This window comes from Ornithorhynchus anatinus, chromosome 3, assembly GCF_004115215.2.
Source record: "Ornithorhynchus anatinus isolate Pmale09 chromosome 3, mOrnAna1.pri.v4, whole genome shotgun sequence".
In the NCBI taxonomy this organism is placed as follows: domain Eukaryota; kingdom Metazoa; phylum Chordata; class Mammalia; order Monotremata; family Ornithorhynchidae; genus Ornithorhynchus; species Ornithorhynchus anatinus.
In genome coordinates this window covers 48,754,098-48,825,248 of record NC_041730.1, presented here as the reverse complement: position 1 = coordinate 48,825,248, position 71,151 = coordinate 48,754,098, and the positions used below count along the sequence as shown (strand labels likewise).

Sequence of the window (71,151 nt, the reverse complement as noted above, 5' to 3'; positions counted from 1 at the left end):
GGACATCCAAATGGAGATGTCTTGAGGGCAGGAGGAAATTCAAGACTGCAGAGCGGGAGAGGAATTGGGGCTGGAGATGTAGATTTGGGAATCATCTGCATAGAGGTGGTAGTTGAAGCCATGGGAGCGAAAGAGTTCTCCAAGGGAGTGGGTGGAGATAGAGAGTCGAAGTGGGCCCAGAACTGAGCTCTGAGGACTCCTAATAATAATAATAATAATGTTGGTATTTGTTAAGCGCTTACTATGTGCAGAGCACTGTTCTAAGTGCTGGGGTAGATACAGGGTAATCAGGTTGTCCCATGTGAGGCTCACAGTCTTCAGCCCCATTTTACACATGAGGTCACTGAGGCACAGAGAAGTGAAGTGATTTGCCCACAGTCACACAGCTGACAAGTGGCAGAGCCGGGACTCGAACCTACAACCTCTGACTCCCAAGCCCGAGCTCTCTCCACTGAGCCACGCTGCTTCCTACAGTTAAGGGGTGGATGGGAGAGAAGAAATCTGAGGCAGAGACTGAGAAAGCGTGGCCAGAGTGATAGGAGAACCAGGAGAGGACAGTGTCAGTGAAGCCAAGGTTGGATAATGTTTCCGGAAGAAGAGGGGGGTTGACAGTGTTGAGGCAGTTGTGAGGTCGAGGAGGATTAGGATGGAATAGAGGCCATCGGATTTGTCAAGAAGGGGATCATCCGTGATCTTTAGAGGGTGGCTTCTGTGGAGCGAAGGGGACGGAGACCAGATCGGAGGGGGTCGAGGAGAGAATTGGAGGAGAGGATCTTGAGATGGCGGGTGTAGGAAAAGAAGCCACTGGAGAGCGAACGGTTGAAGGTGGAGGTTAGGAAGGGAAGAAAGGAGCGGGGACGTGTTTTCATAAAGTGGGAAGGGATGGAGTGTGAAGAGCAGGTGGAGGGGGTGGATTTTGAGAGAAGACGGAAGATCTCCTCTTGAGACACTGCTGGGAAGGATGGGAGTGTTGAAGAAGGGAAAGGAGGAGGGAGGGACTGAAGAGAAGCAGCGTGGTTTAGTGGAAAGAGCCCGGGCTTGGGAGTCAGAGGTCATGGGTTCTAATCCCGGCTCTGCCACTCATCAGTTGTGTGACTTTGGGCAAGTCACTTCACTTCTCTGGGCCTAAATTACTTCATCTGTAAGATAGGGATTAAGATCGTGAGCCCCATGGGGGGGCCACCTGATTGCCTTGTATCTCCTCAGTGCTTAGAACAGTGCTTGGCACATAGTAAGTGCTTCACAAATACCATCATTTTTTTTTTTGGAGAAGCAGTGTGGCTTAGTGGAAAGAGCCCGGTCTTGGGAGTCAGAGGTCGTGTGTTCTAATCCCGGCTCTGCCACTTATCAGCTGTGTGACTTTGGGCAAGTCACTTCACTTCTCTGGGCCTAAATTACCTCATCTGTAAAATGGGGATTAAGACTGTGAGCCCCATGGGGGGCCACCTGATTGCCTTGCATCCCCTCAGCGCTTGGCACATCATTATTATTATTATTAAGAGGAGCGGGGAAGATTTTAGGGAGATCACACCTGAGAGTTTCCATTTAATCAATAAAGTAGGTGGCCAGGTCACTAGGGGCTCCCCATCCTCTCACTGTCTGGAGAAGAAGCCCAGAGGCAAGACCCCTCCCTCTCCTAGGGGGCTTTCTACCGGGGTGGCAGGCTGGGACCCGGCCACCAAGCTGACAGAGGTGGCCTGAGGCAGCGAGGAGGCGGAGGACGAGGACTAGGAGGAGAAGGAGGAGAGGGAGGAGATGGAAAAGGAGCAGGAGAAGGTGGGTGGTGATTGGCATTCAATGCTCCGCAAATAGTACATGCCGAGCCCAGAACTCTGCACACGGTAGATTGCCATTGCGGAACTTCATTCACGATAGACACCCAATACAGTGCTCTAAACTGTACAGTGCCCTTCACACACTAATTGCCCGATAACGATAATAACGATAATGGCATTTTTAAGTGCTTACTCTGTGCCAAGCACCGTTCTAAGCGCAGGATAGAGTACGTTGACATGGTTGTGACCCAGTAGAGCGCTCCACAGACAATAGGCATCTCTTACAGCACTTTGTACACAGCGGTTATCCAGTACAGTCCTGCTCATGTGTTAGTTGCCCACACAGTGGTTACCCAGTGTCTGCATCAAGCGGACACCTGGCACAAGAGACGACAGATAGTAGGCGACCAGTACAGTATTCCACACGATAGATACCCAGCACAGCACTCTGCTTATGGTAGGAGAGAAGCTCAGTGTTCTGCACACGATAGCTGCTCAGTACAGCTGTCTGCATCAAGTAGATACCCAGTGAAGGACTGAATCATGGTGTTCTGCACCCAGAAGGCACCCGGTAGGTCACTCTGCATAAATTAAGCACTCAGTACGGTGTTCTGGACATTGTAGAGATGCCCTGAAGTTGAGAAGCAGTGTGGTCTAGTGGGAAGAGCACAAGATTGGAAATTAGGAGTTCTGGACTGACCATCTGAACATCTCTGTCTCAGTTGCCTCACCTGGAAAATGGGGATTAAATACCAGTTTTCCCTCCCTCTTAGACCAGAAAAGGCCCACCTGTGGGACAGGGACTGTGTCTGATCTGATTGCATTTTATCTTCCCCAGTGCTTAGTTGAGAGCTTGGCACAGAGTAAGCCACAATTACGATTCATTCGATTGTATTTATTGAGCGCTTATTCTGTGCAGACCACTGTACTAAGCGCTTGAAAAGTACAATTCGGCAAAGATAGAGACAATCCCTCCCCAACAACAGGCTCACGGTCTAGAAGGGGGAGACAGACAACAAAACAACACGTAGACAGGCATCAACGGCATCGATATAAATAGAAACATATGCATGTTATTAATAAAATAATAATAAAAGATAGGAGAGTAATAGTATGGGATATATGGGCTCACAATTATTATTATTAGAGGTTTACTAATAATATAATAATAACAATAATGTTGGTATTTGTTAAGTGCTTACTATGTGCAGAGCACTGTTCTAAATGCTGGGATATACAGGGCAATCAGGTTGTCCCACATGAGGCTCACAGTCTTAACCCCATTTTACAGATGAGGTAACTGAGGTCCAGAGAAGTGAAGAGATTGCCCACAGTCACACAGCTGACAAGTGGCAGAGCAGGGATTCGAACCCATGACCTCTGACTCCCCAGCCCAGGCTCTTTCCACTGAGCCACGCTGCTTCTCTGATAATAGTAATAGTATAATAATAATGGTATATATGGGTTCACTAACCCTCTTTGGTGACTGAGTTAACGAGTGTAGGCCATCACCACCATAGGTGAAGTGACTCTCGGTTGTGATGAAGTGACCAGAACACGTCTGGTGTGACCAGAAACTACCGTTCATTCATGGACCCTGCATGGGTCGAGGAGGCTCCTGCTGCCTCGGCATCTGCAGGGGGGCACGGCATCGTCCGAGTCACCGCCGGGCGGTCCGGCCGACCCTGGACGGGGCCTCAGGTGGACCAGAGGTCTGAAGTTCTCGGTGAGGGAGGCGGAGGTGACCGCGAAAGCAAACAGGTGAGTTCTTCTTTCATTCATCCATTCAATCGTAGTTATTGAGCGCTTACTGTGTGCAAAGCACCGTATTAAGCACTTGGGAGAGGGCAATATAACAACCAACAGATGCATTCCTGCCCACAGTGAGCTCACAGTCCAGATGGGGAGATAGACGTTAATATAAATACCTAATTAGATAGGTAAACAAATACATAGATAAATAAATCCCCTGACCTCCATTTCCTCCTTGCTCCTTCCCCTCTTTTCTCCCCTCTCTCTCCCCCACCCACCCGGCCTCCAGTGAATGTCTGCGTGTTGAGGGAAATTTCTGTCTGGTGTGCCGAAGAAGAGACTCAATAACGTTATCGATGCTATCGACTCCTGTAGTAATAGGAAGTAATGAAGCAGCATGACCTCGTGGGAAGAGCTGGGACTCAGAGGACCTGGGTTCTAATTCCATCTCTGCCCATAACTTGCTGTGTGACCTTGGACAAGTCACTTAACTTCTCTGGGCCTCAATTACCTCGCCTGTAAAATGGGGATTAAACCCTCCTCCCTCCAATTTAGACTGTGAGCTCCATTTGGGAAGGGGACTGGGTCCCACCTGATAAACTCGCATCTGCCCCAGTGCTTAGAACAGTGCACGGAACATAGCAAATGCTTAACAAATACCTTTAAAAAAGAGTAATGATAGTTGTCGGGCACACCCTCTGTACTAAGCCCAGGACATATGCCCTGAGAACCAGGAGCTCATGATCTAGTGGGGGAGACAGAAGTAAAAACATTTACAAATAGTGGAATCAGAATAAGTAATTAAATATCCATATAGAGGAACCTGTGTTGAGGGGGATAACTACACCAGGAGGCTTTTGGCTTGATAAACTTTGGGGTGTTGGAATTAGTTGAGGCAGGCATGTAAAGTGGACAGAATCAGTGAAGGATCTTGAAGCCAGTGGCGGGGAGTTTGGGTGTGATATAATAATGCTGGTATTTGTTAAGCGCTTACTATGTGCAGAGCACTGTTCTAAGCGCAGTGGTAGATACAGGGTAATCAAGTTGTCTCACGTGAGGCTCACAGATGAGGGAACTTAGGCCCAGAGAAGTTAAGTGACTTGCCCACAGTCACACAGCTGACAAGTGGCGGAGCTGGGATTCGAACCCATGACCTCTGACTCCCAAGCTCGGGCTCTTTCCACTGAGCCACGCTGCTTCCCATGGAGGGAGATGGGCAACCCTCTCCACCCCTTCCACCTGCAACCACCGACCTCATCCCTTCTCACTTTCTTAAAACATTTATCCTCCATTCTTCCTCTCTCCCTGACTGACACCTTATTGTATTTATATAATGGCATTTGTTAAGCGCTTAACTATGTGCCAGGCACTGTACTAAGCTCCGGGGCGGATACAAGCAGGTTGGGTTGGACACAGTCCCTGTCCCACGTGGGGCTCACAGTCTCAATCCCCATTTTACAGATGAGGTAACTGAGGCCCAGAGAAGTGAAGTGACTTGCCCAAAGTCACACAGCTGACAAGGGGCGGATTCGGGATTAGAACCCATGACCTTTGACTCCCAAGCCCGGGCTCTTTCCACTGAGCCACGCTGCTCAACAGCTCACTCTCCAGTGGCTCCTTCCCCTCGATTTTCAAATAGGCCCAAGTCTTCCCAGTCCCCAAACCCCTTCTCTGGATCCCACTCTGCTTGGGTCTCCCCCCTAAACCGCAGAAACCCTTCAATCAACTCTACTATTTATGAAAATATTCCTACTCAACTTCAGCTCTAGAGGTGTGTGTGTGTGTATATCTATTCAGTGAGTTATTCTGATTGCTCGTATAAATATTTTTAAATTCGTCTACTCCATTAGAGGGTAAGCTTCTTGTGGACAGAAATGTGTCACACCTTCATTCTACACTTCCCAAGCGTACACCAAGTGGGTGCTCAGTAAATAGCTGCTATACCGCTATTATTGCCCACGACTCCCAAATCTACAAATTACAAGCGCTTAGTACAGTGCTCTGCACAAGGTAAGCACTCAATAAATACGATTGAATGAATGAATACCTCATTAAACCCTCCTTCTCATCTATTCCACAAACTCCCATTTCCTCTTGTCTCCTGGACGTCACCACTTTGGCTGTCCTCCAGGCACCGATAAACCGAAGCATAGAGGAGTTAAATGACTTGCCCAAAATCACACAGCGGGAAAGGGGTAGACGTAGGATTAGAACTCAGATACTCTGATTCCCAGGTCTGTAGTTTTTCCACTATCAGTCAATCAATCTAGCATATTTATCGAGTGCTTACCGTGTGCTGAGAACTGTACTAAGTGCTTGGGAGAATACGACAGGAAAGAGTCGGTAGGCATGTTCCCTGCCCAAAAGGGGCTTACGGTCCAGATCGGGGAGACGGACATCAAAATAAATTACGGATATGTGCTGTGGGGCTGAGGGTGGAGTGAATAAAGGGTATAGATCCGAGTGTCACGGGGCTTAGATGTCACAGAAGGGAGAGTGAGGAAAAGGATGGGGAAGACCTCTTGGAGCTGTGACCTTAATAACGCTTAGGAATGTGGGGAGAGCGATCATCTGTCAGACATAAAGTGGGAGGGAGTTGCAGATACGAGGTAGGACGTGGGAGAGGGGTTGGCGGTGACAGAGATGAGATTGAGGTACAGTGAGTAGGTTGGTGTTAGAGGAGAGAAGTGAACATTCTGGGTCGTAGTAGGAAATCGGTGAGATGAGATCGGAGGGGCCAAGGTGATCCAGTGTGTTTTAAAGCCAACGGTAAGATGGGCAAACACCGGAAATTCTTGGGGAGTGGGGGAAACGTGGACTGAACTTCATTTTTTAGCAAAATGATCCATGCAGCGGAGTGGAGCGTGTACTGGAGTGGGGAGAGACGGGAGGCAGGGAGTTCAACGAGGAGGCTGATGCTGTAGTCAAGGCAGGATCAGTGCTCAGATCGACGTGGTAGCGGGTTGGATGGGGCGCAAAGGGCAGATTTTAGCAATGCTGCGAAGACGGGATCGACGGGATTTGGAGACGGATTTGAATATGGGGGTTGAATGACAGGGATGAGTTGAAGAGGATGCCAAAGTTACGGGCTTGTGACTCCAGAGAGGGAAAAGTTGTGGGGAGGAGAGGGTTTGGGTGGGAAGATGAGTTCTGTTTTGGACAAGTTATGCTTAAGTCACCAGCAGGAAACCCAAATAGAGATCGCAGAAAAGGAGAGAGATCAGGGCTGGAGATACAGATTAGGAATCCTTCTTCTTCTTACTATTATTATTATCACCGTTAAGCACTTACTATGGGTCGAGCCTTGTTCTGAGCACTGGGGTAGATACGAGTTAATCAGGTTGGACCCAGTCCCTGTCCCACATGGGGCTCACAGTCTCAATCCCCATTCTACAGATGAGGGAACTGAGGCACAGAGAAGTGAAGTGACTTGCCCGAGGTCACACTGCAGACTAGTGGCAGAGCTGGGATTCATATCTTCTCTATGCCTCAATGATCTCATCTGTAAAATGGGGATTCGATTCTCTTTCTCCCACCTCATCAGCAGCTTCAAAGCACTCGATCAGCTCTCTCCCTCCTGCCCGGCCTCGCTCCTCTCCCACTAGAACCCGGCCTGCACACTTCCCTCCTCTAGCACAGAGACGTACTCCCTGTGCTTCGGTCACCGGACCAACTCTCTTCATGCCTACCTCTTCCTCATGCCCTTCTTCCGGCCTGAAACTCCCGCTCCCTTCACCTCTGACAGATCACCAGTCTCCCCATCTTCAAAGTCCTTCCAAAATAACACCTCTTCCGGATTAATCTCTCACCTCCCCACCTTACCTTCCTCCGCTATTTCAAAACCAATGCACTCGAGTCCTCACCTCTAGGCATCTGGGTACTCACTCCCCATCCCCTCCTACCATTCCCCTCCAAACTCCTTGAGAAAGTTGTCCATACCCTTCCTTTCCTCCAGTCTCTCCTTGACCCCCCCCCAATCTGATTCTACCCTATCACTCCTTGGAAACTTTCCTCTCAAAGTTCACCACTGACGTCCTTTTGGCTAAATCCATTGGCCTCCACTCCATCCTAACCCTCCCCGAACGCTCAGCCGCTGGCACTGCAGACCGCCCCGTTCTGGAAAGGTTTCCTAACCTCGGCTTCGCTGACACTCTCATCCCCTGGTTCTCCTCCCGTATCTCTGGCCGCCCCTTCTCAGTCTCTTTCTCAGACTCCTCCTCTGCCTCCCACCCCCTAAATGTGGGAGTTTCGGGTGTCTCCTTCTATTCTTCACCTACACCCACTCAGAGATCTCATTCGCTCCTATGGCTTCAACTACCAGCGTGGCTTAGTGGGAAAAGCCTGGGCGTGGGAGTCAGATGTCTTAGGTTCCAATCACGGTTCCGCCGCTTGTCAGCCGTGTGACTTTGGGTAAGTCACTTCCCTTCTCTCTGCCTCAGTTCCCTCATCTGGAAAATGGGGATGAAGACTGGGAGCCCCGCGTGGGACAACTTGATTACCTTCTCTCTACCCCAGGGCTTAGAACAGCGCCTGGCACTTGGTGAACGCTTCACAAGTACCATCATTAGTACGATGATGATTACCTTCTCTTTGCAGATGATTCCCAAAACTACCTCTCCAGCCCCAACCTCTCTCTTTCTCTGCCATCTGGCATTTCCTCCTGCCTTTCAGGACGACTCTATCTGGATGTCCCATTGACACCTCAAACTAAGCACATCCCAACAGAAATCCTTATCTTCCCACACAAACCCTGTCCTGCCCTATCTTTACCATCAATGTAGACAATACCACTATCCCTCCTACCTCAGAAACCTGTCACTCATCTTCAACTGAAGTGACTATTCCCCACTGCTTTCAAACATGCTCAAACCTCCCTTAGCCTAAAAAAAAACCCTCCCTTGACCCTATTGCTCCCTCCAGCTCTTCAAGGGCAAGGAATGGGTCTGTTTACTGTTATATCGTACTCGCCCAAGCGCTTAGTATCATGTTCCGCACCCAGCGAAGGCTCAGTGAATCTGATTGAACTGAATCGAACCCCATCTCCCTCTAGCATTTCTCTCCAAACTCCTTGAGCGATTTGCCTCCTCCCGCTGTTTCCGGGTCACTGATTCAATCGTATTTACCGAGTGCTTGCTGTGTGCAGAGCACTGTGCTAAGTACTTGGGAGGGTACAAACAACAATAAAACAGACACGTTCCCTGCCCTCAACCAGACCAGAGGGGGCGGCGGACAGTAACAGAAATAAATAAGTGAATAAATGATCCGCAGGTCCGGCACCAAACGGTCCCATTTTGGGTTTGAAAATCCCAAGCGCTAGGTTCGGGGGAGCACGTTTCGAGGCTGGCCTTCGGACGTTTTTTCACCATTCCCTTTGGCCACGTCTGAAATGTGTTCCGGTGCTGAGTTCTCCATAACGGAGCCCTTGGGAATCCTTTCATCAATGACTCGGGCCCGAGGACCACTTACCTGGAACTCCCTCCCCCTTCAATGATCCACTGCCCTGTCCTTCTTCAAAACCCTTTTGAAATTACACCTCCACCAGAGAGCCTTCCCCTTCTCATTTCTAATCTCACTTTATATCCCCCTCCAGTCAATCAATCAATGCTATTTATTGAGCACTTCAGCTGTTCTGCACCACCATCCTTCTGGAGCACTGACCTCCTCACCCCGTAACACTTATGTAGCACTTATACTCTATCATTTCCTCACAACTGAACTCAGTTTTAGCACCTGTACCTCCGGCTAGATTGTAAATAAACCCAATCAGGCAGCTTTGTGTGGGCCAACCACCCCAGAAGACCAGTCAGAACTGGTCTAGGTACTAATTATGCTGTCTGTCTGGTGGCCATAAGCCTCACAGCCCTATAAAAATATTATGACAACCAAGCTCATTAAATTCAGCGTGGCTCTGGAAAGAGCACGGGCTTTGGAGTCAGAGGTCATGGGTTTGAACCCCGGCTCTGCCACTTGCCAGCTGTGTGACTTTGGGCAAGTCACTTAACTTCTCGGTGCCTCAGTTCCCTCATCTGTAAAATGGGGATTAAGACAGTGAGCCCCACGTGGGACAACCTGATTCCCCTGTGTCTACCCCAGCGCTTAGAACAGTGCTCGGCACATAGTAAGCGCTTAACAAATACCAACATTGTTTCTTCGTATTTAGGCCTGACATCCTTACTGGAGAACAGAGAACCCACACGAGGGGTCGATTATAGTGATGGTGGCTTGTGGATCGCCACCTGAACTCTCCCCCCTCAGGGTCGCATCTGGAGAGTTTCCAGTCCTCTACCTGTCTCGACTATGGGAGGAAGTGTCAAGGAGAGGCCTGTCTATTCCATTCTTGGCTTGGGCAGTGGCTGGCGAGTGGAAGGCCACCTGCTACCAGTCAAAACTCACCCGTGCTGGGCAGCGGCGGCCCGGGAGAGACAGTCTTGGGCGGAGATTCAAGTTTACCGCGCGGAAGGAGGCGATGGTAAACCGCTTCCGGATTTTTACCAAGAAAACTCTATGGATACACTACCAGGACGATTGCAGATGGAGGTGGGGAAGTTCTGGGAGAGACGTGTTCTTGGCGTCGCTGTGGGTCAGAGACGACTCGTCGGCATAGGACAGGACCTGAACTCTCATTCCTGCCAGTCATAATCCTGCGGGGCAGGGGAGGACCGCATTTTCACGTGCACACGCCTTTATGGGCAAAATCCATTTACGGCCAAAGTGACTGCAGCCTCGGGTGAGTCAGCTGACGGAGAGCCTTAAATAACGGTGGTATTTGTTAAGCGCTTACTGTGTGCCAGGAACTGTACTGAGCTCTGGTGTGGATACAAGCAAATCGTGTTGGACGCAGTCCCTGTCCCACGTGGGGCTCACAGTCCCAACCCCATTCTACAAATGAGGTAACTGAGGCCCGGAGAAGTGAAGTGACTTGCCAAAGGTCATGGAGAGGACGGGTGGAGGAGCCGGGATTAGAACCCATGACTTTCTGACTCCCAGGCCCGTGTTCTATCCACTACACCATGCTGCTTCTCATGGCCCAGAGTTTCTTGTGCATACACAAGCTGAATTGTAAAAAGTTGCCTCCAAGTGCATATTCAGAGTAGGGAATGGTAATAACAGCGTGGCTCAGTGGAAAGAGCACGGGCTTTGGAGTCAGAGGTCATGAGTTTGAATCCCAGCTCTGCCACTTGTCAGCTGTGTGACTGTGGGCAAGTCACTTAACTTCTCTGTGCCTCAGTTCCCTCATCTGTAAAATGGGGATTCAGACTGTGAGCCCCATGTGGGACATCCTGATTCCCCTGTGTCTTCCCCAGTGCTTAGAACAGTGCTCGGCACATAGTAGGCGCTTAACAAATACCAACAATCTGATCACCCTGTATCTCCCCCAGCGCTTAGAACAGTGCTCTGCATATAGTAAGCACTTAACAAATACCAACATTATTATTATTAACAAATGGAATTTGTTAAGTGCTTAACTATATGCCAGTCACTACACTAAGCACTGGGGGGGGGGATACAAACAGATCAGGTTGGACGCTGTCCCTGTCCAACACGGGGCTCACAGTCTCCATCCCCATTTTCAGATGAGGTCACTGAGGCCCAGAGAAGTGAAGTGACATGCCCACGGTCATGCGGCAGATAAGTGATGGAGCCGGAATTAGAACCCATGACCTTCTGACTCCCAGGCCTGTGCTCTATCCACTATGCCATCCTGGTAACAACGTCTGGCATCACCTATCTCGCCCCTAATGATGGGAGACCCTCTGCAAGGAGTCAGTGAAGGGCCTAAAGGAAGGTGGGGATTCTGGTTACCCTAGTTGCAGTCTACAGGGCTCAACTCCTTGAGAGCTCACCTCCTCCAAGAGGCCTTCCCAGACTGAGCTTCCCCTTTTCCCTCTGCTCCCTCTCTGCTCCCCCTTCACCTCCCCTCTGCTAAGCCCCCTTTCCCCCTTTCCCTCTGCTCCTCCCTCTCTCCCTTCCCCTCCCCTCAGCAATGTACTCATCTGTATATATTTTTATTACAGATTTATTTTGTTAATGAGGTGTACATCCCCTTGATTCTATTTATTGCTATTGTTTTTGTCTGTCTCCCGCGATTAGACTGTAAGCCCGTCAATGGGCAGGGATTGTCTCTATCTGTTGTCGAATTGTCCATCCCAAGCATTTAGTACAGTGCTCTGCACATAGTAAGTGTTCCATAAATACGATTGAATGAATGAATGAGCGTGCATCCCCTTGATTCTATTTATCGTGATTAAGTTGTCTTGTTTCTGTCCGTCTGTCTCCCCCGATTAGACTGTGAGCTGGTCAATGGGGCAGGGATGGTCTCTCTCTCTCTGTTGCCGAATTGTACATTCCAAGCGCTTAGTCCAGTGCTCTGCACAGAGTAAGCGCTCAATAAATACTAGTGAATGAATGAACAGGAAGGGGAACCCAGAGATAGAGAAGGCCTGTGAACAGGGTGACTCTAGTTCCCTGTCTGAGGAGCTAGTTAAGCTGACCCCCGTCAGCCTGAAAGGGTTGGGGCTAAGGACAGGGGAGGTTGAGGCACCAGCTCCCCGGGAATCGACACTGTGGGAACAAAGCCAAATACTTTACTTTTGCAGCGGCATCTAACCTCCTGAGCCCTTGAGCAGCATTATAGTAATGTTGGTATTTGTATTTGTAAAGCGCTTACTATGTGCAGAGCACTATTCTAAGCGCTGGGGGAGATACAGGGTGATCAGATTGTCCCACGTGAGGCTCACAGATTTAATCCCCATTTTACAGAGGAGGGAACTGAGGCACAGAGAAGTTAAGTGACTTGCCCACAGTCACACAGCTGACAAGTGGCAGGACAGGGATTCGAACCCATGACCTCTGACTCCCAAGCCCAGGCTCTTTCCACTGAGCCATGCTGCTTCTCTATCATCATCGTCATCATCAAGCGCCGTTGAGTCGATTCCGATTCACAGTGTCTCCATGGATATATTTTTGCTGGAAAGCCGTCTTCTGCCATAATCCATAACCTTGCTAAGGGTTCTTCCTTTATCATTCATTCATTCAATAGTATTTATTGAGCGCTTACTATGTGCAGAGCACTGTACTAAGCACTTGGAATGTACAAATCGGCAACAGATAGAGACAATCCCTGCCCACTGACGGGCTTACAGTCTAATTGGGGAGACAGCAGAATTCATTTGGCGGATGGGAGGAGTGGCAAGAGCCTGGGCTTGGCAGTCACAGGTCGTGGGTTCTAATTCCAACCCCACCGCTTGCCAGCTGTGTGACTGTGGGCCAGTCACTTCACTTCTCTGGGCAATTCCCTCATCTGTCAAATGGGGATTAACTGTGAGTCTCATATGGGACAATCTGATGACCCTGTATCTCCCCCAGCGCTTAGAACAGTGCTCTGCACATAGGAAGCGCTTAAAAAACACCAACATTTCTTTTTTCCTCTGGGCCTCAGTTCCCTCCTCTGGAAAACGGGGATTATAAACTATGAGCCCCACGTGGGACCACCTGATCAAGTGCTTAGTACAGTGCTCTGCACATAGTAAGCGCTCAATAAATACTATTGATCACCTTGCATCCTCCCAGCGCTTAGAACAGTGCTCTACACATAGTAAGCGCTTAACAAACACCGACATTTTTTTTTCCCTCTGGGCCTCAGTTCCCTCCTCTGGAAAACAGGGATTAAAAACTGTGAGCCTCACGTGGGACCACCTGATCACCTTGCATCCTCCTAGTGCTTAGAACAGTGCTCTGCACATAGTAAGCGCTCAATAAATACTATTGAATGAACAAATACCAACATTTTTTTTTTTTTCCTCTGGGCCTCAGTTCCCTCCTCTGGAAAATGGGGATTAAAAACTGTGAGCCTCACGTGGGACAACCTGATCACCTTGCATCCTCCCAGCACTTAGAACAGTGCTCTGCACATAGTAAACGCTTAAGCGCTTAATACAGTGCTCTGCACATAGTTAGCGCTCAATGAATACTATTGAATGAACAAATACCAACATTTTTTTTCCTCTGGGCCTCAGTTCCCTTCTCTGGAAAATGGGGATTAAAAACTGTGAGCCTCACGTGGGACCACCTGATCACCTTGCATCCTCCTAGCGCTTAGAACAGTGCTCTGCACATAGTAAGCGCTTAAGCGCTTAGTACAGTGCTCTGCACATAGTAAGCGCTCAATGAATACTATTGAATGAACAAATACCAACATTTTTTTTCCTCTGGCCCTCAGTTCCCTCCTCTGGAAAACAGGGTTTAAAAACTGTGAGTTTCACGTGGGACCACCTGATCACCTTGCATCCTCCCAGCAATTAGTACGGTGCTCTGCACATAGTAAACACTCAATAAATACTATTGAATGAACAAATACTAACATTTTTTTTTCCTCTGGCCCTCAGTTCCCTCCTCTGGAAATGGGGATTAAAAACTGTGAGCCTCACGTGGGACAACCTGATTACCCTGTCTCTAACCCAGCGCTTAGAACAGTGCCCTGCACATAGTAAGCGCTTAACAAACACCAACAGTTCTTTTTTTCCTCTGGGCCTCAGTTCCCTCCTCTGGAAAATGGGGATTAAAAACTGTGAGCCTCACGTGGGACCACCTGATGACCCTGTATCTCTCCCAGCGCTTAGAACAGTGTTTGGCACATAGTAAGCGCTTAACAAATCCCAACATTATTACTATTATGTGGGCCAGGGGTGGAAAGTGGGATAGGAGAGAGCGGGGGACGGTGAGGAAGGGCGGCCCTTTTGTCTCCGGCCTCCGTTTCCCGCCGGCCCTTTTTCGGGCGGACGCGGGGGGGGGGGGCGGCGGGGCGCGCTTGCCCATTTCCCACCACTTCCGCTTCCGGTCGGTCTTTTAGCGGCGGAACCGAAGGGATGCGGGCACTGCCCGCATCGCCGCGCATCCCCCTCCGCCGAAGGACGCGGCTGCGAACGTCTCGGGCCCCCGGCCCCTGCAGGTGCGACCCGCGGTGCCCTCCGGCCCGTGGCGTCTCTGCACCTGTTTCCGGCCGGACCCTCTAAGGGGACGGACGGGGCGCCGACCCCTTCCGGTGCCGCTCGGGTCGCGCCCGGTCGGGCCGCCGGCTCCGGACCTCTTCCGGTGTCGCTCGGGGGGCCCTCCTGTCGCGATAGGGGCCCCGTCGTGACAGTCGGCGCCGCCGTGGGGGAAGCCGCAGGGCCGGGGGCCGCGGCAACGGCCGCCGCCGCGATGGAGCCGCCGCGCATGCGCGCCAGAGCCGTGAGTTCCAGCCGCCGCCGGAAGGGGGAGCTCTCGTCCCTCTCATTCATTCATTCGTTCATTCATTCAGTAATTCATTCCCCCATTCATAATAATAATAATGTTGGTATTTGTTGGTATTTGTTAAGCAGCATGGCTCAGTGGAAAGAGCATGGGCTTTGGAGTCAGAGGTCATGAGTTCGAATCCCAGCTCTGCCACTTGTCGGCTGTGTGACTGTGGGCAAGTCCCTTAACTTCTCTGTGCCTCAGTTCCCTCATCTGTAAAATGGGGATGAAGACTGTGAGCCCCACATGGGACAACCTGATTCCCCTGTGTCTACCCCAGCGCTTAGAACAGTGCTCTGCACATAGTAAGCGCTTAACAAATACCAACATTATTATTATTATTATTAAGCGCTTATTATGTGCAGAGCACTGTTCTAAGCGCTGGGGGAGATGCAGGGTCATCAGGTGGTCTCACGTGAGGCTCACAGGCTTTAATCCCCATTTTCCAGAGGAGGGAACTGAGGCCCAGAGGAAAAAAGAAATGTTGATGTTTGTTAAGCGCTTCCTATGTGCAGAGCGCTGTTCTAAGCGCTGGGGGAGATGCAGGGTCATCAGGTGGTCCCACGTGAGGCCCACAGTCTTCATCCCCATTTTCCAGATGAGGTCACTGAGGCCCAGAGGAAAAAAAGAAATGTTGGTGTTTAAGTGCTTACTATGTGCAGAGCACTGTTCTAAGCGCTGGAGGAGATACAGGGTCATCACGTGGTCCCACGTGAGGCTCACAGTTAATCCCCATTTGACAGATGAGGGAATTGAGGCCCAGAGAAGTGACTTGCCCACAGTCACACAGCTGCCAAGTGGCAGAGCCGGGATTCTAACCCATGACCTCCGACTCCCAAGCCCGGGCTCTTGCCACTGAGCCACGCTGCTTGTCAGTCAGTCATATTTATTGAGCGCCTACTGTGTGCAGAGCACTGGACTGAGCACTCCCTGCCCACCTCGAGTTAACGTCTCTGGGCCTCAGTTTACCTCCTCTGTCAAATTCATTCAGTCAGTCGGATTTATTGAGCGCAGACTGTGTGCAGTGCATTGGACTAAGCGCTTGGAATGTGCAATTCGGCAACAGATAGAGACAGTCCCTGCCCAACGACAGGATCACGGTCTAAAAGGGGGAGACAGACGGCAAAGCAAAAGAGAACAAAACAAGTTGCCTGGCGTCGGTATCATTAAGATAAATAGAATCATAGATCTATCCCCCTCATTAGCAAAATAAATAGATTAATAAATAATATATACAAATATGCACAGTGATGTGGGGCCGGGAAGGGGGAAGAGCAGAGGGAGGGAGAAGGAGGAATGGGGAGGGGAGGAGGAGCAGAGGGAAAGGGAGGGCTCAGTCTGGGAAGGCCTCCTGGAGGAGGTGAGCTCTCAGTAGGGCAAATAATAACGTTGGTATTTGTTAAGCGCTTACTATGTGCAGAGCACTGTTCTAAGCTGTGAGCCCCACGTTGGCACCCCGATTACCCTGCCTCTCCCCTGAGCGCTTAGAACAGTGCTTCGCCCATAGGAAGCGCTTACCAAATACCATTATTTTCATTAAAGTTTAGAGGGGGGAGACGGACGTGAATATAAATACCTAAATTAAAGATGGGGACGCGAGTGCTGCGGGACAGGGAATAATAATTCATCCTTAATCAATCATAATGGTGGTGTTTGTTAAGCGCTTACCGAGCACCATTCTAGGCGCTGGGGGAGAGGCAGGGTAGTCAGGTGGTCCCACGTGGGGCTCCCAGGCTTCACCCCCATTTTAGAGATGAGGTGACCGAGGCCCAGAGAAGTGAAGGGACTGGCCCCAGGTCACACAGCAGACAAATGGCGGAGCCGGGATTGGAACCCACGACCTCCTTGCTACTAAGCCACGAACAAAGGAAGTGGGAGAAGCGGAAAGGGGGGGTTCAGTCAGGGAAGGCCCCTTGGAGGAGACGGGCCTTCAATAAGGCTTTGAAGCCCACCTATTCTTCCTCCTCTCCTCCCCGACTGCCCACCTCTGCTTCCTCCTCTCTGGGCCGCTCTGTCCTCCATTCATTCATTCATTCATTCAGTCGTATTTATTGAGCGCTTACTGCGTGCTGAGCATTCATTCATTCAATAATATTTACTGAGCGCTTACTATGTGCAGAGAACTGTACTAAGCGCTTGGAATGTACAAATCGGTAACAGAGAGAGACCGTCCCTGCCCTTTGACAAGCTCACGGTCTAATCGGGGGAGACGGACAGACAAGAACAGTGGCAATAAATAGAATCGAGGGGAAGAACATCTCATTAAAACAATAGCAAATCAATAGAATCAGGGTGATGTACATCTCATTAACAAAATAAATAGGGTAAGGAAGATATATACAGTCGAGCGGAGTACAGTGCCGAGGGGATGGGACGGGAGAGGGGGAGGAGCAGAGGGAAAGCGGGGAGAAGAGGGTTTAGCTGCGGAGAGGTGAAGGTGGGGGTAGAGGGAGCAGAGGGAAAAGGGGAGCTCAGTCTGGGAAGGCCTCTCGGAGGAGGTGAGCTTTAAGTAGGGTTTTGAAGAGGGGAAGAGAATGAGTTTGGCGGAGGTGAGGAGGGAGGGCGTTCCAGGACCGCGGGAGCACGTGGCCCGGGGGTCGACGGCGGGATAGGGGAGACCGAGGGACGGTGAGGAGGTGGGCGGCAGAGGAGCGGAGCGTGCGGGGTGGGCGGTGGAAAGAGAAAAGGGAGGAGAGGTAGGAAGGGGCAAGGTGATGGAGAGCCTTGAAGCCTAGAGTGAGAACTGAGCACTGTACTAAGCGGTTGGAAAGTACAATTTGGCAGCACATAGAGACAATCCCTAGCCAACGACGGGCTCCCGGTCTAGGAGACGGGTTCACAGCCTAGAAGAGGGGCTCACACCTCTCCCAGGCCGTCCACCCCAGCTCCCCGAGACCTCCCTTCCTCCCCGAGCCAACCCACTCCTCCCTGCTCCTCTCCCCAGCCGTCCACCCCGCTCCTTGACCCCTCTCCCTCACCCCTTCCTCCCTGAGTCCTGCCTCTCCTCCTCTTCCCAACCAGGAGCCCCTGCCGAGTCCTCTCCCTCATCCCTCCTTCCCCCTCCTCCTCCCCCCTCCGTATTTGTAATTTAAGTATTTATAGTGATGCCCTTCTAGACCGTGACCCCGTTGTTGGGTAGGGATCGTCCCTGTTGCCGAATTGGACGCTCCCAACGCTCAGTACGGTGCTCTGCACACAGTCAGCGCTCAGTAAATACGGTTGAAGGAGTCTCTCTCTCCCCTCTAAACCGTGAGCTCGTTGTGGGCGGGGAATGGTGTCTGTTTATTGTTGTACTGTACTCTCCCAAGTGCTTAGTACAGTGCTCCTCACAGAGTGGACGTTGGATAAATGCGGTTGAGTAAATGAATGATACCGCCCGTCCCTCCTCCCCGATCATGTCCTTCTCTCCCCGACTATGGACCCTGTTCCCTCTCCCTCATCCCTCCTCCTCTCCTGCCCACTCCTGTTCCCTGACCTCACCCCTTCTTCCTCCTCCTCCCTGATCATTCCCCCCAAAGCCCGACCTGCTCCCCACTCCCCTCTCCGAGTACCCATCCCTCCTCCCCTCCCTCAGTGCCCGCGCCTCCTCCCTGCCCCGCCCTTCCTCTCTCCTCATCCCCATTGCTCCTCCATCCTCCCTGCCCCGCCCTTCCTCTCTCCTCCTCTTCCCCGTCGCTCCTTCATCCTCCCTGACTCCCTGGCCCACCTCCGTCCTCCTCTCCCAGACTGCCCACCCCTCTTCCAAGGGCCCATTCCTCCTCCCTGTGCCCGCGGCCTCTTCCCTACTGCCCTCCCCTCCTTCTGGAGCCCACTCCCTCCTCCCTCCTCTACCCGGCCGCCCATCCCTCCTCCCTTAGACTCCCCCCGGCCTCCTCCTCCCTCCTTCTTTCCCCAGGTGCCCACCCTTCTTCCCTGAGCCCGCCCCTTCCCAATCCCCCTCTCCCTAAATGCCCATCCCTCCTCCCTGCGTCCGCCCCCTCCACCTCTCCCCAACTGCCCCTCCAGCCCCCACTCCCCTCACTTCTAGCCCCTCCTCTCCACCTCTTCGATCTATCAGTGGTATTTATTGAACACTTACTGTGTGCAGAGCATCATATTAGGGAGAGTTCAGTACAGCGGAGTTGGTGGTTACTATCCCTGCCAGACGCATTACTGGTAGGGGAAATGGGAGAGTACTGTGGGAAATGGGGAGGTGATCCCATAGGGTAGATAGATATTGATATAAATTAATCATTTATAAAATACTATTAAGCCCTTAAGCCAAGTCCATAAGGCCGGACCCCGTCTCCTCTTCCCCGGCCCCTCAACTCCCATCACCCTTTCCCGAGCCCCTCTTCTCTGATCTCACCTTCCTCACCCCTCTTCCTTTGATCCCCACCCTCTCCACCCTAAACACTCTCATTATTCTCCCCAGTATTTGATGTTGCGTTTCCTCTTTCCGTTCCCTAGGACGTGGTCTTGCCAGTGCTCGGCTCCTTCACGCAGCCGCCGGTTGACTCAGAGAGCTGCGCGTTTCCCCTAACCCACCGGGGGAGACGGACGTTTAGGCGCACCACTGTGTGCAGAGCAACGTACCAAGCGGCGATCCGGGGAGTGGATGCGGGGTGCGGGGGTTGGGGGGGAATCCAGGCTTCCCGGCTGGCGGGAAGGTTGGATAGGACCAGGGAACGTCGCTCTCGACTCGGTTGGACCGTTCTCTCCCAAGTGCTCAGTACAGTGCTCTGCACACAGTAAGTGCTCGATTAACACCGTTAATGATGAGGATGACCGCAGTCCTCCAGGTCTCGCTTAAACTTTGCAGAGCGGCCCGGCTGATCTCCCCTGGGACGGTTGGCCCCTTTCTTTAAATTTTCTTTGAGGGCAAAGATGGGGCTGGGCTCATGCTGAGAGGCCATCCGCGAGGGGGGACTGTCCCTGACAGAGAGAACCTCTTGCAGCCCGATAATAATAATAATAATTACGGTATTTAAGTGCTAGGGTAGGTGCAAGGTAATCGGGTTGTCCCTCCTGGGGCTCACAGCCTTAATCCCCATTTTACAGGCGAGGTAGCTGAGGCACGGAGAAGTTAAGTGACTTGTCCGAGGTCACGCAGCAGACAAGTGATGGAGCCGGGATGAGAGCCCACGTCCTCAGATCGCTTTCTCCTTTAAAATGCAGTCGTTGGGAGCAGAGGACCCGTCCACCAAGTCTGCTGTCTTGGACTTTTCCAAGTTCTTGGGTAGAGTGTTCCACACACAGTAAGCGTCACTGATTGGTAGCGGACCTGCCCCCCTCCGCTCCTCTTTTCTGTCCCCCGCCGAAGTGTTGAGTGCCGCAACTCTGTATGGTAGAAAGTTTTCTGTGGTTAGATTAGGTTCTGAGGACATTTTTGGCATATCGCTGTCTTCCGGCCAGGATTCTTGTGTATGGAGCCAGTGTGATCGTAGTAATAATAATAATAATACTTGTGGAATTGGTTAAGCACCGACTATGTGCCAGGCACTGTATTAAGCAGTGGGGCCGATACAAGGTTGTCAGGTTGGACCCGGTCCCTGTCCCGCACGGGGCTCACAGTCTTAATCAGATGAGGTGACTGAAGCACGGAGGAGTGAAATGACTTGCCCCAGATCACACGGCCGACCGTTGGCGGAGCCGGGATTAGAACCCAGGGCCTTCTGACTTCCAGGCCCGAGCTCTGGGCCACAAGACCACACTGCTAGAAATAATAAATGATGCGATTTATTGAGTGCCCACTGGGTACAGTGCCCTTATCTTCTCACCCAAACCCTGTCCTCCCCCAGGCTTTTGCATCACTGTAGACACCACCACCATCCCCCCCCCCCATGTCTGCGACCTGGACATTATCCCCATCTCGTCTCTCTCATTCAACCCACGCAATCAGCGTGTGACAGAATCCTTTCAGTTCTACCGTCCCTCCTCTAGAATCCACCCTTTCCTCCCCATCTAAACTGCCGGCACGCTGATCGAAACGCTCTTCCTCTTCCCCCGTGCATCAGCCTTCTCGCTGACCTCCCGGCCTCTCGACTCTCGGCAGGTTGATGAGCTCAGGGCACAGTGGCTGAACTGGTGCTGAAGAGTGCCAAATTCCTAACCTAAGTGACAGTTAAACCTTCATATTTTAATTAAAATATTTAATTAAACTGCCTGCCGCCGGAACTCTGGACGAAGGAGAACAGCCAACTTATATTTTAGCAAAGGCCTACGTCCTCAGCTGGGTCAAAGAGAGCTGCACTGGTGAGTCAGTCTTGTAAAATGAACGGCAATACCCTATCCTTCAGCTCCTAAATTAGCCCCCATCAAAAGGTGTTGAAAGTACCGCTTTCCCGCCCACTCCTAATTTCCAACAGAAGCTGAGCTGCTTCTGCTTCACTGCAGACTAAACTCAGCCTAGGAAGTGAACAAATAAGAGAGAGACCACTGAGTTTTCGTCCATTTCAGTGTCCTTGGGCGCGTTATGAAATATTAAAAGCGGGGACTAAACGTTTTCCATAGAATCGCCATCCAGTGGCTAATAATCTCTCCACTCAGACCAAGCCCCGTAGATAGTTAAAAGATTTAACAGCCCGCTCCTCATCCCTTGATATTCGGGTGAGAGGACAGAAGAAGAATGCCGTTAGTTTTACTTGTAAAACGGTCATCTCTGTCGCGCTTCCGACTGGGATGTGGAGCCTCTTGTGTGGGGGGGGTCTAATAGATTTCGGGGTATTTCACTGGAATCGTCCATGAAGGGGGATCACGAGAGCGGGCGAGCTCCCCGGGGATGGCAGCAGCAGGAGAATAATAATAATAATAATAATAATGTTGGTATTTGTTAAGCGCTTACTATGTGCCGAGCACTGTTCTAAGCGCTGGGGTAGACATAGGGGAATCAGGTTGTCCCACGTGGGGCTCACAGTCTTAATCCCCATTTTACAGATGAGGGAACTGAAGCACAGAGAAGTTCAGTGACTTGCCCACAGTCACACAGCCGACAAGTGGCAGAGCTGGGATTCGAACTCATGAGCCCTGACTCCAAAGCCCGTGCTCTTTCCACTAAGCCACGCTGCTTCTCCAGAGCGGTGAAGAGCGGTGAACCCGCAGCAGAATCGACTGTTAGTGGCCGAGAGGGCAGCTGGTGAACCCAGCCGAGAAGGAGCGGGCAGAGAGGTTGGAGGAGGAGCGGGTGAGGATCTGCATCAAGCGAAACCCGGTTCTGGGAGAGTATGGCAGGTTTGGGTTCGGAGGCAGTCCGGGAGCCTGCAATTTCTTCCAGATTGTTGTCCCACCACAGATGACACATATGGGTTTTAAGCTTGATTTGCACATCAGCCTTCCCTCAGCCTCTCTTTTGCCTGCCTGTGTCTGCCCATCGCTTACCAATTCCCCGAGGCTGCCCGGATAACCATCGGCTAACCACCGGAAAGCTGTTAAATAGATTATCTAGGTTGGACTCAGGGTAGGGAATGAAGGGAATGTGGTCCCCCTAGCACAAAGGATTTTTTCCTGTTTGGCCCAGAGCTTAACCCTTTATCCTATGGTGGCTCTTTCTTCTAGCTCTCAGACCGGACTCATGAAAACCATTCCAACGCGATGAGCCGTGGGCTCTTTCAGAGAGGCCCTGAGGATGGGGATTCCAGTGTCTCCGTAAGGCCCATTCCCACGTTAACAACTCTCACTCTTGGGAATTTCTGGTTCTAATAATAATAACCGTAATCCTGATCGCGGTCACGATAATGTGTGGTCTGTGGGGCGTCAGTATCAGCAGCGTGGCGGTCGTCTTTGTATTTCGGATAGTGACCGTCCTTGGCAGTGTGGAGAATTAGGAGAAGAAGATACAGCAGTCCCTTCGCGATCGAAGGAAGACAAACCCAAATGCCCCCCCCCCCCCCCCCCCCCCCGCCGTAAAGCCAGTCTATTCAGATCGTTCGATCTAAGCCCATTTCTTCCCTTTCTGTTCTCAGTGGAGTGGGCGAATAAATGCTATTAAATACTCAGTGCCGAAGGCTGAACTGGTTGCCCGCTGACTGCAGGGTGCAGTTCCGAGAGCTTGGAAACATACGATGGATCTGCTCTCTGCCCTTGAGGAGCTTCCAGTGGAATGGGAGGGTCGACCGGACAGGAGTCCGAAATCCAGACGTGAGCGTTCTAGGTAGGAGGGAGAGCAGGAATTAAATCCCCTATCGAACTGAGGTCCAGAGATGAGAAGTGACTTGTCCAAGGACACAAATATTTTTATTACCCTATTGATTTTGTTAATGAGGTGTACATCCCCTTGATTCTATTTACCGTGACCACCGACCACCGCATTTGAGGCAGAATGTGGACACCGTGGAGGGGGTCTGGCGGCAGCAGAGGAGAGTCAGAGAAGGTTGGAAAATGGGCTCGGGCAGAAGGGTTAAGGTTAGGGTTTGGTCTGCAAAGGAGACAGCTGAGAGGATTTTCCGAAGAGGGCTTAGACCAGTTGTTCACTGTGGCCACTGAGGGCTGAATATGAGCCGCGGCTGGGCTGCGGTTCAAGCGGGAGAGGTTTCGGTTGAGCCTCAGGAGGAACTTCCTGACTATGGGGGGAGGAAACACTGAACTGGCAGTAAGGTGCGTCCAGGGGGCATCCGCCTGCCGGCTGGCCCGCCCACCCACCCGAGACAGCGGGGTCTAGTAGAAAAAAACCTGGGTCTGGGAGGCAGAGGACTTGGGTTCTAATTCCAGCTCAACCACTTTCATTCATTAGTATTTATTGAGCGCTTACTAAGGTCAGAGCACTGTACTAAGCGCTTGGAGTGGACAATTCGGCAACAGATAGAGACAGTCCCCACCCATTGACGGCCTTACAGTCTAATCAGGGGAGACAGATGGACAAAACACAAGACAACTTAGTCACAATAAATAGAATCAAGGGGATGTACACCTCATTAACAAAATAAATAGGGTAATAAAAATATTTGTGTCCTTGGATGTCACTTCACTTCTCTGGACTTCCGTTCCATAGGAGATTTAATACCTGCTCTCCCTCCTACCTAGATCGTGAGCCTCACAAGGGACCCGATTATCTTGTCTCTACCCCAGGGTTTAGTACAGTGCTTGGCACAGAGCAAACGATTGAGAAACACCACAGTTTTTATTATTAATATTATTGAACACTCTTGCTGAAATACCCTCCCGGGTGCTGCCCACACGTGAGCGGGTGGGCAAGCGTTTCTTCCAGTGCTTCATCGCGCTGTACTCAGGCAGGTTTAGCTGTCTGGCAGCAGATTTCCCAATGCCATCTTCCAGTTCTAGTCAAAATGCCGAGTACGAACACGATCTGGCTGCACTGAGCGGGTCTAATTCTCCCTTTGATTTATGTCCAGGAAATGACTTCACGTTTGGGTTCAAGTTTTCTTCATTACTATATAGATGATATGATGAGTGATTGGGGGAGGGAAAGATTTCCGTACATCCTTCGATATCATTAATATTTAACATTTCTTGCGTGTGGACTCTGCATTTAGGTCCTCTATTACATCCAAGTAAGTCTACCTGATAAACTGAGCTAGGGACGCCACGTAATGCTGTTCGATCGATCGTATTTATTGAGCACTTACCATGCGCAGAGCACTGTGCTAAGCACTTGGGAGAGTACGACACAACGGAATTAGCGAACTCGTTCCCTGTCCATAAGACGCTTCCAGTCTAGGGGGAGGGACAGACACTAATACGAATAAATAAATGTTACCATTTCATCTTACGTTTTTTATTTTTATGGTATTTGTGGAGCGCTTCCTAAATACCATGCAGATTATAATCAGGTTGGATGCGGTCCATGTGTCACCTGGGACTCACAGTCTTATCCCCATTTTGTAGCTGAGGTAACTGAGGCACAGAGAAGTGAAGTGATAGGTCCAAGGTCCCACAGCAGGCAAGTCACGTGGGCCTCGCAGTCTTTTATCCCCATTTTACAGCTGAGGTAACTGAGGCACAGAGAAGTGAAGTGAGTCGTCCAAGGTCCCACAGAAGGCGAGTCACATGGGACTCACAGTCTTATTCCCATTTTATAGCTGAGGTAACTGAGGCACAGAGAAGTGAAGTGACTTGTCCAAGGTCCCGCAGCAGAACGAGTGATTCTAGGATTAGAACCCAGGTCCTTCTGACTCCCAGGCCCTTGCTCCATCCTCTAGGCCACAGTGCTTCACTAGTGTAATCTGTAGCTTTTTAGATTCTGAGCTCCTTGAGGGCGGGGAGCCTGTGTCTTGCTTCTCTTAGACTCTCCTAAGCACCTAGGACAGGAATCAGTGGTATTTATTGAATGTTTACTGTGTGCAGAGCACTGAATTAAGTGCACGGGGAAATACAGTGTATAACAAAGTAGGTAGACATGTTACTGTACCCACGAGGAGCTTACAGTCTAGCTGGGGGGACAGACATTAAAATAAATTACAGGTGTGGAACGAGGCAGAGAATAAAGACATGGACATATGTGGGGAGGGTGAGTGCTCAAGGGGTGCAGAAGGGAGGGCAAATATTAATATTGGTAGTGAGAGCTTAGTCAGGGAAGGCCTCTGGGAGGAGATGCGATTTTACTCTCAGGCACCCAATAGATACCACCTACTGATTAATAGCATTCTTGGCAGTTTTTAGCTCTTGCCTGTTATTGATTTATTGATAAAGACGTCATCTTTTAATCTCCTTCGGTCTTCAGGAGGGTTGGTTTTACCAGTAGAAAAAGAGGGGTCTCATTTCTGCGGGAAAAGGTATTTTGGGTGGAAAGTCTTCTTGAAGGGACAAGCGGAAAGAAATGACTTTCTGTGGGAGAGGCTTGCGGAGGAAATGCAGCAGCCAGGTGGAGGGGAGCCCCGCAGTGGGGCAGGAATCAAAGAAATCCCCAGGTTTTGCCCGTCAGCCGCACGTCGGTAGCGACGGTGGCGTGGTTCCAGACTGCTTGAACAACTGAATGATGGATAGTCAGCTAAGGCCAGCCCTGAAATTCCCCAAGAAGATAACAAGAAGGAGAGTAAAACAGCTCTTATAAATGGATCTATCGGAAAACCAGAGTATTTTTGATGAGCCGGTAAAGTTGTCACTCTCCCATTTCCCGTGTCACGGACGTGATGCCCTTCATGGCAGTGAAGAGAGATGTTCTAGAAGCAATCCAGTGTCGGACTCTGGCCAACGTCTGGGAATGGACAGTGGGTTTTTAGTGCTACTAGAAAAATGAGGCAGGTTCCCTCCACTAAATGTTATTTTATCACCACAGAACTCACGAGGGCAATTAGAGAAGCAGCGTGGCTCAGTGGAAAGAGCCCGGGCTTTGGAGTCAGAGGTCATGGGTTCGAATCCTGGATCGGCCACTTGTCAGCTGTGTGACTTTGGGCAAGTCGCTTGACTTCTCGGTGCCTCAGTTACCTCGTCTGTAAAATGGGTATTAAGACTGTGAGCCCCACGTGGGACGCGCTTAGAACAGTGCTCGGCACATAGTAAGCGCTTAACAAATACCAACATTATTAATTGCGGAATCAAGTTCTTTCCCCCAGTGAGTCAGTCCCATGTGTCTAGCATAGTCCGGGTAGATTTCTTGGAGGCACATTTTAACGTCTACCAACTATAAGGTATTGTCCTCTCCCAAGGGTTTAGTACAGTGCTCTGCACACAGTAAGTACTCAATGCATACCACTGATCGACTGACTTGGCAGTCACCTTGAAGGACTATGATCCTATGACCCATTAAAAAGGGGATTTTGATTCTACAAAACTAGTACTTAAGTAGTCAATTCTGCTGCCCCAAGTCGTGTGTGGTGAAACTGTATTGTAATGGCTCTCGGCTGTCGACCCCCTGCTTACGCTGTCTCCCTCCAGGCCCTTCCTCCCTGTTCACAGTCCACTGCTCTCCCCATCCTCGAAGATCTTCTGAGAGCACGTCTTCTCCAGGAGCGGAGACCTTCCCTGATGAATCTCCCCACCGCATTTCCCCCTCTGTTGCCACTTGCGACTCTTCCACGGCATCCAGGCGTTTACGTACTTATCTCTAAATCCGATTTCTTCCCTTCCCGGTAATTCATTTTAGTGTCTATCTCCTCCACTAAATTGTAAACCCCTCAAGGGTAGAAATCATGTCTATTAACCCTACTGTACTCTCCCCAGCACTTAGTCCAGCGATCTGCACGGAGTCGGCACCGACTAAATACTACCCACTGATAGATTGTAGTGCAGCTTTTCGACCCGGTGTTGTTACTTTGCAAGCATATCCCTCCTAACGTGTGAAAAATCTTCCATTTTAACTTATTTTCTCCAGGTCCACGGCCATGGGGACTACGACTCTGATTTTAGCGACGAAGAGCCGGCTGGAGAATCTGGTAGAGGAAAGAAAAGGTAATTATTTTATCTATTATTATAATTATATTATTATAAAATTATATTCTTATAAAAATAAATTATTTGTATTTATAAAAAAGTTTTATCCCCGCGAATGTCTAGACTGTGCGCTCCCTGAAGACTGTGAACTCCTTATGGGCAGGGATTTTGCCTATTTTATAGTTCTCTTGTCCTCTCCCAAGTGCTTTTGCATAGTGCTTTGCACACAGTTAGCGCTCAATAACTACAACCGATTGATAGTGTCCTGTAGCGACTCACCAGGAAACAAGCCGTGAAAGTCCCTGTGGCCAGTGAACAGGTCAGCTCGTTGCCCCGGTCTCTTTATTGCCCGCTGGCTCTGCTCTGCAGAAGTTCAGCTGCCTCCTCCCGGCTCGGAGACCGGTGATCTGTGGATTGTTCTCTGTCCTTCCCGGCTCTTCATAAGCAATAATTCTTATGATACTTGTCAAGCTGGGGTACATGCAAGTTAATCAGGTCAGGCACCGTCCTGCCCCACATTGGGCTCACGGTCTAAATAGGAGGGGGAACAGGTGTTTACGGTTGAGGAAGTGAAGTGACTTGTCCAGGTCACACAGGAGACAAGTGGCGAAACGGGGATTAGGAGCCGGGTCCTGCTGCTCTCTGCCCAGTAGAAAGCTTTCAGGATTCTGGATCGCACAGCTCCCCCCTCCAAAGGCTGCTCGGAGGAACTGTGGATTGATTGCTTTCCTGGACGAGGGTTGGGAAGGGATGGCTCTGCTAGCATCTCTCATTTTCCCCCTCTTATAGCCCTCTGTTAACTAAACCGCTGGGAAATCTTCGCAAACACTTTGCTTTTGTTTGGCTTGGGCCGGCCATCTTCAAGATGTACTGGGTGCTTCCCGGTTCCCGCCCCTTCAGGGTAGAGTGGTGGGAACGGCCCTGTAACTATCCCTGAGAAGGGGCAGTGTTCTTCCAGCTCCGTCCTGATAACGGCCTCTCTGATGCTGCGGTCTGCTCTCTTCCCCATGAAGGGAACAGCCACGCCTGGGGACTTTCCTCCTCCCCCCTCCTCTTTCCTGGGTGTGCTCCAGGATGGGAAGGGGAGACAGGTTTTAGGTGGGGAAGGTAGGCACTCTTTGTGTCCTGTCTTCCCCGTCAATAAGAAAGATCCTTTTTTTCGGTTTGTTTTTTTGAGTCAGAGCTGTCGTCCGGGATCCGAGAAGAATCCGCCCTCTGATGAGAATACTACCTCGTTTTCATCTAACGTGGGGTTGGGATATTTTGAAACCCTACATTAATGGGACTCGCTGCATCTAAACGCCACATGTGGGCACAGGGGGCCAGGTGGTTTCTCCTTTCACCTCGATGCCCCGTGCCCAGATGAGCTTGCCCGCATAGGTTCTCTCGTTCCCTGTCGGTGCACCCCAGCTAGAGCGTGGAATGGCCATCCCCACGGTGGCAGAAGCGAGTGCTCGTTGGGGCCTCGCCAGGGCTTGGCAGCGGGGAGCAACATCCCGTGTCAGATGGTTAACGTCGGATCATACTGAATGTGTCTCTGTATAGAAAATGGCTTCTCCTATCACACTTTAGGACAACGGTTCTTCTCCAAGAAGCCTTCTCTCCTCCAGGAAGCTCTGGAGGACTAAGCTCTCCTCCCTCTCCCTTCTGCATCGCCCTGACTCGCTCCCTTCATTTATCCTCCTCCCATACCCTCAGCACAGATGTCTATATCTGTAATTTATTTATTTATGTATATTAATGTCTGTCCCCGCCCCAGCCTGTGAGCTCGTTGTGGGGAGGGAATGTGTCTGTTGTTATACTCTACTCTCCCACGCACTTAGTAGAGTGCTCGGCACAGAGTAAGTGCTCAAGAAATACGATTGAATGAATGAACGAACAGCTCTCACACTGGGATTCACTATGAATGATGATGCCGGGTCTCGGGTTTGTTGACAGAACGGTTTTTCGCAAAGCAGAAGACCGACAAGGCCACGTGAGGAACGCGTCGTCCATTCTCTGGGCCCGCTCCCCTCAAGTGCCCCCTCCAAGGAGTGGCCTCCTGACCGCTTCCCGGCCACTTGGCCACAGACGGAGAGGCAGCCTGGCACCGCTGACAGATTGCCGGCCAAGCTGTCATTTGGCAACTTAGAGTCCAGTTACCAGTCCCTCCCTGGGAAATGGACCATCTTTTCATTGGCGTCTCTGGGTTCTGCCTCACGAGGGAAAGGAGAGCTACCGTACCAAACCCTTGGCCCGTGGGAGATTTTTCAAGTCTCAGAAAGAGCAGCTCATCCTCTTTTCTCTTTGGGGCTCCTGCTTACTTTTTATTATAGTCCACGTGGCTAGGAAGCCCTTACCTACCCTTGAACACTGTTTCTGCCATTTCGTGGATTCCCTTTCCAATAAACTATCTGTGTCCCGTTTCAAAGCGGAATGATTATTGTTATTATTGGGCGGGAGCGGGGGGGATGTTTCTGTTAAGTGCTTACTATGTGCTGAATTAAGCACGGAAGTAGTTTCAAGATATGATGATGGTATTTGTTCAGCGCTTACTATGTGCCAAGCACTGTTTTAAGGTAATCAGGTTGTCCCACGTGGGGCTCACAGTCTTAATCCCCGTTTTCCCGATGAGGTAACTGAGGCACAGAGAAGCTACGTGACTTGCCCAAAGTCACACAGCTGACAAGCGGCAGAGCCGGGATTGGAACCCACGACCTCCGCCTCCCAAGCCTGTGCTCTTTCCACTAAGCTATGCTGCTTCTCATAAGATAATCGAGTTGTAGTCCCTGTCCCACACGAAGCCCAGAGCGTAGGAGTTCAGGGATCGAATGCCCGTTTTGCAGATGCGGTAACTGAGGCCCAGAAGAAATGAAGTGATTTGCCCAAGGTCACACGGCAGGCAGTGGCGGAGCCGGAAGTAGAACCAGGTCCTCTGACTCCCAAGCCTGTGCTCTTTTAACTTGTTCATGCTGCTGATTTATTCTGAAAGCCGCCCTGTTGGAGTCTTTCCTGGAAGCCGCGTGTTTCCAACATGCATGAGTCACCCTAGACTGAAAATATTGTTTTCCAGTTGAGGATAGTGAAGGCTGTCCGTAAGAATGGTTTTATTTTGAATCTTAGAGGACATGTTAAGCTTGAGCCACCTTGCCAAAATAATAATAATAATTGTATTTGGTAAGCACTTACTATGTGTCAAGCACTGTTCTAAGCACTGGGGGAGATACCGTCAGGTCCTGCATGAGGCTCCCAGTCTAAGCGTGAGGGAGAACAGGTACTAAATCCCCATTTTACAGTTGAGAAAACTGAGACAGAGAAGTAAAGTGACTTGCCCAAGGTCACACGGCAGGTAAATGGAGGAGCTGGGATTAGAACCCAGGTCTTCCGACTCTGAAGCCCACACGCTCTTTCCACTAGGCCATGCTGCTGCTCTGCTTTTGCTTCGTTACAGTTCCTCCAAGTTCTGTTGCAGAATGGGGTAAACTCGTCGTCATCCTCAACATCACCCAAAATATACTTCCTCTTTTTATTTTGCAGAAAGAGCACAGGTCTGGAAGTCAGAGGATCGGGCTTCTCATCCCAGCTCTGCCACTCACCTGCTGTGCGACTTGGGCAAATCACTTCACTTCTCTGGCCTCGGTTACCTCATCCATAAAATGGGGATTCGATCGAGGCCTGTCCTCCCTCCTGCTTAGATGCTAAGGCCCAGGTGGGACGGACTGGGGCCCACCTGATTTATCTTCTGTCTACCCCAGTGCTTGGCACATAGCAGTCCACAAATCCCCCAGTTATTATAATTATTGTTATTTGAAAGGGCCCTTGGGGTCCAAGTGACATTTTTTTTTTCCTAGCAACAGTTACCTTTCGCTCTAGTCTTTGTGAGGTTCAGGAGGGAGCAGGTTGGCGAGCTGCCTCTCTGGCCCTTCCGGAAGGCTCCGGGTGCCCGCCAACTAGCCAGTGATTCGGGGAGACCCCGAGGCTGCCCCAGGTTTGGGGACAGCCCTGTCATCCTGCGGCGACGTCTCTTCAGCTTCTGAGAATTAGGGGATGTTCGAGTGTCTTTGAGGACTGGCGCTCTGATGCTTCCTTTTCTCTCAAGAACAGGTACAATAGGTAGGGTTCTTATCAGTTCAGCCAGGCTCCCTCCATCGTTTGAAGTCTCAGAAAGGTTCGTGGGCTTTCTCAGGCAGCCAGTGGCCGGCAGACCTCCGGCGTTGGGAAGCCGGCAGACCTCCGGTGTTCCGAAGGCTGGCAGGCGGACGGCCTTCCGCCAGCTGCTGGCTGGGCTACCCAGTGCCATGCCTTCCGGGACCCGGGCTCCTTCCGCGACTACTTCCAGTTTGACGTTACCCCCAGGGCTTCTCTCCTGAGACCCAGAGGGCAGTCTTGAGTCTTCCTCCGTTGCTCTTCTAATGTCTTTTGGGGGTATTATGTCCGGTGGGGGAGGTTTAATCTGGCGGCGACGGGGGCGGCTGCATCCAGAGGTCAGATCTCCCTCACCCCCCACCCACCGGGCTCCCTTGGCCATCCCATTTGGCAGCCAATGGCCAGGGAGGCCGAAAGTGATGCCGGTGCCCTGCATCACACTCTGTTCCTCGTCCCAGGTCCCCCAGCGCTCTCAAAGCATCCCAAAAGAGTAAAGGAGGGACCCGGGTTGTGTAATAATTAATAATTATGGTACTTGTTGAGCGCTTACTATGTGCCAAGCACTCTTCTAAGTGCTGGGGTAGATACAAGTTAACGGGGTTAGACACAGTCCCTGTCCCACACGGGGCTCCCAGTCTTAATGCCCGTTTTACACAGGAGGCCCAGAGACTTTAAGTGACTTGACCACACAAGCAGACGTGTGGCAGAGCCGAGATTAGAACCCAGGTCCTCCTGACTCCATCCACTAAGTCCCGCTCCTCATGTTACAGGGGCCAAAATTTACGCAGAGAAAAACAAGCTGAAATTGTCCAGATCAGAGGAGGGTCATTTGTGAAGACAAGACTAGAATAGGTGTGGTGTCTTCATAAAGTCTCGTGATGTATCCGGAATGTGAGACGATCAACCTCTGAAAGCAGTGAACCTTGTGGGAAACGTGAATTCATCAATATTCTTTCTTTTAACCAGGGCAAGCAGTGAAGAATTGTTGCTCAGAAAGCCATTTCAGAAAGATAAATTCGGACAGATGCCGCACCACAAAGTTGCAGCAGTCGAGCTGGATAGGTATTTATTTCACTTCCGTGGGCTTTTTTTATTTCTGAAGTTTGGTTCTTCGTTCCGAATAAGAACGTAAAGTCGGATGTTTGTGGACGTTGAATGTGTAAAAAGACTACAAGAGCCTAACCCTGAATTCAAGGTAACGTTTCTTTTCCCAGGGAAGAAGCAAGGAATCGGAGATTTCATCTGTTGGCTATGGATGCCGTATCCTTTTAACGGGTCTCATCGTCCGTACCAGGTATCGGACCCGCTGGTTTCAAATTTGAGAGGAAACTCCTTCGAGGAACTTAAAGGGTAGTTCTCCTCCAAGTTATTTCAAGTCTATCTTCTCTATTGAGTCTGAAGAGTAAAAGTGGGGGAGAGAATTGGAATAAAATCCAAGAGTAACTGAACTAAGTCCAAGAGACCCTGTCTCTGACGGAAGCAGAGGACTCTAGGAGGGGCCTGCAGAGAGTGATCTGTTGAGTACTGATCTTCCGTCTGTACTCATTTGACTATTTGCTCTCTCTCCTTATCTTCTCTCTCCTTATTCCTGGCCCCTGGGCCTGGAGGCCACTTCCTGATTCCATGTGGCTACTCCTCTGTCCCACCGTCCTTTTCTTCTCACCCCTCCCCATTTCTGCCTCCTTGTCCCTGCTTTCTGCCTTGCAAACTGCGTTTCCTTGTAAGGGTCGTTCGTGTGCCTGTGATTTCTAAAGGCTGTTTATGAATTCATGTTACTGTTTCAGACCAAGAGGTTTAGGGTTGCTCTTCCATGACCCAGCAGGGTCTTTTAACATTTTCCTTACGGTTTTTAATTCTGTTTCCGTTTCCCTGAGAATCTTATGAGATCCCTTCCGGCTGTGTTAACCTTTGATTTTTCAAATGAAGCATCACACTTCGTGAGGCTCTCTCACTGCCTACTTGATTGTCGCCACGAATCCTAGTGCACGTAAAGCGTTTAATTTCATTCCTGAATATGATTAAAAGGTCAACATTATTCCTGTCTTAAAAATATTTGAGTGTATGCTATAGAATGACACTTTTTATGCAGCCCCGTTTCATGTATCTTGAAATCGCATTCTTCTTGGAAGACATTTCGGCTTTAGGTTCTTGTTTGTGAACAGTAAAACAATATCGGGTGATAGGATCAAGGTTAAAAATATCACAGTCTGCACGTTCCACAGTTAATCCTCCATGCTGGTCCAAACAAGGTTATTCTAGATGAAAGTGGATTCATCTCCTCATCATCATGTGCATGTAATATTTCATTTTAGAAATAGAGGCTTGTACATCAGACTTAAACCAGTGCTGATTAGAAGGGACAACAGTGGGAGAGTTTAAACAATCCTGGGGAGGAGGAGAAGAAAGAGAAAGAGGAAAGGGAGGAGGAGAGGGAGGAGAGGTGCAAGAAAAAAACCTTAACAGTTCTCTATTTCAGTATGCAAGGCATAGGAAGTTGGTGAACGATTATATTTTGTATTATGGAGGCAAAAAAGAAGATTTCCGACGCTCCGGGTAAGTACCCTGAAGTGACCCTGAAGTGTACCTCGAACTCATCTACCCCACCGCCAACCTCTCACCCACATCCTACCTCTTGCCTGGAATGCCCTCCCTCCTCATATCAGACGGATAATTGCTCTCCTCCACTTCAAAGCCTTATTGAAAGCACATCTCCTCCGAGAAGCCTTCCCTGACTAAGCCCTCCTCTCCTCTTCTCCCACTCCCTTCTATACCGCTCATACTTGCTCCGTTATTCATCCTCCCTCCCATCCCCACAGCACGTATGCATATATCTGTAATTTATTTTTTAATATCTACGTATGTCAGTGTCTGTCTCCCCATCTAGACCGTGAGCTCGAGTGGGCAGGAATGTGTCTTTTGTTATATTGTACTCTCCCAAGCACTTAGTACAGTGATTAGCACTTAGTAAGCGCTCAGTAGATACAATTTAATTGAATTGACGGATCCAGGGGAACTAAGCCCCGTCTGGCCTGGTGGCGTTAACAGCTCCGGCCGGGCACCCGGGAGCTGCCTCTCCCGCCGAGGTCTGGGTCTAGGGTCTCAGCAAGCTGGGCGACCACCGCAGCGCTGGATACTTGCCCCATTTGAACCCCAAAATGCCTGTGCAGCACTGGGAGGGAGCCCCTTAAGTGTGACCGCGGGCGAGTCACTTCACTTCTCTGTGCCTCAGTTACCGCATCTGGAAAAAGAGGTTTTAAGACTCTGAGCCCCGTGTGGGGCCGGGACATTGTCCAACTCGATTAGCTCGTTTCTTCCCCTGCACTTAGTGCGGTGCCTAACACACGGTAAGCGCCCAAGTACCGCGTAAAAAACAAAAAGAGGCCTTCAGGGCCTGCTATGGCAAAAGCAGTAGCACTCTTGGAAAAAGTCAGTATGCATTGATGAGCTTTCGTTCTGGCAGTATTTCTTGCTGATCAAGACCTAAAGCAAAAGCCCAACGTTAACCGCTCGAAAGTGCATTCGTCTCCTATCCATACCCTTCCCTTCCCCTCCCCTTGCCTCAATCGGTCAATCAATTATATTTACTGAACACTTACCGCGTGCAGAGGACTGTACTAAGCACTTGGGAGAGTACAGTACAAAAGAGTGGGGAGACGTTCCCTCCCCACAATGAGCTTGCAGTCTAGAGGAGGAGATGGGCACAGATCTCAATAAATAAATTACCCCCCATCTACCATCCCAACACTTTGGGCCAACTACAGAATCACTTGTATTGCTTTTGTTCTTACCTTAAGGGTTCGCTTATACACCTGCTTTCCTCCTTCATCTCCGGAAATTATTTTGGCGCCTTTCTCCGCCCCCTAGATCTCTCCAAGATCAGGGACTATTTCTACTGCCTCTCTTTTACTCTGCGCTCATCTTAGTACAGTGCTGTGCGCAGAGTTAGGGGCTCATAGGTCCTGTTGATTGACTGATTAAAATATTTCCTTTCCCAGAGAAAATGACAAGACGGACCTGGATGTGGTCAGAGAAAACCATAGGTTTCTGTGGAAAGAAGAGGACGAAGTGGACATGACTTGGTAAACTACCTGGGGTCAATCCATCTTATTTTAGGTTGCTCTGGGGGGTTTTTAGGTCTCTCACCTCGCAGGAGGCCATGGTCTCACTTGCCGGCGAGCCGCATAATTGCTTCTAGGACTATTCCGAGCGTAGCGTTGCAATTTCGAATCCAAGTATGGAAAGCTAAAAGCCGTTTTCGAGGTGACTCAGCTTCTCCACTGGTACCTTTTGATTGGGCCTCTGGGCCGCTTGACATTCTGGGGCCTTCCGGGAGGATACCAGTGGGGGTCCGCGACGAGGCCCACCATCCTTCATCCTCTGCTTGTCCGACCTCAGACCGTGACAGTCGGAGGAGCTGCCCGAGCCCAGTGGGGTTCCCCTACCCCTCTCCAGTTTAGGGAGCGGCCCAGAGTCGAAACTTGAGTGGACTTCTGATTCCCAAGAAAACCTTAGACGGCGGGACTAATTAACCCCGTCCCATTAGACGTTCAGGAAGTCCTGTCGATGGATCGTTGGAGTGATAGTTTCCTGAGAGTGTCAGTTGACTGGGTCCGGCTGATCTAGATCCCGGCTGAATCAGTCCGTCGGTCAGTGGACTTGATTGAGTGCTTACTGTGTTCAGGAGCTTAAGAGAGGAAATTACAATGGAGTTGGTTGACGCTCTCCCCACCCGCAAGGGCTCTTTGCCGAAATCTGCCCCGGCTCCGTACCTTCGGGCCCAGCCAGCGGGCGAGTGGAATTTGAAAGTCCATGTCCCGCCCCAGGCCCCTGACTGGTTGGGGCCCTGTGACATGGGATCTCGGGGTTGGTCGGACAGCCGCGATCTCGGATACCACGGCAGTGGCCGTCACCCCAGAAGAGGGCTGGAGTAGCTTTGGCTTCCTTAAGATTACAAAAAAAATCTGAGGCCTGAAGAATCCAACCCCTCCGTTTCCCGTCGACTCAGCGGCTCAGAAGCAGCACTGCCTAGTGAGTAGAGCGCGGCCCTGGGAGTCAGCCGGACCTGGGTTCTAATCCTGGCTCTGCCACTTGTCTGCTCTGTGACTTTGGGCAGGTCATTTCACTTCCCTGTGCCTCGGTTACCTCTTCTGGAAAATGGGGATTAAGACAGTGAGCCCCGTGTGGGAAAGGGACCGTGTCCAACCTAACTAGCTTGAATCTACCCCAGGGCTCAGTACAGGGCCTGGCACAGAATAAGTGCTTAACAAATACCATTTAAAAAGAAAAAATGAAGTGCCATTTCCTTAAATGGGCACTTTCAAAATCACAACTACAGTGTTTTGCAGGATCATGCTGCTTAAATAGTCACGGCAGAGTCAGGGATGATGCATAAAATAGATAATAGGATCCTGTGGGAACCCTGTATCAGTCCTCTACTGACTTGGTCGTGACGATTTGTAATTTCCTATTTCCCGTCTTATTAATATTCACCTCCAGAATTTCCTCAGGTGCGAAGCTGTGATTGGATCTGTGTCTAATTGTAAAAGTGTGCTCTTCTGTCTCCAGGGAGAAGAGGCTTGCCAAGAAATACTATGACAAACTATTCAAGGAATACTGTATTGCTGATCTCAGTAGATACAAAGATAACAAGGTAGGCATTCGAAGAGGAGCCTTGAAATCTTTTTGGTTCAAGCAAAAAGTCGGGTATAATTTGCCGTTCTGTTCCAACGTACTAGTAATTCTGCTTCTGCCCAAAGGCGTCCTGTGATTACCTATCTAAATGGCACCCCTCCTGCCGGGGAACTTGTGCAGATCTTCAGGGCTGAGGAGACGTGTGGGGTGACCCAGGGCAGGCTGTGATCAATCGGTCATATTTATTGAGTGTTAATTATGTGTGGAGAAGCAGTGTGGCGAAGAGATAGAAGCCCGAGTCAGAGGGCCATGGGTTCTAATCCCGGCTCCGTCACACGTCCTCTGTGTTGTGTGGGGCAAGTTACTTCACTTCTCTGTGCCTCAGTTACCTCATCTGAAAAATGGGGATTGAAACTGTGGACATGGGACAAGGACTGTGTCCATCCCAATTGGCTTGTATCCCTCCCAGTACTTGGCACACAGTAAGCACTGACAAACAAACACCGCTATTATTATTATTATTAGAGCACTGTACGGAGCACTTGGGAGAGTACAACAGATGACTCTTCCCCTCTCTCCCAGCAGCATCTCAGGGGAGATCACCTTCTCTTAAAATCCGGCCCCTCCGCCGCTCTTCCCTCTGACCGCATCCTTATTAAAACACTGGCCTCCTCCCCGCCCACCATCTTCCACCTCTCACTCTCCAGTGGCATTTTCCCCATTGTTTTCAAACGTGCCCCTGTATCTCCTACCCCCCCAAAACCCTCCCTTGATCCCGGTACTCCCTCTAGTTATTGTCTTATTTCCCGTCTGCCTTTCCTTTCCACATTCCATGAGTGAGCTGTTCATACCTATTGCCTCAAATTCCTCTCTTTCCATTCTCTTCCTGACGTCTCCCCCAACCACACACACACATTCTGGCTTCTACCCCCAGCACTCCATTAAACTGCCCTCTCTAAGATCACCAGTGACCTTCTGGCCAAATCCAGTGGTCTCTGCTCTTCAACAATGTGGACCACCCCCTTCTGGAAACACAGCCCAAGCGTTCATTCACTGACATATTCCTCGCCTGGTTCTCCTCCTGTCTCACTGGCTGCTCCTTCTCGGTCTCTCGACTCCTCCTCTGCCTCCCGTCCTCTCACCGTAGGAGACCCGTAAGGCTCATTTTGGGGTTCCCCATTATTCTCCACCGACTCCCCTGGAGAATCCCTTCACTCCACAGCTCAACTGACCCATCGTGGTTGATTCCCCAATCTACCTCCAGCCCCGACCTCTTTCCTTCTCTGCGGCCTTGTATTTCCTCCTGCCTTCAGGACCTCTCTACTTGGATGTACTGCTGATAACTCAAACGTAACATGTCCAAAACGGAACTCCTTATCTTCCCAACCAAACCCTGTCCTCCCCCAGTTTTTCCCAGTACTCCCTGACCCACAAACCCATATTCTGAGCATTTTCCTCAACTCATCCAACCCTCACGTTCAGTCTTTTTAGAGAAGCAGCGTGGCTCAGTGGAAAGAGCACGGGCTTTGGAGTCAGAGGTCATGGGTTCGAATCCCGGCTCGGTCACTTGTCAGCTGTGTGACTTTGGGCAGGTCACTTGACTTCTCGGTGCCTCAGTTACCTCATCTGTAAAATGGGGATGCAGACTGTGAGCCCCACGTGGGACAACCTGATTCCCCTGTGTCTACCCCAGCGCTTAGAACAGTGCTCGGCACATAGTAAGCGCTTAACAAATACCAACATTATTATTATTATTGTCTTTTTCCAGATCCTCTTGGTCCTTCCTTCACACCTCTCTAGAACCCTCTCCTTCCTCTCCTTGCAGACTCTTATCACATTGGCCCAGTCACTTATTATATCCCACCTTAATTTCGGCATCGGATCTTCACTGACCTCCTTGCATCCAGTCCATACTCCACTCTCCTGCCTGGATCATTTTCTTAAAAAAGAAAACGTCCTCACTGTCTCATACCATCCAGTGATTGCCCATCCCTCTCCACATTAAATATAAACTCCTTAGCACTGACTTCAAGGGTCTCAATCAGCTCTCTCCCTCCTACCTTAGAGAGGGAGCATGGCCTAGTGGCAAGAGCATGGGCTTGGGAGTCAGAGGACGTGGGTTCCAATCCTGGCTCCGCCACATGTCTGCTGTATGACCTTGGGCAACTCACTTCACTACTCTGTGCCTCAGTTCCCTCATCTGTAAAATGGGGATTCAGACTCTGAGCCCTGTGTGGGGCAACCTGATGGCCTTGTGTCTGCCCCAGTGCTTAGAACAGTGCTTGGCACGTAGTAAGCGCTTAACGAACACTGTAATTTTATTGTTGTTACCTTGCTGATCTCCTACTACAACCCATCCCACACACTTTGCTCCTCTAATTCCAACCTACTCACTGTACCCAGATCTCATCTCAACTATGCTCTTGCCCACATCCCCACTCTGGCCTGGAACACCCTGTCCTTTTATATCCAACAGACCAACAATATCCCCATCTTCAAAGCCCTCCATCTTCCCAAAGCGACTGTCCCTGACTAACCCTCACTCCCCTAAGCCCTTTCTTCTACATCGCTCTTGTACTTGGTTCTGGACCGCTTGAGCGCTTTGATATTCCCCCGACTCTCAGCCTTACAGCACGATACCTATCCTTATACTCTACGGTTTCCCTACTCTCCAATCTATTTTACTCAGGAAGCGATCACCGAATACTACTGATTGATTGCCGTGACGGCTGGAGCCTTCTTCCAAAGGAATGACTGAGGGGAACTTGCCCCACAGATCAGTAAAATCAGTGAGGGCAGCCCTGACTAACGATTCAGATCAAAACAATTCACCCTGTGCTAGAATTACATAGCCTGGTGTCCACCCTGATGTCCTTCTCCCTCCTACCATTCCTCTCCAAACTCCTTGAGCGAATTGTCTCAAGTTTCTCTCCTCCAATTCTCTCCTTGATCACCTCCAATCTGGCTTCTGTCCCCTTCATTCCACAGAAACCACCCTCTTAAAGATCACGGACGATCTCCTTGCCACATCCAACGGTCTCTACTCCATCCTCATCCTCCTCGACTTCTCAGTTGCCTTCGGCACAGTCGACCACCCCCTTCTCCTGGAAACATTATCCAATTTTGGCTTCACTGACAGTGGTCTCTCCTTGTTCTATCTCTCTGGCTGTTAATTCTCCGTCCCTTTCAATGGGCTCCTCCTCTGCCTCCCACCTCCTGTGAGTGACCCTCAGTGTTCAGTTCTGGGTCCCCTTTTATTCTCCCTCTACCCGCACTCCCTTGGAGAATTCATTCGCTCCAGTGGATTGTGCTACCGCCTCTGTGCAGATGATCCCCAAATCTGCATCTCCATCCCTGATTTCTTCCCTCTGCACAGTCTCGCATTTCCTCTTGCCTTCGAGCCATCACTACGTGGTTGGCCTGCCACTACCTCAGACTTGACAGGTCCAAAATAGAACACCATATCTTCCCAACCAAATCCTGTGATTTTCCCATCACCGTAGACGGGACCTCCGTCCTTCCTGCCTCTCAAGTCCGTAACCTTATCTCACTCGTTCAACCCACACATTCAACCTATCTCTAAATCCTGTGCTTCAACCTTCACAACTTCGCTATAATCGGCTCTCTTCTCTCCATCCAAATTGCTTACCATATTAATGCGGGCAGTTATCCTATCCTGCCTTGAATACTCTAACAGCCTCCTTGCCAACTTTCCTGCCTCCTGTCTCTTCCCCACTCCGGTCCATACTTCACTCTGCCGTCCGGATCGTTTTTCTACAAAGATATTCAGTCCACATCTACCCACTCCTCAAGAACCCGTAGAGGTTGCCTGTCCACCACCTCTTCAAACAGAAACTCCTCACCATCGACTTTATAGAATTCAGTCGCCTTGCCCCCTCTTACCTCGCCGCTCTCCTACTGCAACGCAGCCCACACACTCCCCTCCTCTAATGCCAAACAACTCACTGTACCCTGATCTCGTCTGTCTCATCATCGACCTCTCGACCACGGCCTACCTCTGTCCAGGAATGCCCTCCCTCTTCGTATCTGCCAGTTACTCTCCCCTCCTTCCCAGCCTTATTGATCTCCTCCAAGAGGCCTTCCCTGACTAAGCCCCCATTTCCTTTTCTCCCACTCCCTTCTGCATTGCTTTGATTTACACCTTTACTCTCCTCTCCCCCTCCGCCCCACAGCACTCGTGTACATTTTGTAATTTATTTATACGAATGCTCGTCTCCACCTCTATTGGGTAGGGAATGTGTCTGATATATTGTTATACGGTGCTCTGCACACAGTAAGCACTCAATAACTATGATGGATTGATTGATTACACCAGTCACATACTCGCTAAATCCCCACTTTAATGTCTGCTGGGTAGGCCCTGTCAGAAAGATGTTCTTAGCAGCAGTGGGTAGTGGAGACTGGAGAGGGGAGAGGCCGGAGGCAGAGAGATCAGTGAGAAGGTTGATACAATAGTTGAGCTGCATTGTGACCGGAGTGGGAGTTTGTGGATGGTGAGGAAGGAACGGATCTGGGAGTCATTGTATGAGAAGAACCAGCAGGAGTCCACAGAGGACTGAATATGAGAATTGAAAGAGAGTGAGAAGTCAAGGAGGATAACAAGGTAGTAGACACCAAGAACAGGGAGGTTGGTGGTATAATTGAGTGAGGTAGGCAAATTTGGAGGAGTGTATTTAGGAGGGAAGACGAGGTTTCAGATGAATCAAGTTTTAGTGCTGGTGGGTCATTCAGCTGAAGATGTCCTGGGAGCAAGAGGAGATGCAGATTTGCATGTTGCGACCCTGTAGAGGTGACAGCTGAAGCCAAGTGAGCGGATGGGATTCCCAAAAGAGTGGTCGTTGAGGAGAAGAGTAGGGAACCCAGAAGAGAGCTGTGCAATTGCATCCACAGTTAAAGGATGAGTGGTGGAAGAGGAGCCAGCTAATGAAACTGAGGAGGAGTGGTCAGAGAGGTCGGAGGAGGACAGGGTTAGAGCTGTGACCACCAAACCCAGGCATGAGAGGGTTTCGAGGAGGCTGGAGTGGTCTGGTGTCAAAGGCAGCTGAGAAGCCAAGGAGGATTAGGGGAGGCCAGAGCCCCTGGGATTCGGCCGTGAGGATGACACTGGGGATCTTAGAGAATTCAGTCTCAGTGGAGTGAAGGGGTCAAAAAGCCAATTAGACTTGGTCAGGGAGAGAGTTGGTAGGGAGGAAGGAGTGTAAATTGACCCCTTCCAGGAGTCTGGAAAGAAATGGGAGCAGGGAGATGGGGCGATAACTACAGGGAGCTGCGGGATCGAGGTGGGTCTTTGTAAGTCAGAGGGGCCTGAGAGTCAGGGGGAAACGGGTCCGTTTGGAAACAGAATGGAAGAAGCCAACAGAGAGTGGGAGGTTGAAGATAGCGGTGCAAGGAGGGGAGAAGAGTGGGGGCAAATGCTTTTAGGAGGTGAGAAGGGACATGGCCTGGGTCGAGAAACGGCAGGGAAGCAAGAGAAGGAAAGACAAGGAGAAGATGAAGAAGCTTGGGGAAGTTTCCACCCTATGGTGTCAGTTTTGTCAGATTAGTTGTCATGGTGGTCAGGAAGGAGGCTCTGGGGGCATTGGGAACTTGAGGAGAGAGTGGAAAGTTTGGAAGAGCTGCTTGGAGTTGTGGACGTGGGATCTGAAGGAACAGAACAGTTGTGGAATTAGGAAGCAGCATAGCCTAGTGGATAGAGCACGGACCTAGGAGTCAGAAGGACCTGGGCTCTAATCCCGACTCCGCCACTTGTCTGCCATGTGACCTTGGGGAAATCACTTTTCGTCACTTTGCCTCAGTTACCTCGTGTAAAATGAGGATTAAGACTGAGACACTCATGTGGGACAGGGACTGCTTCCAACACAATTTCCTTGTATTCACCCCAATGCTTAGTACAGTGCCTGGTACTTAAGCACTTAAAAGGATTTTCCTAAATCAGGTTCCAGATTTGAGTAGACATAGAAATCTGAAGAGTGGGTAGAATGTAAACTTTGTTAATGTCAAATTATTTTTGTGTAACATAGGACTTTCTTTTTTTACCAGTTTGGATTTAGGTGGCGAGTAGATAAAGAAGTAATATCCGGAAAAGGTAATGATTTACCTCCGCCCCCCATTCAGATTATTGATGTACAAAATAATATCACCAATTTGCAAATTAGATCTCTGTTTCTCCTCCCTACTCCTCTCTTCCTCCCGCTCCTCTTACTGATCTTATCTCCCTCCATCTGCCTCTCTCTCTCGGTTTCACTTTCTCCCTCCTTCCTCTCTCTCATCCTCTCTGCTGCTGCTCTTTGGACTGTTTTGCTCCTCACTAGCAATTCCACTAGTGAGTGCCTGAATTCTGGAGCAGCGTTTGGAAGGGATCCACTTTTGCTCAAATGAAAGTTGGGGGGTTAGCGGCAAATCGGGTTTTGCCAATATTCAAGAATTTGCTACATCTGTTGAATACACCTTCTGCAAATGACTGCGATAAGCAGGGCAGACTTTTTTTGAGAATTTTATATATGATGTGTCTGTGTGTGTATAAATGTAGATCTTCAAGTTAATTGATTCATAAAATTCCCCCTGATTGTTCTAATTAAACTGCTGAGTCCCGCCCATCTCGGTGTTCATTACTGGAATTTTGGGATACGGTTTGTTTTGATGCTAAATATCTGATGACTCTCATTTAAGATAACCAGGTTAGAGATGGCCAATTTAGCTGTATTTAATATAGGGAGTCTTGCGAATGGGAGGGTGGGCATTGTGTTTTGAGCCCAGAGGAGATCTTGGGGTGGGTTTTTCCGAGGGTGGGGACCCTGGGAGTCGCACCTAGAGAACAGTCTCACCTGGGGAAGTTGAAGGGAAAAGTCCAGAGTGCCAATTCCTCTCTGAGGCCGAACAGCGTCACATCGGGAAAGCCTGTTTCCGAATTTGCCACCGCTCCACCTGCTGCTCCTAAACTCGCTCTCTCTGTTCCCTCCAAGCTAGCCTTCTGACTGACACTCACCGTCAACTCTCCCACCTCCGTCCCCTCGCCTACCGCTAGGCTCCAAACTAAATAAGGAGTTGTGGTGTTAGCTCTTGCAGGGATCTGCAGAATTAGAAGTTTGCCCCGCTGTGTGTGGAAATGGTTTTTCAACTGTAGTGAAAAACGTGTCCACTTGAGGTTAAACCGCAGCCTTCTTTTCTCCATAAAGCACCCTGAAGCAGGCTAAATCCTTCCCGAACTGTCTCGCCATTACTTAGAATTCCTTTCTATATAGGGTCTCCCTCTTTGATCATCATTTCTGCTCATCTGCTTTCTCAAAAATCGCCTTTTTAATCCACAAACTTCACCTAAGAGTCTAGGGTGAGCGGCAAACCTCCATAATGACGTCCTCTTCTGCCTCCTGCCTTCTGCCTTCTGCCTCTTCTGAGAAGTGGGGATTTCTCGTTTCCTTCCTAAAGCAGACAAGAATCAGGATGAGGTGGAAGGGCATAGATTTTAGCTGGATTTTTAATCCTTTGCTTGACAACCGTGATTCTCTGCTGCTTTCAGGTAGAGCAAAGAACCTGGCTTTCAGTTTGTATTCAGAGTAGGGAAGGGAGAAGTAGGATGAGGAGAGATATGAATTCTGTGCAGTTAGTGGACGTAATATCAGGCGGGACTTATAGATCTGGGCTACCTCGGCAATTAGTGAATTAAGCCGCCCTGAGTTTTACGTTTTACGGTCATTTGGAACTGTGACACCCTGAGTATTCTACGGGTCATCCATTCAAGGATCACACTTTCGTACAGTTGCTAGGCCGCTTCAGGGAATACAGACTTCATTAAAGGATAGAAATTAGTTGGAATGTTTCACACCCGGTCCCCGCTGGGAATAATGTGTTTAAAACACTGGAAAAGTGAAACTGTTCTCCGGTGTGATTGCAAGTACGGCGTTTCGATTTGGAGGGCAGAAGTAGTCTCTGCTAGGTGACTCAAGCGTCTAATGCCAAAGCTGAGTGTTCGCAGTTCTGCGGGAGCCCGGGGTTTTTTTTAATCCTGCATTTTGGCTAGCATGCGATGGGCCACTTAGGGAGCATCCCTCTGATGACATTATAAATGACATTTTCATATCGATCCCCCTCTTGATTGTGAGTCCGTTATGAGCAGGGAATGCGCCTTCTACTTCTGCTGTCTTGTACCCTCCCAAGCATTTTGTACAGTGGTGGGCACATAGTAAGCGCTTAGTAAATACGATTGATTGAGTGACCTGAGCTGGGCGGGATGTGACACAGTGTACGACCCACTGAGAGAAGCTCGGGTGGCCCTTAAAGCGGGATCCTGTGAGGTCGTGGCAGAGGAGAACTGGGGTTTTAAGATGTGTTCATACCCCATTTGGAATATGATGAGAATTCTGAAAATGGCAGTGGGCATTCTTAATTGGGGAATGAAAATTGAGGGCTAAGCGAAAAAATGCCAAACCAAGTCTCATTTCCCACTGAAGATCGTGGAAAGGGCACTGATGCATTCCTAAGGTCCAAAACATGGATCAAAATGATATGAAGATGTGAAGATGATAAAAAAAAGTAGTTAACGCTACCCATTAACTTCCGTGATCGGGTAGCCACGTAAATATGTACGAAAATAATTTAAGCAGTCAAGCATCGACCTATGTGCGTAGAATAACGATAGTTGCTGTCTTCAAAAGCTTCGCTGCGTTGATTTGCTGCTCCCCCGAGTTCAGACGTTCCCGGACATCTAACTTAACTGTCAGACTTATTCGATGTGTGTCCCTTGCAGACCCAGCCTCTGCTCAAAAAGCTTCCAGGCTGCTGCAGGCCAACCTATATACATCCCTGTTGCTCCCCAGGACGTTGGTCCTGAGCTGCTTTATCTAAGCGTGGAGATCGTGTTACTCCCTGGACTGGGTGGTAGCTCTTTGAGCGACAGCAAACTTAAATGCAGAACCCTACAGCTGCGTGCTTTGGTGGATCTCCCAACCTTCTGTCTCTCCCCGCTTCAGTCCGCTGCCCTGGCTTAGGGCAGAAGCAGAGTAAGGTGAGAGATTGGTGTTGACCAGTGGTTTGGTTGTTGAAGGCCTGCTTGACAGATGGATACCGTTACTAGTTTTGTCAATGGTTGTCCATTTGGCGTTTGGTTTTTTTGACTTGCAACTGGGGCATTACCATGAAGAGCAGTGAGCAGTAATGCAGAACTTCCCCAGTTTAGGATCACCCACAGTGAAACGAAGCCAGGGATATAACTTAAACTGTTGTCCGGTGGCTTAGTGCAACACCCCCACCCATCCGGGCCGCGTGATCTGGCTGAAGGCCGGAGGTCAGGAGATCCCAAAGATAACGAAGCTGATCCAACCCTTAAAGACTAACAGCTGGAATCCCCGTAGATTGCCAATCTCCCTGTGGATGGGGCTCATGTCTACCAACTTGACCAATATTGTACTCTCCCGAGGGCTTAGTACAGTGATTCCCAGGTGATTGCAAATCTGGAATCAGTCAGTGGTATTTATTCATTCATTCATTCATTCAGTAGTATTTATTGAGTGCTTATGTGCAGAGCACGGTACTAAGCACTTGGAATGTACAATTTGGCAACAGATAGAGACAATCTCTGCTCAGTGATGGGCTCACAGTCTGATCTAGGGAGACGGACGGCAGAGTGAAACAGAATGAAACAAAAACAAGACAACATTATCACCATAAATAGAATCAAGGGGATGTACACCTAGTTAACAAAATAAATAATATATACAAATAAACACAGTGCTGAGGGGAGGGGAAAAAAGGAGGGGGAGGAGTAGAGGGTGGAGGGGGGGAGCAGAGTGAAAGAGGGCTCAGCTGGGGGGAGGTGAAGGGGGAAGGGGGGGGAGCAGAGGGAAAGGGGGCTCAATCCGGGAATGCCTCTTGGAGGAGGTGAGCCCTCAGTAGGGCTTTGAAGAGGGGAAGAGAGTTAGTTTGGCGGATGTGAGGAGGGAGGACATTCCAGGACAGCGGTAGGACGTGGGCCAGGAGTCGACGGCGGGATAGGCGCGAACGGGGGACGGTGAGGAGGCGGAGCGGCAGAGGAGTGGAGCATGCGGGGTGGGCAGTGGAAAGAGAGAAGGGAAGTGAGGTAGGAGGGGGCAAGGGGATGGAGAGCTTTGAAGCCAAGAGTGAGGAGTTTTTGTTTCGTGTGGAGGTTGATAGGCAACCACTGGAGGTTTTTAAGGAGAAGAGTGACATGCCCAGAGCATTTCTGCACTTAATGTGCGTGGCACACTATATTAAGCGCTTGGGAGAGCATAATATAACAGATTTGATAGACGCATCCTCTGCCCACAATGAGTTTAGAGACTAGAGGGAAAGAGGGGAAGAGAAGTTCATTATGGTCAAGGAATGTCTGCCAATTCTTCTGTATCGAACTCTTCCCCAGCCTTTAGAGCAGTGCTGTGCACACAGCTCTCAATAAATGCCCCTGATTGATTGAAGAGATGGATCGGTGAAATGGTGGGAGCAGGGGAATCCACTGGTAGGTGGGAGCGTCACAAGTGGGCGACCATGAGGAGGCTTACTTGGGTTGAGCAGAGACCTTGGGGTGGAGTGGGAGAAAAAGGCAGCTGAGTGGCAAGAAGCTGGTGAGCGAAACACCTTGAATCCAAGAGGAGATTTGGTTTAATATCAACGGCAACAGACGGTCACCGTCGGCTTTTGAGGAGCAGGGTGTGTGGGTCAGGAGTCGGGTAGAATCGGGAGTCGGGAGGAAGGAAGTTGGAGGCAGAGGGGAGCTGCCAAGGATGCAGACGTAGTCGGCCGGTTGTGAAGCGCTAAGGCCCGGGACCGTAGGACTGGAGGGGAGGAGCAGGGCAGTCAGTAATCCTCCGGAGGAATTGGCAGGGCTCACTGATGCACTGGATGTAAATGACGGAGAAAAGCCTTCCAAGATCAAGGTTTTAAGCACAGAGAACAGAGCGGCATCAGCATTCATGGGAAATATGGGAGGAGATTGAGTTTTTGAAGGGAAGATAAGTTCAGGCTTAGACTTGAGTCGGAGATGCCACAGAGAAATCCAGTGAGGACGACGTCCAGGAACTAGGGAAGGTGGGCATTTGAGAAGGGGAGAGGTTGGGACTGGCAGTTTCATTTTAGGAGAAATCCTCAGCACAGACCTGACTTCTGAGTCAACAGTTCGGCCCATTTCTCTTCTTGCTGCCTCGATGGATAGATAAAGTGATATGATTAAGTCAGTGTTTATTTAGAGATGAGATTGCAATTTCAGCCCGACGAACTTCCTTTCATTGATTTCTTTCACTGGAGTGAAATGTATTTTAAACTTGGCTAAAGAGAACAGATCCCGTATCAAGGTGCTGCCTTTTTGCAAGAGTTTGGTAAGTTATAATAATAATTATGGCGATGGCATTTAGCGCCAAGCTCCCCACTGAGCAACGGGGGAGATTCAAGATCATCAGATCGGACACAGCCCCAGTAAAATAATAATAATAGTAATACTAATTTTGATATAGGTTAAGAGCTTACAATGTCCAACCACCGTACTAAGTGGAGACGAGATAATCAGGTCGGACACGGTCCCTTGCCCCCCCGGGGCTCCCAAGAATAGATCTAAAATCCCCACTTTGTAGACGAGGAGACTGAGACACAAGAGAAATGAAGCGACTTGCCCAAGATCACCCAGCAGGCAAGTGGCAGAGCCGGGATTAGAAGCCAGACTTCAGAGACCCAGGCCTGTGCTCTTTCCACCGGCCCGTGATGCTTCTCTGTCCCTGTCCCCCGCGGGGTTCACAGTCTTAGAGAATATTACGTTGCGAACGCGTTATGAAAAATAAGCTTGATTCTCTTCTATCTTGAAGGCAAGCAAATACGGTTTTGTTAGAGTTGAGCTTTTTTCCTACCAACCATGGTTTAGGATATACATGTTTAATATTCTGGATACCAATCTGGCTAACGGTGGATATAGTTTGGAACAGCCAAGGCTGTTCATCAGGCCCCTACTCCCATCATTTCACATTGCCCATTCTGTCCTTGTAGCTGAGGATCCGATGGGGGCCCAGGGTTAAAATGCCCCAAACTCAGTTTCCCCTTATGTTTCGAGCAGCTAAAACCCAGAGGCGTGGTTCTGAGCTCTTCTCCTGATTTCACCGTGATCTTTGTCTTTGATCATGGCCTCCAACGAAAAACTGAGCAATCTGTGGAGAGGACAGGGAAAACCAATTTTATTGAACAGTGAGGTCGTTTTAATTTTGCTGGAGAAATTGGACCTTATGTCGAAATAAATAGCAGCATTAATAATGGGGAAGGGGAACGATTTCCGCACGGTGTATGTTTCTCGAGATGCCGTCGGGCCTCGGGGGTGACGCCTTCATCATCAGCTTCAAGAAGAAAGGTGAAAGATCAGACTTCAGCAGCTCTTGAGGCTTCGGATCAGTCTCCACTGCTGGCCAGGTCCTAGAAGAATATCGCCGACCTCCCACTCACAGAGCCACGGTGGGGAGCCGGAACGGAGAGAGGCCCAGCAGACCCCATCTGGGTACCCAGATGGGGTAGCCAGTTGAAGGCAGAAGTGCTTGGAGCAGCCCCAGAACCTTTGTACAGCTTTCGTAGACCTGACCAAAGAGTCTGACCACCAGCAGAAGAGAGCTGGACCCTGGAAATAAGCTTCCCGAAGGATCAGGGGACAAACAGCCAAACAGTGCAAAAACAAACCCGGCTGCAGAGCGAAGGACAGTCTGGGTACGCCATGTGGTCAAAATTGCAGGCCTCCTCTTTATCTTTTCGACTACACACGCACCCATTAGGGGTGAGAAGCAGCCCGGCCTAGCCGATAGAGTGCGGGCCTGGGAGTCCGAAAGACCTGGGTTCTAATCCCTGCTCCGCCACTTTCCTGCTGTGTGACCCTGGGCAAGTCACTTCACTTCTCTTAGCCTCAGTTACCTCATCTGTGAAATGGGGCTTTAGACTGGGACCCCCCCCCCCCTCCTGGGACAGGGACTGGGTCCGACCCGGTTAACTTGTATCTACCCCCGTGCTCAGAACAATGTCTGGCACATAACAAGAACTTAGCAAATAGCATTAAAAAAAAAAACCCAAACTTTGTTCTCAGTAGCAACTTTTTTGAGTATTAAGACCAGCTGTATATTCAGCTCTCATTTCTCATGCAAGCTTTCAATCTGTCAGTAGTAAATACGTATGTACAGAAGAACTTAAATATCTAAGCACTAAGTACTTGAGAGGCAGGGTGGCCTAGTGAAAAGAGCCTGAGTCTGGGAGGGAGAGGGCCTGGATTCTAATCCCGACTCAACCATTTGCCTGCTCTGTGACGGCGGGCGAGTCGCGTAACTTCTCTGTACCTCAGTTTTCTCATCTGAAAAACAGGGATTCAATTCCTGTTCTTCCTTTTAGACCGTGAGCCCTGTGTGGGGCAGGGACTGTGGCCAATCTGATTGTGTGGTATATGCCCCAGTGCTCAGGGCATAGTAGCCATCAAACAAACACCACAATCAGCACTGTTATTATGAAGCACTTCAAACGTGAAAACCCTGGCTTCCAAGGAGATTAGACACCAGCGGACACGGAAATACAGAAATACTTCATTGTGGTCATCCCCGATGGTCTGGAACTCTATGCAGCAGGATCAGAGGTGGAGAAACCCTAATCCACAGGTCCCTCAGCCTCAGGGTTTCTGTCCCAAGGGATTACCCTGCCATCGGGACTTTTGGGGATTAGGGAAGACAGTTTGCAAGCCTTGGGGTCCCCTGTTCTATTTTATGACACCTCTGTCCCCTCTCCCAACTATGCGAATTTGCACTCCCTTCGCAGAGGGGAGATGGTTCATTCTTGAGGTGGTCAGCGCAGCTCGCTTCATCTAACCCCATCTTCCGGACCTCCAGACACCATCCAGGGACTCAGCACAGTGGCAATTCCAAGCTTGCAGGCGGCAGAGGGAAGAGGGAGAATGCATGAACCTGGAAGATAGGATTGGAGTCGGGAGGTGGAGAAGGGGCTGCTGGTGGGCAGAAGGGACGGGAAGCAGGGAGCAAGCATTTCCTAGCCTGTTTATGCCGATTTGGGGTTGGGCCTGGTCTTTTTAGGCAGGATCAATTTGTCTGTGAGTGTTCTAACCAGAGCTGAGTTATAATTTTACGTCTTCCCCCAGATCTTTCAGAGCGGGAGGCTAGGTTTCCAAATGCGCTCATCCTGTTTTCAACGTACCCTCGTAAAAATTGTTGCCGATTAGTCCATCGCGTGTTTTGCTGGTCATTGAGCGTTTTTGAAAGCCACATCTCTCCAGCTCCTAAATTGCTTCCTAAAATTGCTCCGTGTCTCGGAGAATCGATCTCATTTAAACTAAGTCTTGTTTAAAGGTAGCTTAGAGACAAATTCCAGAGGTTAGGCAAAGCCGTTGACCAGAGACAATTGAAACTCAGCTAATGATTTAACCAGGGTTTACTGTTGACATCTCTTTGCAGGTCAGTTTTTCTGTGGCAATAAATACTGTGAGGCCAAAGAAGGATTGAAGAGCTGGGAGGTGAACTTCGGTTACATTGAGCACGGGGAAAAGAGGAACGCGCTCGTTAAACTGAGTAAGAGGACTGTGTACTCGGACTTAATTTTGCATCACTTCTCCCCTGGGACCATGCTAAGCCGGGATCTCCGGCTGGCCGGGTCTTCGATGGTATGGGACGGCACAGCTCTGAGTGGAAACCGGGCCAGCCAACCCCTGGGTATTCAGTCCAGCTGTCTCTCCAAGGCACCTCAATAATAACTGCTGTATTTGTTAAGCACTTCTGTGTGCTGGAGTAGATACAATATAAGCAGATAGGTATTGATTCCCCATTTGACAGGTGAAGGAACTGATGCCCATAGAAGTGAAGTGACATATCCAAGGTCACAGAGCACACAAGGGACAGAGCCAGGATTAGAACCCAGGCCTTCTCACTCCCAGGCCCCTGCTCTTTCCGCTAGGCCTCGCGGCTTCTCATCCGGCCTCTCCAGCAGTTCTGTCAGCAGCATGCATGAGCCTCTAAGCGCCTAGTAAAGTGTTCTGCACACAAGAAGCGCTCAGTAAATCCGATTGACTGACCGACTCTCCCAGGACCAAGTGCCTGGAGAGGGCCAGCCGCACAGAGGTGCTGGAACCCAGTCAGCCCTCCAGCATCGAGCTGGCACCAGCTCGTCCCTGCTGGGATTCCCACAGCTGCCGCTTAGTGGGCCGATATGGATATAATAATGTTGGTATTTGTTAAGCGCTTACTATGTGCCGAGCACTGTTCTAAGCGCTGGGATAGACATAGGGGAATCAGGTTGTCCCACGTGGGGCTCACAGTCTTAATCCCCATTTTACAGATGAGGGAACTGAGGCACGGAGAAGTTAAGTGACTTGCCCACAGTCACACAGCCGACAAGTGGCAGAGCTGGGATTCCAACTCATGAGCCCTGACTCCAAAGCCCGTGCTCTTTCCACTGAGCCACGCTGCTTCTCAGCATGCTGAGAAGCTTCTCATGGGCGTGCTGCGGGGCCCCGACACGCATTGTCCAAAATAAGCCTTAAGCGATTGCACCGTCCCTCTGAGAAGCCGCGGTAGCGGGCAGAACAGCGTGGAGAGTCGCCCTCGGGAATGCCAGAAGCCCTTAAGGAAGAACCAGGGCATTAGTCTATATGTGTGCCCCAGGACACACACAGATTCTCTTCGACCGCTCCCAGGCAAAGTCTGCTGCCAGCTGGGCCTGGCATCCTTGAGAATGAAAGTGGTGTTATAGACCTACCTAAAGGGCATAAAACGCCTTCTCCATGGGAAAGGCTGACAGGTGAGAGCCATGGGTGATTCTCCCTCTTCGTTTTAGCTCAAACGCTCAGCCTCCTCCTTCCCCTCTAATCATTTTTCCACAGCTGCACGTTGTATGTGGGAATTTCCCCTTCAGCATCCTCCTCCTTTTCTGATGAAGTGGCTGGGAACAGTATAAATGCCTCAAAGTCAGCGGCAGGAGAGAGGGCCCAGGAAATCCGATCTGTGAACAAGGGCCCCTCCCTCCACCCCCTCTCCCTCACACCTGGCTCCTCCTCTCACACTCTTCCCATTAGTCCTTCTATCTTAAACAGTACAGTCTTTCTCTCTAGCCTATGCAAGAATTTATGGAAATTCCTAGCTCCAGCTGGGGAGGATTCCAAGGGCACAACCCTCTTTTCTGGGATGAAAGGGAAGCGGGAGGGTTCTGGGGCAGGATGGCCAGGAGGACCACCTGACCCTTTTGGCCCAGGTCATCACCAGTTGGCCTGTTTCCCTGTGTATCTGAGGGAGGGGTGTGTAGGTGTGAGCTCTCTGATGACGCTTGCCAGTCCCTAGATGGTTGCCTGATCCAGTCACCAAGCCCGTCTCCACCCCTTATCCCCGTCCCCAGCTGTCCTCTGCCTTCCTCATGCCCACCTTCCCTCCTCAGAGATTTCCCTCACTCTTAGCCTCCTAGCTTCCCAGCTGGTCTAAGATTCTCCACTTTCTCCTGCCTCAACCTCAGGTACGTATCCCAGGCCCCCCCCCCCCCCAATGGTTCCTCAGCTCTGCCTTCCCTGGAACCCCATGGGGATATGCTTAATGAGTGAATTGACTACTGCACAGAATCATTTTTCTGGTTAAATACGGTGTGGCTTACCTATTACCCAGACTGTGGTTCCGATTAAATGTTTTCTGTCTGTTTCTTTTAGGACTTTGCCAAGAGTGTTCCTTCAGATTAAACTTTCACCACAGGTAATTGAGGGTTTCCTTTCCTCGATAGCGTGCCCGGCATGCCTACTGTTGGGTCTGCTTGAAGCAAGACACCGCTTTCCAAAGAGCTTTTCTAGTGGAAATTCTTCTTGCGGTCTGCTGAACCGCCCTGAGGCGGATCTTCCCCAGACCCCAAATGCTAAGGAGATGGGGATCACTTCCTGCTTCAAGAGCTTGACCGGGATAACCAGATCTCAGCAGACCCTGCGGTTGACAGAGGGCAGTGTTTCCTGATGCTGAGCCGACTGACTCTGACCCTATCCCGTAATAGAGGGATTAAATTTACGGGGTACTCGGGTCCCTATTGGCATGAGGGAACGTGGAGATGGAGACTTGGGTTGGGATTTGGGGCAGACGGGAAATGCGCTTCTCTCCAGCCGGCTCGAGTTTTGTTGAGGGCGCTTAAAAAGAGCCTGGTGGGAGTGGGACACATACCCTGGGTCCAGAGACATGGTCCAGAAGCTGGGCAAATGCTGTCCTGAAAACCAGTGTGGGTTCAGATCAGCTTTTAATTGCTCTGTGGAGGCCGGGGAGGGGCTGTTGGCTAGTGTTTTCTGGACTTGAAGCTCACTGTGTGCAGGGAACATGTTTACCAACTCTTTTGCATTCTCCCAAGTGCTCTGCACACAGTAAGCACTCAATACTTACCCTGGATTGACTGCTAATGCCAAGCCAGGTAAAATAAATACGCTTCTGGGATTAGTTGGAGAACACCTTGGCCTTTGTGATGAGTTGGATTCTCCCCTGCCTTGAGAGATGGGACACTCAAATCCCCTGGGCTGACTGATGGGGTGAGTTGAAACCACATATTTGAAAACAAAACAAAACAAAAAAACCCTCATTATCCTCTGGTGGTATATGCCCGCACAACTTTAAGGAAGGAGGAGAATTGAGCTCAATGTTTCTCAAAATGCTGTAGGTGAAAAATTTTAAAACAGTCACTCATCCTATCCCACCTGGATTACTGCATCAGCCACCCTGCTGACCTCCCTGCCTCCTGTCTCTTCCCAATTCAGTCCATAAATCAGTCTTCCGCCCGAATCATTGGATCATTTTTCTATGAAAACGTTCAGGCCATGTTTCCGCACTCCTCAAGGACTTCCAGTCGCCCATCCGCTTCCACTTCTGACAGAAAGCCCTTACCATCGGCTTTAAAGCACTCAATCACCTTGACCCCTCCTACCTCACCTTGTTGCTCTCCTACTGAGACCCAGCCCACGCACTTCACTCTTCTAATGCTAAACTTCTCACTTTGCCTCTGTCTCGTCTATCTCACCCTCAACCCTGCACACAAATCCTGCCTCTGGCCTGGAACACCCTCCCTGTTTGTGACCGAAAGACACTCTCACACCTTCAAAGCCATATCGAAGGCCCATCTCCTCCAAGAGACCCTCCCCGACTAAGCCCTCTTTTCCTTTTCTTCCACTCCCTTGTGTGTCTCCCTGACTTGCTCCCTTTATTCATCCCCCTCTCCCCCCAGTCCCACAGCACTTAGGTACATATCTGTAATTATGTGTATTTATATCAATCTCTTTCTCCCCCTCTAGACTGTAAGCCCATTGTGGGCAGGGAATGTGTCTGTTATATTGCACTCTCCCAAGCAGTTAATACAGCGCCCAGCATACGGTAAGCATGTTGACTGACTGACTGAAACATTTCTTTGAGTTGGTTTCTGATCTGTCACTTTTTAAATTTCTGTTTTCGATCTAAAGGAGAAAAGAAGTCAAGCCAAAAAAGCAGAGAGCCGAAACAAATAACGAGGGGTTATCACTTAAAAAGCCCAGACTATCATCTTCCAGAAAAAAGAGTTCCAAAAGGAAGGAAGACCGTGGTAAGAGGAAATTAGTGCCTGAAACCTTTACGTTCTTTCGTAGGTGGTGGCTCCTGCCAGATGATTAGCTGTAGGGCTTTCCGTGGGCTGGCATTCCTTGCAGGGAATACTTCCAGAGAATCAGGGCCTTGAATATTGTCACACCCTCTTTGGATTAAGCCTGAGCTGCAGATGACTACATCTCTCAATGGGTCTGGGCATATGGCAATATCCTCTTTGTCTCTACCCCAGCTTAAATGGGCATGTCACTTCCCTCCTCAAAAACCTCCAGTGGTTGCCTATCAACCTTCGCACGAAACAAAAACTCCTCACTCTTGGCTTCAAAGCTCTCCATCACCTTGCCCCTTCCTACCTCACCTCCCTTTTCTCTTTCTACTGCCCATCCTGTACACTCCGCTCCTCTGCTGCTCACCTCCTCATTGTCCCCCTTTCACTCCCATCCCACTGTCGACCCCTGACCCATGTCCTACTGCTGTCCTGGAATGCCGTCCCTCCTCACCTCTGCCAAACTAACTCTCTTCCCCTCTTCAAAGCCCTACTGAGAGCTCGCTTCCTCCAGGAGGCCTTCCCAGACTGAGCCCCCCTTTTTCTGTGCTCCTCCTCCCCCCTCTCCCGCCCTCTGCTCTTCCCCCTTCCCCTCCCCTCAGCACTGCGCTTATTTGCATATATTATTTATTACCCTATTTATTTTGTTAATGAGGTGTATATATTTTCGTGATTCTATTTATCTTGATGATATTGTCTTGTTCTGTTTAGCTTTGCTGTCTCCCCCATTTAGACTGTGAACCCGTTATTGGGCAGGGATTGTCTCTATCTGTTGCCGAATTGAAAATTCCAAACGCTTAGTACAGTGCTCTGCACAAAGTAAGCGCTCAATAAATACTAATGAATGAATGAATGAATGAATGAAAGTAGATGTCTGCTGACCACACTCAGGGCTCAATTGTACCACCTTTGCCCAATCCTCTCGTTTCACTAGCTAGGGCACATCCCGCTAGTTCCCTGGGAGCTTCTTGAAGGTAAAGGAGAAGAAAGTGAAATCTCAGTCTGTCCTTTCTGGGTTAGCCTGCCATGTGGAGCCAGGGATGGATGTCTTAATGTGCTTTTCAGTGCCTGTTGAATGTGGATGTTTGGATCAAATGCTGAGATGCAGCCCATTCCCCCCACACTCCCTCAGCTTTTCTGCCTCTCCTCAGAACCGCTTCCCCTCTCCAACCCCCAAGTAGAAGCCCTACTTCTGCAGGTGGGAGGAGGCAGTGATTTTACTCAGGGGTGGGAGTGAACATGGAGTTCAGGTCCCAACTTCCTCAGTGAATAACAGGCCTGACCACACACTTTTCCCAGTTGGCTTCTGGGCTGCCCGTGAACAGTGGTTTACTTAGCCTGCTGAGGAGAGAAGCATTTTCCTTGGATAGGTATTCGAAGTTACTGTGATCCCCTCAATGAGCTCTCCACCACCCCAAGCCAACGAATATTGGTCTTCTGAACCCAAGAAGTGGGCTGGGGTCACAAACTCCCAGCATCTGCCTCATGAGTAAAGCACATGGTTAGTTGTGGGCCCAGCATTGAAGGAAACTCACCTCTTCCAGGAGGTTAGGCAAGAAGTAGAGTAGCAAGCAGCAGGAGCAGGACAGAGAGAAACTAGCAGGTAGCTGCTGTGGTCGCCACCGTCATGGCTTCTAAGCTCTTCCGCCTCCAGCTTTTGGCCACTGCGCCCACGTGGGCGGCAGCAACCCTAGCATCTCTCCTTTTCAGTGAGCGTCGGGAAGTGTGTCAATATCTGTTACCTTTGGGCCGCCCTGCCTTCATCACCAGAAGAGAATCACGGGGAGTTTGGCTGGTTTATTTAGAGAGTGTTTTCTTCTTTCTAGAACGCTTGCCGGCGAAGAAATCAGAAGAGTCTGGAAAAGGTGAGTAATCCGGCGAGATGACGTGGGACCGTTGTTGGCCTTTGGGGAATCGTTTCCATTTCTGTGCTGGCTGGCTGGCTAATCTGAAATGCTGTTTGGGTGTTGCACCCTAAATGTGTTGCAGTTAAAACATGGGACTGGATGTGGTCTTGAGGAATACTTGTTGGCATAGACTCGCAGATTAGTTTACTAATTCAGAAAGGGAAGATAGGAAAGTGGAAGAAAAACTAATAATTGGGGAAAATTGGACAGCGTTCGAGCTAGTACTTGGGCTTTTGACCTATCTGTTGTTTCTGAACTGTTTTAAAAGTGGAAAAGATTAGAGCAGAACAGGCAGTCACCCTAACAGGTAGCAGGAAGGTTGACAGGTAGGCTGTCGGGGGCCGAGGATTTGAAAGGGAATGTGATAGCAAATGTCAACAGAAACGTTTTTAAAACGACTGGATCCAACAGAAGTTGGTTGGGGTTATTAAAATGGTACAGACCAAGCAGTAAAAGTATGTTGATCAGACTTCCTAGCTTGTCCACAAGCACTGCAACTTTATATGGAAATGCCATGAAGGGTTCTTATTAAAGGAAATGCTGTGGCCAACCATTTTAACAATCCATCGATCAGTCGCATTTATTGAGCATTTACTGTGTGCAGAGCTCTGTACTAAGAGTTTGGAAGAGTACAGAGAAGCAGCATGGCATAGTGGATAGAGTGCAGGCCTGGGAGTCAGAAGGTCGTGGGTTCTAACTAATCCCGGGCCCGCCTCTGGTCTGCTGCCTGATCGTGGGCCCTTCGCTTCTCTGTGCCTCAGTTACCTCATCTGTAAAATGGGGATTGAGACCACGAGCCCCACACGGGACAGGGACCGTGTCCACCTCGTTTTGCTTGTATCCACCCCAGCACAAAGTAAGCGCTTAACGAATACCATCAATATTATTATTACAATCTAGCAGAGTTGGTAGATACATTCCCTGCCCACAGTGAGTTTATAATCTAGAGGGGATGGGTCAGAAAATGTCTGCATCCATTGATGGACAGGCCTAAGTCACTTAATTCCAGAGCGGCCCCCTGCAGAAAACTGCCTCCCTAAAGCCAGAAGCCAGCTCCTGCTCTCCTTCATTCCTCTGAATATCCGGCGGGGACCCCCATCCCTCCTCCCTTCCCTTTTGCAGAGCTGCCCGGATACCCCGGGGACCTAGGAATTGGCTCTGACTCAGGGGCCAGGGTGAGAAAAGAGGAGTCTTCCCCACCCCCTCAGCGGTGGTAGCTTCCCCTGTCGTTATTATCGTTATTGTCGTTATCACTGTACTTGTTAAACACTTACTTTATGCCAAGCACCGTGCTATGTGCCGGAGTTAGTATGAGATAGGCAGATGGGACTAAATTCCACATTGGGCTCACAGTCTAAGTAGGAGGGAGGAGGATTTAATCCCCATTTTCTAGATGCAGGAACTGAGACATAGAGAAGTTAAATGACTTCCCCAGGCTCACCCACCAGACAAGTGTCAGAGCTGGAATTAGAACCCAGGTCCTCTGACTCCCAGGCCCGTGCTCTTTTCACTAGGTCACACTGCTTCCCATTTGGGACCGGGTGGGAGGAGGGATCGTTGGCATTTTGCAAAAGAAGAAATACAGCTTAGAATGGGGAAGGGGCTGTGAAGATTCAGTGGTGGAATCGGGACTGGCTTTCCGTTTTCCCGACTCCCCTCGTGCGATCCCTGGGATCACTTTGAAGCAGCTGACACAAAGAAGCCAGAGGCGGGGGTCATCAGTTGATCAATCAGTGTTTTTTATTGAGTGCTTACTCTGTGCAGATCATTATATTTTGCGCTTGGGAGATTTCAGCACATCAGAGTTTATAGTCTGGGGGGGAGATCGCATTGATTCTTTACCAGTTCAGTGGAATGGGGGCTTTAGGCATTTTTTTTCCCCCATAGTACAATTTTAGAGCTGGGCATCCTGTTGACCACCCTGCTGTCTTGTCTGTCAGGGAAGGGAAAATAGGTTTATTTGCCCTGGGACTTTTATTTGGATGCAGATTTAGGGGAAAATAACAGTTGTTCTCTCTCCCTGTTTTTTTCTTGGAATTCAAGGGCAGGAACAAAGTCCCAGCCCTTCTGTTGGTACATGGATTAGTGCCCTGCAGAGCAGAATGCCAACAGCAGTGAAAAGCTGAGAGAGCACGCCTCCCTCCCCACCCCCAGCAAATCAATACCTCTTTATCTTCCCCTTGCATTACGCCGACCAAGATTTTGCACTGGTCAGCAGCATTCGAGTCAGTTTCTATTTTCAAATGATGGTGGTGATTTCAGTCCAGAAATCACTTGTTAATTATGGTAGTATTCATTAAGCTCTTACTAGGTTTCAAGCACAGGGCTAAACCCTGGGATTGGCAGACCAGATATTGGCCCTTAAGGGACTACCAATCTGAGAGATAGTGAACGTACTGTGTGACCAGGTTTACATCAGCAAAGGGAAAAGAATTAAGATGATATCAATATTATTCACCTTTGACTATCCAAATAATTGAGTCTAAAATAGGTTTGGGCCTGAATTACAATAATAATAATAATAATTGTAATCACAACTGTGGTGATTAAGTGCTTAGTAGGTTTTGAACACTCTAAATGTACTAAGCACTGGGGTAGGTACATGATAATCAGATCGGATGCTGTCCCTGCCTTACATGGGGGTCACAGTCTAAGTAGGAGGGAGAACAGGAATGGAATCCCCATTTTACAGATGAGGAAACTGAAGTGCTGAAAAGTTAGAAGACTTGTCCAAAGTCACATAACAGAGGCAGATGGCAGAGCCGGGATTAGAACTTGGGTCTGTCTTGGCTCCTAGACCTAGAATCTTTCCTCTAGTCCATGTCACCTCTCTCCAGCTATCGTTCAGGATGATCTAGATATTTGTCTGGAAATGGTAATCCTCTACTCCGTCCTCCCTGGACATGTCGGGTTGGGAAAGGACGTGGCTTTCCGAAGTTGCTTCTTGCAAGGAATCGCCTCCAGCAAAACACCGCCAGGGAAATCCCCAAGAAGCACCTTTTCCTTTTCTGCAAACCAGAAGCTGAGCCTCTCCTGCGAGGCTGCGAAGGCTGCCCTGCTGTTCTGCTTCCATTCATTCATTCATTCAATTGTATTTATTGAGTGCTTCGTCTGTGCAAAGCACTGTACTGAGCTTCCCCACTGCCTCGTTGGCCTGCTGGGTTGGTCGGTCTGCCGCAGTCTTGACCGTCTCGCTTCTCATTTCACCCTGCCAGCCGAATATGGCTCCAGCTGGCTCTTTTCTATGGAGAGATGGGTTGTCCGGGGCAGGTCTTCCTCACCTTTCCCACTAGGCCTCCTTTCAAAAAAAGGAGCACATTGCTGTTGTTTTTCGGTCCGTCTATCTGGGCAATGGGAAAATGGGAAGGTGGGTATCGGGGTGAGAGGAGAGGTTTTGAGGGCCCTCGGTGAGGATGGCTTTTTAACAAACTGGCTCCTGACACTGATCTCCCCAGTGTCTCCCAGTCTGGGGTGATGGGTACTTCTCTGCCTCCTAGGGGCCCCTTGGACTTTCTCCCCCCACCTCTCCACCCTGAGAGTCCACACAAACCGGTCCTTGTTAATGCGTTGGTAACTGGAAACTAAATAGCATCTTCCTTCTGGCTTAAAACATCTTTGCAGGCCACAGGGAGAGATAATAATGGGAATGATCAAGAGTCCCCTACTGGCCCCTTGTTTTGTAAAACTCTTTGTCTTGACTGAACCAGATTGTGAACCCCCAAAGAGACCATGGCTAATTCCAGCCTGGGTGTTCTCTCCCAGCATTTGGAAGGTGCTTTGCACACAATAAGTGTTAAATAAATACTATCACCCATTGTTAGTACAAGTTTTAAAAGTGACTTAGAAGCAGGAAAATCACCCTTTTCTCTAAGTCTGCCCTCTCTCCTCTCTTAAAAACACTTCTCAGGTTCCTACCCCTTCCTTACTACTGCCTTCAACCTTTTACTTCTTCTGCTTGGCCTTCAAACATGCACAGCCACCCCCTTTTCTAAAAAAAAAAGTCTCTGGATCCTTCGGCCCCCTCCACTTCTCACCCCATCTCCTTCCTCTCTTTTCCATCCAAAGTCCCCCAAAAGGTTTGTTTTCTTCATCTCCTCTCCACCGTCTCTTTTTGATCCACTGCTTTTGGGTTTTCACCCCGCTTCACTTCCCTGAGACTCCTCTCTCAAGTCACCAATGACCTTCTCCTCTCCCCATTCTATGGGGTTTACTCTGTCCTCATCCTCCTCATTCATTCATTTCATTCATTCATTCATTTGAGTGCTTACAGTACAAAGCACTGTACTAAGCACTTGGGGAGAGTACAATATAACAATAAACCCACCCTCAACATTGTCCACCTTCCCTTCCCCATGGAACGCTAATAGATCTGGGTTTGGACCTTGTGATGTGCACCTATTAGTAGTATTTATTATGTGCAGAGTCCTGTACTAAGCACTGGGAGAGAATACGGAGTTGAGAATTTGGCACATTCCCTGTCTCTGGCTCTTCTACTCTTCGCTTCATCTCAGTTTCATTTGCTGGTTCTTTCTTCCGTCTCTCATCCCCTAACTGGGGGTGTCGTGCGAAATTCTGTTCTGGTCCCCCAGTCTTCTCGCATTTCCCTCACTCTCTTGGGGAATCACCAGCTCACCACCTCGCTGCGGATCGTTCCCTCCATAGTCTATCTCTTGGCCTCAACCTCTCTCCCAGTGCCTTCTCTTGCCTCCAGGACATCTTCCCTTGAATGGCTTACCAACACTTTAGACTCAACTTCTCTAAAATTGAACTTCTCATCTTCCCTCCCCCCCCACCCCTTTCCTCCTCTGTTGATGACACCACTGTCCTCTCTGTCCCTGAAGTCAGCAACCTTCAGATCCTCCTCTACCCCTCACCATCTTCCAGCTCTTACAATCAGTTCTCTGCTAAAAGCTGCCCATTCCTCTTCAGAATATTTCCCAGATTCTTCCCTGCCCCTCCCCTCAAACAGCTGCTACTCTGATTCAAACACTCAGCGAATCATGGTTGGATGCTCTTATCGGACTCTTCACTGGTCTCCCTGCCTCCAGCCTTTCCTCTCTTCTGGCCTGAAACGTCAGTCAGAATACTTCTCTCCACTTCTCAGAAGCCTCCAATGGCTTTCTCTGCATAAAACAGAAACTCCTTATCTTTGGCTTCAAGAATCTCCAGCAGCTTTCTCTATCTGATATTCACCTTCACTCCTTCTCCCCAACTGACACTCTTGGCTCCTCCTGAGGTCCCGCAACTGTACCCCACTCTCTCCTCTTCTGCTTCCAACCCCTAACTCACTATTTCTCCCCACTCCCCATCAGCCCATAGCCCGGAATTCCCTCCCCGACAAATCTCAGCCCTCCCCATCTTCCAAGTAAATTCCCCCTTCCAGGAAATCTTCCCCCAATTAATTCCTGACAGTCATCCCTTCCGGTTGGGATGACTTGCCCTGGGGGGCAAAGTTGCATGTGGGGTACTGGGGTCGTGGCCTGTGGGGTTGGAGGGGGGAGGGAAACAGTGATGAGGGGAAAGGAAAAAGGAAAGAGGAGAAAGAGAGCATTTATATGTGAGAGAGATATAGACAGACAGTTGTTCCTTACCTCCACTGCTGCTTTTGGGTCTTTGCATGGCAGCTTGGAGGACGAGAAAAGGAGGACAGTGGCCTGGCACCCCGGATAAAAAACAGCCAATTCCCAGTCCCCTGCTCCAAAATCCTGCAGGGAAGGGCTGTCTGCACACTTGGGGATCCTCTGGGAGCCACCGGGAGCCGCCCTGGTGAACGCACCCCATCGGACAGCCCTGTTGGGCCATGCAGCCTCTCAGCCGGGCCTCTTGGCTGTGAGTCTTTCCCTGGGCCACTAGATCTCCCCTACATGGTGGCCTCTCCCCATGGGACCCCACCATTACCAGCCAGAGGGAACGGTCCTTGCCCGGCCCTGGTGAGACCCAGAAAACCAGCAGCACCATTGTTCCGCCGCTTCCGAGTTCAGCCAGGCCCAGCCGGGCACTTGTCCTGGCCTGTTTGCAGCTCACCACCCGTCCCCCCTGCCCCAGGAGAGCGCCCCCAGGAGGCAGCGGCTCACTGTTGCCACAGAGCTGCCTCGTTGGCCTCAAGGAGCGGAATGATCCAATCCAAAAATCTGGTAGCCTCACCCTCTCCATGCTGTGCCCCCCCCCATCCTCAGAGCAGGCCTACACTATACGTTCAAGGGTTTATTTACTCCAGTACTTCATCCCGATATACTCATTTCACTCCTGTCTGATACTTGCTCCCATTGTTTATAAATATTTTGTACATGTTTCCCCCCGCCGAGATTGTATGCTTCTTGAGGGCAGGAGATATGTTGTATGCTTGTGCTCTACTTTCCCAGTGAGTGCTCACCACAATGTGGCTTAGTGGAAAGAGCAGGGCTTGGGAGTCAGAGGACATGGGTTCTAATCCCGGCTCCGTCATTTGTCTGCTGTGTGACCTGGGGCAAGCCCCTCTCTGTGCCTCGGTTCCCCATCTATAAAATGGGGAATAAGACTGTGAGCCCCAGGGGGAACAACCTGATTACCTTGCAGCACTTAGAACAGTGCTTGGAACACAATAAGCACAAATACCGTAATTATCATTATTATTATTATTATTACTGCTACGACCTCTACTGCAGTCTTGGTGATGATAGAAGGGGGAGGATTGCAATATTTTAATTCCTCGGTTTGTTAGTCTGTGTTGGGCACCTTCTGCATGTAGAGCAGTGTACCGGGTACTTGGGAGCATGGAATAAAACTAAATCTGAGGGGATATGTGTCCATTAGTAGCCAAAATATGTGTTTGTCACATCACTATTGTATTTTTCTGAGTTTCAAATGATTCACTGAAACAGATACAGACAGCAGTGACGAAGAAGAAGGACCTTCAGAAGCCGAACTTTGGAAGGGGCCCGTCCCGGAGACGGATGAAAAATCTCAGTGAGTTTTTATATTGAGCGGAAGAGAGGTGGGACGGGGGCCCGTACCACTGACCAAAAGACGGTACTCAGCTCAATCCACACGGGCCAAACCAGGCTAAATTGAGGAGCTCCCAGACCTTTTCTGGTCTGGGGGTCTGAAGTCTGGAGCCTCCAGGAGCTGAGGGGTTGGGCCCAGGTATTCCTGCTGCCTCTAGCCTCCTTCCACAAGCATGCCTCCCTCTCTCTCTTTTCCTGCTTTCCTCTTTTCTTTCTCCTCTGTCGCTTCCGGGGGGCCCGGAAACCCACCAAAACTGAATCATGCCTGCGATGATGAGTACCAGCCTCTGGTTTCTTTTCCTTGTGCTTGGTTGAATACTGAAGTCTTCGGTTGCTAATAATGACGCAGAGAATTTACTCTCTTTTTCAATAAGCAGCCTGCATCTGAGTGGAAAATGGAGGAATGATTTTGACAAGGCTGCTGTAGAGCTCCCTTAGAATACACTGCTCCTGTGTCGCTCCCCCCACCCCGCCGCCCTCCCTCCAGCCCTTTCTTGGGAGTACCTGGACTCCCTTCCTGGGGGGCACCCAAGAGGGCTCTGAGCATCAGGGCTAGACCACCTGGGGCCCCTCGCCTCATCTGGGGAGAACCCAGATACAGAGAGGAAACAGCAACCATATCTCGGTTTGACAAGTTAACTCTGAAACAGATTCCTGCAAACACACGTATATCCAGATGATTTGGTCTGTGCTCGGAGTTCTCCCAGCTGCAACCCGGGCCAGATATATTGGGGGGAATCCAGTCATTTCCCTGCTGCTGGGATTGCCGGGTCTGGGGGAGACGATGAGAGAATCTGAGGTTTGACCCGATGAAGGATTCCCAAGTTCATATTGTCAAGTTGTTAAAGAGTCATTAATGTTAAAATAGCAATATGAAATTATGTGGAAATTAGAATGATGATTTAATCCTAAATGGGGTGCCTTCCCCCCAGAATTTATAATTGTATCTGGTCATGATTGCTATCTAATCCATACTCTTGCCTGTGGAAGTTCCCCAGAACTTGTGACCCAGCCTTTCCCTGCCCCCGGTCCCTGCCCCATTCTGTCCACCACTCGCCTGCCGCCGTGGGCTTCACAGTTCCACGGTATGACTTCCGTGAGACTTGGAAGCCCGCTGCTTTTGGACCTGCGATGGAGCCAGCTTTTCCCCCAGCCATAGTTTCTTCCAGCCCACAATTCAGCACAGGGCCTTCTGAGCATATTTGTTGATTTCCTGGGAAGCGCTAGTGATAAAAAGTGTTGCATGTAATGTAGAGATTTATCCTGTCATTTGCTTTCCTTGCAGGGAGGAAGAATTTGATGACTATTTCCAAGACTTGTTTCTGTGAAACAGGAGAAAAATGCCACGGATTCAGGTGCTATCTGTCGTTCCAGATCTCCTTAGTTTATTGCATGAGCCTGTCTTGCAAAATGGGAAGATACCAGCTTTAGCCAATCCTACTTCTGTTTCCTCTCCCTTACTGAATAACCTTTTTTCCATCAGTTGCTTAGTTTTTTTAAGAAATTATATCTGTCGATTGACTATGCAGTGATGGTTATCTTTATGGTACAATATTTGAGAAAGGAAAGATGTATGTCGGCATATCGCTGAAAGACAATTGCAGATAATCTCTAAATAATAAATATACAATTAGAATGTTATTATAGTTTGACGTGATTATCTTGTACCTACTTCAGCATTTTGTATATAAGTATTTAACAGATATCACTAGTATTATTATTATGAGATCAGATATCTTCTTGTTTATTTTTACAACCCTGATCAGAAAGGATTATCGCCTTCACTGATGGCCTACTACAACCTTATCCAACCCAAACACCCCAGTCCCGGAACGTGGCTACTCTCTGTACCTCGATCTTGTCTATCTCACCAGCGAGCCCTCGCCCATATTCTCCCTCGGGCCCGGAACTCCCTCCCCTTTTATACCTGAGAGTTTGCCACTCTCTCCACCTTCAAAACCCTCTCAAAATCACATTTCCTCCAAGAGGCCTTCCCTTACCCTTTATTTCCCCATCTGCCTTTCTCCTTTGCATAGACTGTGTACTTGGCTGCGTGCAGCTTTAGCACTTTGATATTCACCCCAGCCCTACTTTGGAAAATATTCTTATACTCTTGTATTTCTCCTCTCCCTGGTTTATTTTAATGTCTGTTTCCCCCTGCAGACAGTAAGCTCCTTGAGGGAAGGGATCATATCTACAGCTATGTTATATTGTACTTTCTCAAGTGGCTAGTACAGTGCTGTGCAGACAGTAAGTGCTCAGTAAATATCACTGATTTTAAACTAAATGGGAAACATAATTCAATTATATTATCCATGAGTATACTACATTCCTGTATGGTACATACCGAAGGGCATTTATGAATGGAAATCAGGGGATGTTTCTCCTGGCATGTAGTACATCTGAACAGAAGTTCAATTCAGAGAAGTAGCCTGACCTAGGGGAAAGAGTTCAGGCCTGGGAGGCAGGGGACCTAGCTTTTAATCCCAGCTCCACCGCTTCCCTGCTGAGTGGCCATCACTTAATTTCTCTATGTCTCCGTTTCAGTCCAGGATTCAGTTCTCCCTCCCTTTTAGACTGTGAGCCCCACGTGGGACTGTGTACAGGCCTGATTATCTTGTGTCTACCCTGGGACTTATTACAGCGAATGGTTCATAGTAAGCGTTTAACAATTACCACAAACATTACTGTCCGATCAATCATTCATTGGTATTTATTGAGTGCTTACGATATGTAGGGAGAGTACAATACAACAGAATTAGCAGACCCCGTCCCCCGCCCTTTACGAGCTTACAGTCTAGAAAGGGAGTGGGACACTAATGTAATTTGTAATATGTAATTTAATGATATGCACGTAAGGGCCTTTGGTTTGAGGGCAGGGCAAATATTAAATGCCCGAGGGTCACAGATCAAAGTGCATAGACACAGAAGGGAGAGCGAGCTGGGGAAAAGAGGGCTTTATTGGGGAAGCCTATTGTTAGTTTTGAAAATGCCCACCTTCAGAGTGGGTGATGGAAAAAGGATCGAGTGTCAGGGTTCTTTAAATAACAAATAAAAATAGCCATGTGTTGGGGAAGACTTCCTTAGGTAGAATGACAGATTTCCAGGTTAACGCTTTGCCATCCCAAGCTTTGTTGGGGATCTGACCCTGTCTCAATCTGGAGTCTTGAGGCTCGAGAAAGAATTGGCTTCAGATGCCACGGACTGGTCATTCTTTCCAGATCCCAAGGCTGGACCGTGAGCACTTTGAGAGCCCCCGTCCCCCCTCAACCGCCCCCATCCCTCTCAGAGACTTTGGTCCGAGATCAGAAATCTCCTCTGCGTATCAATGACCGGCATAGCCCAGAGAGTTTGACGATGCCTTCCTAACCTTTACGTAGAGCTGGCGGAGTGGCCGTTAAGCTCTCTAACCCCCGTCAGAATTCATCATTAAATCCTCCCTACACCCCAAGGCACTAGGGGGCCAATACCGTTAATCACTTTGGACTCAGTCCCTGTCTCAACCGGGGTTCAGAATCCTAAAATGCAAAAGCTGTTCCCCTCGGAGGCCTTGCTCACATGTGCCCGGATTGCACACGTGGGCCTAGTTAAATCGAGATGTTCTCAGGGGCCTCCCTCCAGGCCCACCCGCAGTTCTGCAAGGGAGTCTATCTGACAATTACCCTCCCTCCCTTCAAAGCCTTTCTTAAGGCATATCTCCTCCAAGGGACGTTCCCCTTCTAGGTCCTCATTTCCTCTACTCCCACTCCCTTCTGTGTCTCCCTTGCACGCTTTATTCACCTCTCCCTCAACACTTATATAGCTATCTGTAATTTATTTACCTGTTCATATTAACTAGACCATAAGCTCGTTGTGGGCAGGGAACGTGTCTGTCGATTCTGTTTATAGTGTACTCATCCAAGCCCTTAGTCCCATGTGCTGGACACAGTAAGCACTCAATAAATATGATTGATCGATTGATTAACAGGATCAAGGATAACAGGAGTTAGTAAGCCAAGGGGGTGTCCTTCTCACAGACAGACTAGTCAAGTGTGGGGAATGTATGGTGGCTTTGGGAAGGAAATTCTCCAGTTTTGGGGGTTTTTTTAGGTCCTTCTCCCTAAAAAATTATCTAATCCCCCAGCTAATCTGATGGGGAAGAAAGGAAAGGGATCTAGAGAGGCCAGCTGGCACTGAATCAGGCATGAGACCCTATCACCCCAGGATTCTACCCTTCTTGTCATCCTGGCACAAAGTCTTGACACCGGGTTTTTTTCCCCCTCTCTCCCCAACCCACCACGGCACCCCGGGACTGTTACTTATTTTCCCTTTGGGGGTGAATGCCCTTGGCAGGCAGTTAGGATAATCCTCTCCCCATTGCCTAGTCTCTAACCACTGTGGGGCTACCGGTGGTGAAAACATGACCACACCAAGTGAGCCAGCAGGGAGCCCCCTCCGATAGGAGGGTTAGTAGATCTTTATTCTCCCGGGATTTAAATCGTTCCTTTCTCGTGTCAGAATTGTATTGACGGTAACTTCCAATAGTAGAATGATTGGTAACACATCATGCTTTGGGGTACGCTTACTGTTCGACCTCCCGCTCAGGGTTTCGCCCTGAGCCCTCCTTTTGTTCCTCTCGCTTCTCTTCTCCTTCGGCACATTGCTTTGATTCAGTCTCTCTTGCCTGCTTCTCTCCCCAAGTTGGTCTTGGGTTCCGTGATGCCTTTTGGGAGTTTGGTTCATCTTTGAGCCTTGCTGGCAGATTTTACATTTCGCTGGATCTTTCCACCATAAAAGAACAAATCTAAATTCAACTCTCCTCGAATGTTCCGGATCCACAGAGTCACTGGCCAGAAGGGATTATTAGGATATAAACCTCCAGAGAAGTCGGCCGCACCACCACCTGATAAATATAAAGTTTTGTCCCACCTGGTTTGCATCAGCAGGTGTGGTAAAAGGGGAGGGGTAGGGATCACCACCGGGCAGCAAGAAGCAGTCCCTTGAGAGGTAGACCCCAGTGCAGTATGGAGCCTATTAATAAGCATGGGATGACCAATGGGAATCTTAAACAAGCAGAACAGACTACGACACACTTCTACGAATAACGAAGCCAAAGATTTAGGAATCTAGCAGCCCTTAATGTAGATATTTCCTCACAGCAAATCAAATTGGAAAAGTCATGAAAGCCTAAAAATTGATATATACCCATGGATTCCTGTGCTGCTCCTATAGTAATAATAACGATGGCATTTGTAAAGCGCTTACTATGCGCCAAGCACTGTTCTAAGCGCTGGATGGCCAGTGGTTGTAGATGGAAAAGGAAAGAAGAGGTCTCAATCTTTTCTGGAATTTTTTTTTTCCGCAATTTTAATTGTCTGGAGTTTTTGAAATGACCGAGAAATAAAATTGGATTGGTTGGACTGCATTCTCATTGAAAATTTTCAACTGCTTCCTGTCGGGTCTCGCCATTTCATCCGGTCGGAATGCGTCAGTTTTTAATGGTTCCGTTCTACATAGAAGAGACTTTGCGTTTGGGTAGATTTGGGGTATTGCCTCTTGCCTGAGGAGGGGAGGGCACAGCAGTCCTGATGTGTTTTCCCTGGGATCTCTCTTTTCGGCTCAGGGCTGGGGTATTGGACTGTTACAGCAGTGATAGAATTGTGTCGAGAGATTGGATTACACTCTCGTCACTCTAAGCGTCCGACCTCCCCGTCTCGGTCGTGGTCCCCGGACGGGCCGGGTGCCGGGTGTGCCCCGGTCATCTCGTATTCATCCTAGTGCTTGGCATAGAGGAATCAATCGATCAGTGGTATTTATTGAGCACTTACTGTGTGCAGAGCAGTGTGCTAAATGCCTGGGATAATACACCACCACAGAGTTGGTAACCACATTCCCTGCCCACAACAGACTGTAAGCTCCTTGTGGGCAGAGGCCATGTCTACCGACTCTGTTGTTCTATAGTAATAATAACTGTGTTATTTGGTAAGCGCTTACTATAGGTCATGCACTGTACTAAGCGGTGGGACTCCCAATCTAATTAGGAGGAAGAACCGGTATCGAATCCCCCTTTTGCAGATGAAAGAACTGAGGCGTAGAGTGACTTGTCCAAGGTCACGCAGCAGACAGGTAACAGCTGGGTTTAGAACCCAGGTCCTCTGACTCTTAGGGCTGTGTTCTTTCCATCAGGCCATGCTGCTGCTTACTCGAGAGAAGTCGGCGGGGGCTTCGGGGTGGAACCGACGTGCAGGACAGTGGAGGGAATAGGAACGTGACTCTGGAAAAGGCAGATCTCCTCCTAAACTGCCAGGTTATGGAAACTGGAGTACGGTTTTTAGACTGAGTTTTTTAGCTTTTTTAGTTGCTCACATCTGACGTAAAAAAATATTTCTTGCGTGCCCTGTGGGGAGCGGGTACTTTTCTGTTTTCCAAGAGGTATCGAAATTAAGGAACGAAAAATTGCTTCTCCCTTTTGCCGGGTGTGTTGTTTCCCTTGGGAGTGTTGTTTCCCTTGGGATTGTCAAGATTTTCTTCGGCCGGGTGGTTGATTCTCTTGGTGAATCATCTTCTCTGAAGATGATTTTACTCTAGATGATTCGACGCTTTCCTAAAAATCCATCCTTGCTTCATTTTGTTCTCCGACTTCAGAACCCGCGTCTCCCTGCTTGGCCCCATGGGATTTATTAGAAAATTAGACACGTTTTGGATTTCCCGGCCTCTCCATCTTCTCCTCCTTTTCCTCCTCCTGAATCTTGTTCAGCTAATGAGAAACAGAACGGGGATGTAAATGGAATTAGCTGGAGTCTCGGTAGAAGA

General features: G+C 49.7%; 1 protein-coding gene across 1 annotated transcript; it reads left to right on the top strand.

Moving 5' to 3' along the window:
* The first annotated feature begins 14,432 nt into the window (after positions 1-14,432).
* LOC100076175 (protein FRA10AC1) lies at positions 14,433-66,000 on the top strand. Its single transcript, XM_029061094.2, has 14 exons — positions 14,433-14,756; positions 27,046-27,122; positions 32,196-32,291; positions 32,444-32,489; positions 33,706-33,782; positions 35,225-35,308; positions 36,795-36,879; positions 42,921-42,966; positions 51,302-51,415; positions 53,533-53,575; positions 55,306-55,424; positions 57,296-57,334; positions 64,237-64,321; positions 65,645-66,000. The coding sequence occupies exons 1-14, from the start codon at positions 14,727-14,729 to the stop codon at positions 65,685-65,687; spliced, it is 984 nt and encodes a 327-aa protein (XP_028916927.1). The 5' UTR covers positions 14,433-14,726; the 3' UTR covers positions 65,688-66,000.
* The last annotated feature ends 5,151 nt before the right edge of the window (positions 66,001-71,151 follow it).

Bases quoted from the DNA above. Each gene is read 5' to 3' on its own strand.
- LOC100076175 (XM_029061094.2), top strand. From the start codon at position 14,727: ATGGAGCCGCCGCGCATGCGCGCCAGAGCC. The intron at 33,783-35,224 runs GTAAGTACCCTG...TTCCTTTCCCAG, and splicing joins GAAGATTTCCGACGCTCCGG to AGAAAATGACAAGACGGACC. The intron at 57,335-64,236 runs GTGAGTAATCCG...TCACTGAAACAG, and splicing joins ATCAGAAGAGTCTGGAAAAG to ATACAGACAGCAGTGACGAA.